At 34.8% G+C, this 72089-nt stretch overlaps 5 protein-coding genes across 5 annotated transcripts; 3 read left to right on the top strand and 2 right to left on the bottom strand.

The window, feature by feature from the left end:
- The first annotated feature begins 21435 nt into the window (after positions 1 to 21435).
- Positions 21436 to 24069, top strand: LOC145600596 (uncharacterized). The gene has a single exon (XM_081656484.1). The coding sequence runs from the start codon at positions 21436 to 21438 to the stop codon at positions 24067 to 24069; it is 2634 nt and encodes an 877-aa protein (XP_081512610.1).
- A 3167-nt stretch (positions 24070 to 27236) lies between these two features.
- Positions 27237 to 29482, top strand: LOC145601875 (uncharacterized). The gene is made up of 3 exons (XM_081657961.1): positions 27237 to 27522; positions 27702 to 27970; positions 28403 to 29482. The coding sequence occupies exons 1-3, from the start codon at positions 27237 to 27239 to the stop codon at positions 29375 to 29377; spliced, it is 1530 nt and encodes a 509-aa protein (XP_081514087.1). The 3' UTR covers positions 29378 to 29482.
- Positions 29483 to 38494: 9012 nt separating this feature from the next.
- LOC145600984 (PHD finger protein Alfin1-like) lies at positions 38495 to 46914 on the bottom strand. Its single transcript, XM_081656876.1, has 5 exons — positions 46473 to 46914; positions 46321 to 46353; positions 41125 to 41353; positions 39174 to 39300; positions 38495 to 39084 (listed from the first exon to the last, which is right to left on the bottom strand). The coding sequence occupies exons 1-5, from the start codon at positions 46567 to 46569 to the stop codon at positions 38806 to 38808; spliced, it is 765 nt and encodes a 254-aa protein (XP_081513002.1). The 5' UTR covers positions 46570 to 46914; the 3' UTR covers positions 38495 to 38805.
- A 2844-nt stretch (positions 46915 to 49758) lies between these two features.
- On the bottom strand, positions 49759 to 50572 carry LOC145600595 (uncharacterized). The gene is made up of 3 exons (XM_081656483.1): positions 50404 to 50572; positions 50241 to 50315; positions 49759 to 50135 (listed from the first exon to the last, which is right to left on the bottom strand). The coding sequence occupies exons 1-3, from the start codon at positions 50570 to 50572 to the stop codon at positions 49759 to 49761; spliced, it is 621 nt and encodes a 206-aa protein (XP_081512609.1).
- Positions 50573 to 54220: 3648 nt separating this feature from the next.
- Positions 54221 to 66354, top strand: LOC145600594 (uncharacterized). Its single transcript, XM_081656482.1, has 3 exons — positions 54221 to 55001; positions 65399 to 65500; positions 65567 to 66354. The coding sequence occupies exons 1-3, from the start codon at positions 54221 to 54223 to the stop codon at positions 66352 to 66354; spliced, it is 1671 nt and encodes a 556-aa protein (XP_081512608.1).
- The last annotated feature ends 5735 nt before the right edge of the window (positions 66355 to 72089 follow it).

Raw genomic sequence — 72089 nt, 5'->3', positions numbered from 1 at the left:
CCAGGCGATCCTCATCATAGCCTCGTTGTCGGCGGCCATCTCAGCAACCAGACGGTTTTGATCCGCCTGGAGAGTCGCTTGGAAGTTATCCTGAGCTTTGGTCGCCTCTCTGGTTTCGACCGTCTGAGGATGACGTCTGCTGGAGAGCGTGATTTCACTCGCAACGACCATCCCAGCTCAGGCGGCGATTCAAAAGGGTTCTTACCTGCAGAGCCGGCCAGACGAGAGCCGCTGGTAGGCGCGGTGAACCCCCCAGTTGCAGATAGGGGGTTGGCCAAGTCAAGGCCAACAGAGCCGCTCACTCTCTCATTCTTTCCCCCTATCCGCATCTGTCTCCCGCCTGGGGCGTTGGGAGTTGCGGTGGAGGCAGCCTTCTTGGAGGATTTGCTGGGGTTAGAGGCGGTGGTCTCCTCCCTAGCCCGTTTGAGGGTTTTCTCAAACGTCTTATGCACTTTTCCTCCCTGAGAAAATAAGCAAGTTAATGTTAGCAGTCGAAGAAAGTAAACTTTGAAAGTAAACTCACAAAAAGAGTCAGACGTTTACCTTGGCCTTGAGCTCTCGCACCTGGGTCTCTGCCAAGTCTCGGCGGATCTGTGTTGAGGACTGTTTGGGGGTCTTCTCGTCTGGCAACATGTTCAGAGCTTCTTCTGCAAAAACAAAAAGAGGAATCGATTAGTACATCATCAAAAACGATTCCAACACAAAAGTACTACAGACGGAAAAGTATTCAGGCGCATACGTCTGGTGAACATGTGCCCTAGCCCACAGGCGGCTAGGAAGCATTCATCCCTAAGCCAGGCGCTCTTAGGGATCCAGTTCATGGGGACTTTAATTGTCTCCCCGGTTGACAATGTGGCGTCTGTGAGGCCGAAGAAGTCAGCCTCAATTATTTTATTAAAGTCCTCATCCGGGATCCGGGGAAGACAGCATTTCCGACCCAGAAGGTCGGGCTTCTTATTGTATTGGCGGAGCTCGAAGTTCTCCCGCCTGGTTGGGGCCGTCAGCAGATAGAATCTGTGCTTCTAGCCGTCGAATTTTGAGACCTTATCCAAGGTCATCATGTATTGAGGGAACGTGGTTAGAGTATACCACGCTCTGTAGCCGCCTGGGTTGCGACTAAGATAATGCATCTTAGCAAAAGCTTCCCAGCCGGGGTGAATTCCTTGGAATTCACAGGCGGCAACATACCCCAGAATATTTGCCCAAGAGTTGGGGGTAAGCTGCCAGACTCCAAGGCCGTAGCCTCTCAATATTGCCTTCACCGCCTCGTGAAGGGGGAAGCGAAGTCCAGCCTTGAACGTCGCTTCATAACAGCCGAAGTAGCCGTTAGCGTTTTGTTCATCATCTTCCCAGGAAATGGTGCCGTTTGGAGGAGGCACCCTTATTTTCCACCCGTCTCCCATTGGGTGCATCTTCAAAAAGTTTTCCAGACCTTTTTCCATAAGGTCCCTATCTTTGAGGGAGACGTGGATCTTGAAGGGATCGTCCTTCTCCTTCCATTTCTTCCTCTCTTCTTCCTCACTATCCTCAAGCGAAGGAAGATCGTCACTGCTCTCTGAAGAAGAGACGGCGAGTCCGCTTCCCGTCTCCTCCCCAGATTGGGAGACAGAAGCAGAGGCGGCCTCCTCACCGCCTTGGTCGCACTCGTCCAAAAACGAGTCTAGAGGAGTTGGGGGGCCACCCGGAGGGGATCTTTCCGGAGCCGTCTGGTGTTCAGAGTCAGACGTCTCTCCCTCAGGCGTTTGGCCGCCTGAGCCTTCACTTCTATAATCAGGGTCTTGTGCCGTCTGCATTGTCCGAGCCATTGTGTCCTACACAGACGCGCAAATGGTCGGAATCCAAGCATGAGGGTGGTCCCAACACCCTGAGACGGCACTACTAGTCCTAGACTCAGCCGTCCCAGGTGAACGGCTGGATTCTACCCTAGGTTGTGCCGTGTGTGTTGGTGATGAATCCATTTATTGCAAGAAATATATACAAGCGGTAAAATGAAAAAAAGCTGAGAGGGACAGAGACGGTACATTTAGATTTGAGATCTGAACGTAGACGGGTCCGCCTGTGTTGATGAGGCTGAGTTTTCTTAAACTTGCGCTTGACTCAGACGGATGACTTCTGCTCTCTCTTTCAATATTCTCTCTAAGTTTTCTCTGGAAATTTTTGTGAAACGTACAAAAATATGAGGGTAAACGGCTATATTAAGAGGGTAAATGAAAGGGTATTCCTGTAATTTACTCAGATGGTGAACAGTAAATTTTGGCGATAAAAGTACCACCACACAGAGAGTGACGCGTGTCACAGATGCCACGTGGCGTGCCACGTCACATCTGTGAGGGGAAAATGTTTAGGGTAATTTTACCCCGCCATGTGGACCAACCAGAGGACGACACGTGTCAGCCCAAGGATGGTCCAAAGTGGACCTATCCCTGCTTGACACGTGTCATCCCAGATATTTGGGGGAAATGACGGCCTTCAGGCCCAAATCCCGAGAAAGCCGCAATGCGGCGCAGCCCACCACTGATTAGGGTTCTGTGACCTAATCAGGGGCACAATTTCCAAAGACCCTATAAATAGGGAGATTTCCCTCTTTTGGAGGGCACGTTTTTCCATTTATTACAAACTGTCCCTTTGATAGAGACAACTGAGCTAGAAATCCTAGCAGATCCCCACCTAAATTTCCGCACCTTTTTCTCACCTTTCAAGTGAATAACTTGATCGTCGGAGGCGGAGCACCTACCAACTGGTGTCTCCGTTTGTTTTGCAGGTACAGGCCACATCGGACCAGTCTTCGAGCTGTAACTCTCCCGAGGGACAAAAACACCCAAAACACCTACGAACGTTGCAAATACGGCCATCCAAAACGAAAGAGTGTTGCTCAAGTAAAGCTTCTCCGTCCGCCAAATTTGAACATGCAAAGACATATAAATAACCAGTGCGATGAACGATAATATTACCTTGTGTGAGCCATTGAGTATCGACCATCTGTTGAACGATCGCTCGACTTGGAGGAGTGGGCCCAAAGAATCGGCCAAGAACCGCTTTGTTCCAATCGATATTTGAAAAATAATTCTCCAGTGGCTGATTTAAATAAACCCCCGATTGGTAGACCGTCCAATAATTGTTATGCGCCATTATGAAGAAGACAACAAAGGCAGGTGTTAAGAAAAGAGGGGGGTAAATGCTATTGAAAAGAACAGAGGAGGAGAGTAAAAAACTAAGGAAGGTGAGAAACGAAGGAGATAAGTAAAAAATTCCTTATAAATTCCTTGTACCAACGTATGACACTAATCACTCTCTACCCTTGCACACTCACACGTGTTAGACAAGGAGAATTGATAAGTGGTAATTGCTTATGAAGTGGGGCTTAGAACAGCCGTTGGCAGCAAGCAAGATCCCATACTAGAATTTGTGCTTTATTTTCTTAGTAAAACACAAAAAAAAAAAAAAAAAAAAACCTGATTGGTTGAAAACAAAGAGGGCTCTAGCTATAAATTAATTAAAAAACGAAGCTTTGTGGATCCTTAAAGTGAAAGAAAGGAAGAATTAGTGTAAGAAAACCAAGAACACTCAAGAACAGACTTCAACCCTAGAAATCCTAGGAACCGACTTAGAAATTGAGATAAAAGAAGAGTTGTTTGCTTGACAATAGCAGTTTATTAAATTTGTCTTTTTTATAACAATACTTGGTAGTATGAATCTTACCTCCAAGAGTTTAGCAATTTCGTCCTTTATTTTTGGAATTAATTCTAGCGATAAACATCTTGGATTTTGGACTATAGGATTGTAGTTAGGTTTGATGGGAAGCTTATGCTGGATAATAGAAGGATCTATACCAGGAGTTTCGTGTTGTTCCCATGCAAAACAATCCTTATATTAATGAAGTATGTGAATCAGTAATGACTTGTCCTTATTGAGTAGTTCCTTACTTATAAGTGAACCTAGGGCAGTCATTTTTTCCAAGATTGACCTCTTCTAGAGGATCATGTACTTCATGTTTGATATCTTCACTCTTAGCCCATAGCTTCTTATTCTCTTCCCCACCGTAGTTTTCTTTATCAAAGTTTGGCGATGATCGATTATGGTCATTAGAGTTTGAGAAATCAGATAAACATTCAGTAGTTCCCATGTTTGTGTTAACTTCTATATCATGTTGAAAATAATAACTTGCATATAAATTTTAAAGAGCCAATAAAGCACCAGATATGAATTTTCTTTTTGTGTAATTGTCCATAAAATTTGCTCAAATTACAGTCATACACAGAAAAGACACTAAACATATTCATTTATAAAAAAAAAGTTGTCTTTGTCTTCATCTACATCTTTCTCTTCTATCTTGGCTATTACACTTGATACTACCTTTAGTTTAGGAACTGTTTGAGAATCAAGTTTGAGTATAATCTCATCTGTCTTTTGCGTTGACTTCACAAGAGCCCTGGGAAAATCTTGGCTAAACATATGACAAAAGATACAAATGCATTCCATAAATTAAAGGATAGAGTCAGGTCTAGAATTGTATAAGTTGAAGGAGAGGTTACCTCCGTGATCATACAATTGGAAAAGATGAACGATCTTCAATACATGCTAAGAGATAAAATATACTCTCGTTTGGCTAATAAGCAAAGGGAAACTACAAAAGCTAAGAAGAAAACTTAAAAGAAATGAAATGCTTGTTGTTGATTGATTTTTTATCTCCTCCTGTGATCCATCCTTGCACTTCTATTTATAGAGGAAATGGAGCGGTTATGGCTGACTCCTATAACTGTTGCGCGGTTATGTTTCTTGGCATCAACACTCTTCAATTATTAAGAACATCCACTTGCCTCCTAAATCGGCTTTTGTCTATTAGGCCTCTTAGTGATATCGGCCAATTTCCTTTTATATCTTGACTAGTTCAGTTCAAAAACCTTTTGCTGACTCTAAAACCCATTTTACTCGGTCAAAGGCAAAAAGGTCAAAAAAAAGTCAATAATCTGATTTTTGGGTGTACAACATGTCTGTTGTTGACGTAAGGAGATTAGCTGCTCAGTTCGTATTAGGGCTTTGTTTTGTATATTTTAATGTTTTAGTCGTCTTTAATTTACAGTTTGTACAATTTAATAAAATTCTTTAAAGTTTTACTCTTTTTTGATAAATTCCAAAGTTTTTACATGTTTGTATTAAAAATTGCGCTTGCTTTCCTCCATTAATTCTAACTGCGTTAGTTGTCAGATTGGAAACTTATTAATTATATTGTCATGCAATTAGCATATATTTGATAAGTTTATAACCAAATACCAGGATTATTTTTTAATAGAAAAGTTTGATGTATGAAATTCGATTACAAATTATGGATAGACTAGATACACTCTACATAACTTTAATCTAATTAATTCTTAATACCTACACCCCCCCTTTAGGCAAACTTGCCTACACTTCCTACTAATTTACCATTATAGCCCTTCTAGATACCAACTCTTTCCATTACTGCATTTTTCTTCATCCTCCAATTTCTCCATTTCTCTTCATCCTCCATTTTTTCTCTCATCATATATTTTGAAATTGCACAGTTTTGAAAAGAAACATCCCTCCCCCCATGTATTCAATTTTCCCTTTATTACATAAAAACTCCCCACCAACCCATGTATGTTCATGTCCACATAAGAGGTCTATAGTTAATGAGAATTATATCAATTACACCACTCAAAACAATCACACCAATTACACCATTTCGTTGTCAAACTTAATTTTGTAATTACAAAGTGATTACTTTTTAAGTTACTTATCATTAGTCACATGGGGGTTCAATTTGACTGCCAATTAGATGAATTTAAAAATTAGGGTTCTATAAATTGGTACGGAGTTAAATTTAGGGAATTGTACCTTTCTTTTCCTCTTTTGTCATGTTTAATTACAGTATCGGTTTTAGCTTTCCCCTTTTCACCTTCGTCCAGCTGGGTATTGTCCATTTTTGCAATTTTTTCTACCAATTACACTGACAATGACAAAAAAATAGGTGGAGCTAAATGAATGTCTTTGCTGTGTAGGAAAGTGAATGGAAGAAAAAAAAATATTTGTTTTAGTGGAAATTTAACAAGTGGGGCCCACATGCCGGAATTTGTTGCCGGAAAGTTAAAATGGGTAGTGCTACTCTAAGTTTTTAAATTTAGAAGTAGTTTTTTTGATAGAAAATTTTAGCATATATTTGTTCACAAATACCCCAATAAGCGTGTAGACCTTGACAATTTTTCTTATTTTAGGCTGTTATTTACGAATTTTGGCTAACGTAAATGTTTGTTTTAGATGGACAAAAGATCAATTTAGATGGAATTCATATTCACTTGATCATTTTCATATTAAAATATATTCATTTAAATTTGATACATGATTACTCTATTTGCATTATATGTTCATTCTCATACTACAACCTAATATAATACTAATTTTTATATCAAAATATATTCATTTATTTTAATACTTTTTCATTCTCATATTAAAAGATATTTGTTTCATTTTTTAATACATCTTATAAGTTATCATATTTAAAAAACTGATCAATTAAACTTTTATGTTTGTTCATTCTCGTATTAAAGACGTTCATTTTAATATATGTTCACTTTAATGTTGAAAGGTGTTCATTTAGATTTTGATAATTGTTCATTCTTATATTGAACTATGTTCATTTTCTAGCAATGTGTTCAAATTTGTTTTTGCAAATTTTTATTTCACTATCCTATTTTGTATATAGGGTATTTTGATTAATACCAACATTTTACTTTAAAATATTTTGATCTCTTATTACACATGACAATGAAATAAAAAAATATAAAAAAAATAAAAAATTAAAAAAATAAAAAAGTTGAATACGATTGTGTATATATTGAGAAAAAAGATATGTATTAAGGAAAACGCACAAACATCAAAAAGTCAAAAGGAGTCGTACATCCGTATAACAAGGACGATAATTCTATAAACTTTTTATGTATGCTAAATGTATTAAATTAAAAGCCAATATAATAATCATTTTGTAAGGCACATATATAATATGTATAATTTTGAAGTTTAAGATTTGCACTTTTTTTATTGTTTTAAAGGTTATTTTTAAAAGTAAGCATTTGAAAAGTTAAAAGTATTCCCTTTTATACTTAAAAAATAATGATTATGTATTAATTTAATATGATGTTATAATTGTTATTAAATTAATTTCATTCTATATTGAAAGATATTTTATCAAACAAACCCTATTAATTTAACTAAACAATAAGACAAATCCTATTGGGAATCGTGGGTGCCGTAGAGCTTCTCCTTTTTTTTCAAAAAAGAAAAGTAAGCATCAAAGCCCACAAGTTCCTTGCCCTGTTCTTTATTTCATTCTATATTGAAAGATATTTTATCAAACAAACCCTATTAATTTAACTAAACAATAAGACAAATCAATATAGAAAACTGTCTAAAAATAAAAATGGAATAAAAATACTAATTTAATTTGGATAACACATGACCACCTGTGAGACCAACTCCCGGTCGTGTAATAGGATTGAACATTTAACAATATAAAATTGAACATTTTCATATGTAAAATGTATGTGATTCAAAACCGAAAAATCATAAGATGGCATCATTATGATGGAAAGGGGTGTAGGTAGTGCTACCTACATAGGGGTGTAGGTAAAAATTTGCATAATCTAATGGCTGCAATTTTGTTTTAAAATGTCTTATTAGGCCTAACTATATATGATGGACCCAAGAAAATAAAAACAAAAATTTTTTTTTAAGAAAAATTGCAAATAATAATACAAATTTTGCCCCATTCTTTTTTAAAAATACAACTTTTGAATTATATATTAATATTACAATATTTGGGGGGTGTTCATGTTTAACAGGAAAAAAATCGATTGGTAACCTGTGAATACTAGTTACCATGACACGTGTTGTTGTTTCATTGGTTTTGTCAATATAATCTGATTTTTTTATAATATGTTTAATGTTTTTTATTAAATAAATTAAATAAAAAATATATATTATTATTATTATTATGGATTTTTTGAATTTTATCACCTAAAAAATCACAAAATTGTTTTTTACTGCCAAAAATTTTCAAAGTTTTATTTTACCACCAAAAAAATTAAAAATTGATTTTTACCACCTATCGTCAAAAACCTAATGGAATATTTTAAATTCTTTGATTTTCTTGTCAAACACATCTTCTTTAGGTGTTTTGGGGTCATTTTGGTCCTTTGGATCCAATTTGAGATCTAAATTGACAAAAAAGATCAAATTTGCTTCCTTTTGCGTTTTTAAAAGTACCTTGGTTTGCGTGAAACACGCAAAATAAGACATTTTCGATCATCTTTTGCCAATTCTGACTTCAAATTGGTCCCAGATATCCAAAATGCCCCCCTAAACCTATGAACATGTTTTGCGCACAAAAATCAAAGAATTTTATTTTTAACCGTTAAATTTAACGGTTTTCTTGAAGGTAGGTAGTAAAAAAAACAATTTTGTGATTTTTTTGGGTCAATTTTTGGTAGTAAAAAAAATCACCTAACCACCTCCCCCCACCGGTGGTAACAAGCAGCCCCCCTACCGCAGATCCTCCCGAAGCCCAGCCACAGCCACAGCCACGACCAACAACACATCCAGGAAAAGTACCCAGCCATGTCAACCATCTTGAGCAACATCCAAACTGTGGACCCCTTTCACGTTTCTTCCACCGCCCCTCCCTAAATGGCCGCCCAACTTCAGCCCATTTCCTAGCCCCTCCCCCCTTTTTCCGAGCCCAAACACAGACCTTTTTCCAGTTTTCTGGCCCCCATAAACCCTATTCCCTCACCCTTAACCACCAATAATCCGTTTAACCCAGAAAACCCGAAACCCTAGAAAGCGAGTTTTCTGGGTTAAACAGGTTATGGTGGTGAGGGATTTGGTTTTTGTGGTGGGGATGGGTGTAATTTTTGGGTTCGGCCGGCGCTTAGGGAGATAGATCATTGGCGGACAGCCGTTTGGGTGGCGGCAGGGGCTACTGATGGTTGGGTTTTTTCAATATTTATTTGTTAAATAGGAAAAAAAAACATAATTAGAATTTAATTAAAGGTTAAATGACTTTATAAAAAAATAATAAAAAATAATTAAGACCAATACATGATAAAACGTTTCATGGGTAACATGTTCAATAGGTTATAAGTTTTTTTTTGCCTATTGTAGGGAATATTTCAAGCACTATAACCCCAAGCTTGAACCCCACTGTGATTATACACTTAAGTATGTTGGCGTCCAAAGGGAAAGTAAAGAGAGCAAAAAAGTTGCCAACAAGTTTTAGGAACTTGTAAACCGTTCACGAGGTGAATGTTACATAACGATCCATGAGATCGTCAACTCCATAAGGTCTTGAACCAAATAGGATTCGGGGATGAGGGTACGAACCTAATCTACAAAAGAAAGGACTCGCCCTATAAAATAGGCCTCTACTTTATTCTACTCGTATTCATGTGCGCTTTTTGACTAACATGCAAACATTATATTAATCCTAAACCTATTTATCTATGTTGGTTGAATATTAACGCACAAACAAAACTATTATTGGCGATCACTTGTATTAAAATCATATTAGCCTAAACCAAATTATTAATTATCTTATTAAGCGTGATTCCAAGTACAAATTCCCTTTAAACATGCATAAAAGGCTTGATCGAGCAATAACAATAATATATAATATCAAGCAACATAATAATAAGCATCATAATAATAATAATCAGAATCATGTTAATAATAAAGCTTAAATATAATAGCAAGATCATAGGCATGATACTAACAAGATTAATAACAAATCCTAGCATGTCACTAAGCATAAAGATCAAAACTTTAAACCTAACATGATACTAACATGCTATTAGAAAAGAGTAAAAGGCACCCTAAACATGATACTATAAAGCAATAAATAACATCCTAACATGATACTAGGAATTAATCAAATCTAATCATGCTTTCTACATTGAAATTAAATAGGGAATAAGCTAATTACTTACTTTGAATCCTCGTACCTCTTTCTAATAACAAAATACACGAGTTAGTAAACTTCAATGAAAATATTAAAATCAAAGAATTAAATTAAATAAATTGAAAGAAAGAGTTAAAAAGTTTAGACTGGATTTGGGACCAAACCCTCGGAAATATCAACCTTTCATGTCTAGGGCAAAGGCAACTTCGAACTTAGCTAGGTGTTTCTAGATCTTGTGCATGCGATATTGTGTTTGCAAAAGGGTTGGTTCGGAAAGAGAGAGAGAGAATATCAAGTAAGCCTTGATGAGAGTTGATGATTGAAAAACGGAGGTCGAGGACCCTATTTATAAGAAAAATAGTCCGGAAAAGCATAGAATTTGATAAGGAATAAAACTATACGTTGTCGCCGCAAAACCACTCTGTCGTGTGGCGACAAGGTCTGTCGCGAGGCGACAGACTTGTCGTTTGGCGACAGCCTGGCTTTTACGCGCTTTCCACGCGAAATCCAATCTTTAACCAAATTTGATCTACAGAATCCATACAGAAGCTAAAATTGTATAATTAAAATAGTAATATTTTAATAAAATAACAATATTTTAACAAAATAATAATATTTTATTCCAAATAAAAATCCATCAAAATATAGTCATGAATCCTAACTCTATTAGAATTTAAAAGAACCTTTTAGAGACTTCTAGAAAATTATAATTAATCTTAATAATTTTAGGAATAATAATTAACATTGGGCCCTCCTCTAGATCATTGGGCTGCAAGTAAGGAACAAACTGGACCCAGTTTAGTATTTTGGCCATAATTTCCTCAATATTCATCGGAATTGGGCTTATAATATATCGTTGGTAAGGTTTTTGCGAGCCCCATCCAACTATACTATTATTGGACCCTTATTACAGACCAAACTAAACTGGATTGGCTATTTTTAAAAAAATAAGGTTGTTTTCAAAAACAGAAAGAAGAGAATTTTAATAAAAACTAAACCGCAACACTTGACTTTCACACTTTCACCTCATTCGATTATGGTTCGACGCGAAAGGTATTCATCACTGGGTTTGGTTTTGGGGAGTCACAAATGGGTGTCTACACCTATTAAAAATAAACACCACTTAAAGGTTGTAAATTAATGCATAATCTAAAGATTGTATTATTAAAAAAGAATAGGCCAAAAATTGTATTATTATTTGCAATTTTTCCTTTGTTTTACTATACTTAAATGTTTCACTTTCCTACCTTTTAAGAAAATTGATAGAATATTTATTAATAGGATAAGACATTCATACCCCCAAAGTTGTCTATTTGCATTTTTGCTCCCATTTAAAGTTCAGAAGCTCTTTATGTACATTTTTTTTTCTATTACATTTTTTAAAAATTGTAACCTGTTATGAAAATATCTATTGTGGATGACTATTATCCCATGTACTATCTAGAATACTCTAGAGTTGGGTATTTGGTCTTATCCGTTGATGGAACCCTAGGTAATGTACATGTATATATATCCCGTACTAGATGGAATAATATGACAATATAACGTAACAATCTTCCCTCAACTCTCTATTTTCTCTTCCATATTTAATACATTATCAGCACGATTGCTATTCAACTGAGTAGGATTACCAAACTTTTATCTAGAATCGCATATTATTATTATTATGTAAGTATGATCGCAGCCCATAACAATTATAATTTAACATTTATCTACTTTTGCATGCTTATTTATTGGAATATCAACATAAATAACGAATACAGAGCATGATATAAAATTTAAGGTTCCATTCTTAATTTTCTCCATACTAACGTTCTCATCTTCTATTTCGTCCTTATTTATGCATGATTTGTATCAGGTTTATTTATGCATGATTATAATGTATCATCGTACCTTAGGCTTTTATCATGTCTATTTATGCATGATTATAACGTTTAGTACATATTTTCGATACTATTTATATATACTTATCTTTTAATATTATTTTGTATAGTAAAAAATGTCGAACCTTGCCAAGCTCGAATTTGTAGCCTTTGATATTATCGGAAAGAATTATTTATCATGGGTATTAGATGCTGAAATACACCTAGATGTTAAAGGGCTTGTTGAAACAATCAAAGAGGCTAATAAGGCAACACCTCAAGATAATGCTAATGACATGATTTTCCTTCGCTATCACCTCCATGAAGGGCTCAAAAATGAATATTTAACTGTGAAAGACCCACAAATCCTTTGGAGTAATCTAAAGGAAAGGTATGACCACCAAAAAACAGTGATACTCCCTAGATCTTGTTATGAATGGTTGAATTTGAGATTGCAAGATTTTAAATCTGTTAGTGAATATAACTAATCTATATTTAAAATAACTTCTCAATTGAAATTATGTGGAGAAAATATTATTGATGCAGAAATGCTTGAAAAGACATACACCACTTTCCATGCTAATAATATTGTCCTGCAGACACAATAGAGAGAAAAAGGTTTTAAAAAATATTCTGAATTAATATCCTGCCTTCTTGTGGCTGAGCAAAATAACGAGTTGTTAATGAAAATCATGAATCACATCCTACTGGCTCTACTCCATTCCCTGAAGCGAATATGACAACCCATAACGGGAAAGAAACTAAAAACAGAGACCATTCCAGCATTACTGGTCGATGTAGAGGTCGCGGTCATGGCCAATGGCGCGGCAGGGGTAGTGGACGTGGATTTGGTAGAGGTCATGGAGGTCATTTCACAAACTCACATTCCCACCGGAAGTGGAACGTATGGATGATAAAGAGAAAAGTGATACCAATATATGTTACCGTTGTGGAGGAAAAGGTCATTGGTCTCGAGTTTGTAGAACTCCAAATCATCTTGTTGAACTTTACCAAGAATCATTGAAGAAAGGAAAGAAAGTTGAGGTAAACCTTGTTCTTGAAGATGGTGAAGGTGATTTTGATTTTGGCAATGCCAATCAATTTAATGTTCCTGATTTCCTTACTTCCCCAAAAGGGAATAATTTTGATTTTGGCAGTACAACACATTTAGAAGTTGTTGATTTCTTCACTGCCCCAGAAGGGAATAATTAAAATTATATTGTTTTGTGTCAGTTTTAAGTATTAGACTTATGTTTGCTTATTCTAGTGATTTACTTAAAGTTTATTTCTTTGGTTGTAATAAGGACTGTTGCTTTATAAATTTATGAACTATTTGAGTGATTTTATTGATTTATTTATTTTATCATCTTTATTTTTATGCTAATATTTTGACATGTATTTTATTTCATGAAGAACATGGATATTACTCAAGTTCAATTTTCTATGAATGGTGAAGAATTATGTCTTGCTGACAGTGCAACTAGTCATACAATACTTAAATATAAAAAATATTTTTCTCATTTGATGATGCAAAGGATTAATGTGAGTACCATATCGGGTAATACAAATATCATTGAGGGCTCCGGAAGAGCCACTATAAAATTGCCTTGGGGAACTGAAATTAAAATAATTGATGTTTTATACTCCCCATTGTCTCAAAGAAATTTATTAAGTTTTAAGGATATTCGCAACAATGGTTATCATATTGAGACAATCAATGAAGAAAATAACGAATTCCTTTAACTCACAAATATAACTCAAGGCTCAAAACATATTTTGGAGAAACTAACTACATTCTCCAGTGGTTTGTACTACACAAAAATCAATGCTATTGAAGCTCATGCTATAGTAAACCAGAAGTTTACTGATAATTTTGTTGTTTTACATGACCGATTAGGCCATCCCGGTTCAATAATGATGCAAAAAATAATTACGAATTCATGTGGACATTCTTTGAAGAGCCAGCAGATTCCTCATAATAATTTTTCATATGCTGCTTGCTCAGAAAGCAAGTTGATTATTCGCCCATCACCAGCTAAAATTAATTTTGAATCAATTAGTTTTCTGGAACGTATACAATGAGATATTTGTGGGCCCATACATCCCCCATGTGGACCATTTAGATATTTTATTGCTGGTGAATTTACATCTCAAACTTTAAATGATTATTGCATGTGCATTGGGATAAATGTTGAACATCCTATAGCTCATGTTCATACACAAAACGGTCTTGCAAAGTCATTAATTAAACGTATTCAGTTAATTGCTAGACCATTGCTTATGAAATCTAATCTCCCAATTTCTGCTTGGGGAGATGCTATATTACAAGCAGCAGCACTAATTCGTATTAGGCCAACAAGTTATCACAAGTTCTGCCCATTACAATTGGTTTATGGTCAGGAACCAAATATTTCCCATCTAAGAATTTTTGGATGTGCAAGTTATGTTCCAATAGCTCCACCACACCGCTCTAAGTTGGGTCCTCAAAGAAGGTTGGGGATATATGTTGGGTTTGAATCCCCGTCAATAATTAAATATCTTGACCCTATAACAGGGGATTTATTTACTGCTTGTTTTGCAGATTGTCATTTTAACGAGTCACTTTTCCCAAACATTAGGGGGAGAAAAAAGAGAGCTGAAAAAGGAAATTAAATGGAATGAATTATCATTATCCCATCTTGATCCTCGAACTAAACAATGTAAACTGGAAGTTCAACTGATAATTCATTTACAAAGTTTAGCAAATCAATTGCCAGACTCGTTTGCTGACCCAAAAAGAGTGACCAAGTCACATATTCCAGCTGTAAATGCTCCATTTGAAATAGATGTTCCGGAAGGACAAAATTAATTTGCTAATAAGTCTAAACCACGTCAGATTCGTGGAAGACCAATAGGTTCCAAAGATAAGAATCCTAGGAAAAGAAAAGGAGCATTGATTGATGATGGTCAATTGAAGAATTAATTTCCGAAGGATCTCCAGAGGAGACTTTAGACATGATACAAGAAGAAATTCAGGTACCTGATAATGAAGAAATTTCAATAAATTATATCATGTCTGGAATTACATGGAATCGAAATCAAATCGACGTCGATGATGTTTTTGCATGCAATGTAGCATTAGAAGTTATGGGTAATAATGAGGATCATGAACCAAAATCCATTAAAGAATGTAGACAAAGAAATGACTGGCCAAAATGGAAAGAAGCAATTGAAGCAGAATAAAAATCTCTTGGAAAAAGAGAAGTATTCGGACCTGTGTCAATACACCTGAAGGTGTAAAGCCAGTGGGATATAAATGGGTCTTTGTGCTAAAGAGAAATGAAAAGGGTGAAGTTGTAAGATATAAGGCACACTTAGTTGCACAAAGATTCTCACAAAGACCTGGTATTGATTATGAAGAGACATATTCTCCTGTGGTGGATGCAACTACTTTTAGATTTTGATTAGTCAAGCAATAAGAGAAGGATTGGGATTTGTTATAATTGCAGTGTATGTTGATGATTTGAATACCATTGGAACTCCTGAACAGATTTCAATGACTGTCAATTATTTAAAGAAAAAGTTCGAAATGAAAGATCTAGGAAAGACGAAATTCTGCTTGGGGTTACAAATAGAGCACCTAGAGAATGGAATATTTGTCCATCAATATCAACATACATAGAAAAGGTTCTTAAAAGATTTTCTATGGATACAGCACATCCATTGAGCAGCCCTATGGTTGTAAGATCACTTGAAGTAGAGAAAGAACCATTCCGACCTCGGGAAAATGATGAAGAAATTCTTGGTCCTGAAGTGTCGTATCTTAGTGCAATTGGAACACTAATGTACCTTGCAAGTCATACACGACCCAACATATCATTTTCAGTTAATTTATTAGCGAGGTTTAGTTCGTGTCCAACCCAAAGGCATTGGAATGGGATTAAACATTTACTTCGTTACCTTCAAGGTACGAAGGATATGGGTTTATTTTTCCCAAAATTGTCCAAAGAAAATTTGATTGGTTTTGCAGATGCAGGTTATTTATCTGATCCTCATAATGGTCGGTCACAAACTGGATATGTGTTCACATATGGTGGTACTGCCATTTCTTGGCGTTCCATGAAACAAACCATTGCAGCTACTTCTTCCAATCATTTTGAGATTTTTAGCAATTCACAAGGCTAGTCGTGAATGTGTATGGTTAAGGTCGGTACTTCAACATATAAAAGAAGTTTGTGGTTTATCATCTGGGAAAGAGGCACCAACAACTTTCTATGAGGATAACGTAGCTTGTATTGCTCAACTTAAGGAAGGATACATCAAAGGCGACAGAACAAAGCACATCTTACCCAAATTTTTCTTCACTCGTGATCTTCAGAAGAATGGAGATATAAATGTATTGCAGATTCCTTTCAAGTGAAAATTTAGCAGACTTATTTATTAAGGCTCTTCCGATAGCAACATTCAGAACGTTAACTTACGGCATTGGATTGCGTCGTCTTAAAGATCTCAAGTGATGTAGTCATGAGGGGGAGTTAATGCGCGTTGCACTCTTTTTTCCTTAACTATGGTTTTTTCCCACTGGGTTTTCCTGGTAAGGTTTTTAACGAGGCAGCATCTTATGCGCATTATAGTGTATTATTTTGTACGGGTTTTATAGTAAATGTTAGTTATTGTTTTATTCAATATATAGTCATCTAAGGGGGAGTGTTATGAAAATATCTATTGTGGATGACTATTATCCCATGTACTATCTAAAATACTCTAGAGTTGGGTATTTGGTCTTATCCGTTGATGGAACCCTAGGTAATGTACATGTATATATATCTCGTCTAGATGGAATTTGACAATATCCCTACCTTATAAAAAGTAGAAAACATCTCTTAGGAATAGTGTACTACCAATTATACCCTCAAAACTATGTACAAAGTTGTGTACAAAATGTGTATTTACTTTAATACCCTCATTAATATGTTTACAATCATTAATATATTTAATGTTTTTTTTTTATCATTAAACATATCATCAATTAATTTTGTTTTTGTTAACAAATAATTTGTAATGATTTTTTTTTAAAATAAAAAAATTCTAATGCTTTACACTTATACTTCCTCCGTTTTCTTTTACTTGCAACACACCTTTTAGACACGCAGTTTTAGGAGATGATTAGTGAGGGTAGACGAGCGATTTTATCAATATAATTTTTACAAGAAAATTAGAATAAGGTTAAGTATCATTTGTAAAAATTATAATTAATAATTTATCTGTTTACATTACATAAACCTGACCTTAAAACACGTGCCACAAGACTGTGTTGCAAGTAAAAAGAAATGGAGGAAATATGATGTTATTATTATTATTATTTAAAAAAAAAATTTGTATGTACAATGAAATAGTTTATTACCAAGTGACTATTTATTTTTACTTTTTCATAGTTGCTCTTCTTATTTCCACAAAGTCTCTGACTCTTGCGAACTTTGATTTGGAATATTATCAACCCCCCCCCCCCAAAAAAAAAAAAAAATCTTGTCGTTTTTTAATTGCAACTATTGTTAAGGTTTATTAGCTTTTTTTTTTTCGAAACTACCACATCTATCTAGTACCGGGACTAACTTTCTCTCTCTAGTAGAGAGTTTCTAATTCTAGAAATAGAGTTGGTTAGTTTTTTTACTTTTTACTTTTTTACTTTTCCTTTCAAGCGGTGGTAGCCTCCAATTACTTTTGCTTAATTATCAAGGTGTTTCTTGCGGTAAGCTGTCCCTACGGGTTAATTATGTTGCCTCTTGCCCTGTGCTGCCATCTGGCGTCTCTGATTGGTGCCTCTCTCAAAGGCCAATATAATTTGATTAGTGTAATCATTATTTTCTAACAGAATTTTTATTCCGTCTTCCAGTTTATACCCTCCTAAGTCTACCTTCCTTCATTCTGTTAGTCTTTTAAGTGACTTTTCGTTACTAGCCTTAACGGCTCTGTTGTTTTGGATTATGGGAATAATTAAATTACGGCTCTAATTATTGATACTCCCAATGTTAATCTGCATGCCTTGGTTGCTTCCACCAAGACACGAATTTGAATCGCCTCCTTGTCATGGTGGTTTGTATAAATAAAGCTATCCTTCGCAGCCATTTCACAGACTCTGCTCCTCCCTTCTCTTCTCCCCTGTTCTTCTTTTCTAATCTGTCTCCACCTCTTTTTCTCTCCTAATTATGAATTCTCAATCAAATAATACCAGTAATATTAATAGAGCTGCTCCCCTGGCTGAAATTGAATCTTACAGAGTGCAGGGGAGTCGAGCCTATTGGCAGCAATGTGTGTATGGTTACTTGGTTGATTACCGTAGTTTAAGTGTCCACTCGATCAGAAGCTTCATCAATTCGAGGTGGAGAAAGAGGGGGCGCATTGATGTTTTCAAAATGAATGATCTTTTTGTCTTCAAATGCTCGAATGATGAGGACAAAAGAGACATGCTTGAGATGACCAAGGCTTGCTTCGATGGAGCACTAATGGTATTCTCACCTTGGTGGCCAAACCAAGTGCCTCAATCAGTAAGATTCAGAAGAGCGAAATTCTGGGTAAGGATTTACGGACTGCCATGTGAGTACCTCAACTCACACATGGCGATCACCATTGGTGAGATGCTTGGCTTGCCCTTTGAAGTTGACATGGAACCTGACTTCGTGCCGAGGAATGATTATCTCAGAATCAGCATTCTTCTCAACCTAGGTGAACCTCTCATCCCGGGTTTCTTTCTGAAACTCGATGATGACGCTGTCATATGGATTCAATTGAGGTACGAAAATCTATTCAAGTATTGTACTAGGTGTGGTAGGATTGGTCATAAGTATACGAGATGCACGAGGCATGAAGATCTTATCAAAATTGATATCGATCACAAAATGATGGAGTACCTTTCCAGAGGTATACCAACCATGGAAATAGAGGACGGCTTCTCTATGTTCTCTCTGGATCTCCGAGCCACTCCGGCGTCGGAGCGCACCATCACAACCAGAGTTAGGCTGGTGGAGACCCCAGAGAGTCCGCCGTCGCCAAATTTCAGGGCGTCGGACATTATGGTCGATTTTGACCTTGGTATCCAAAACGGCGGAAGGACTGTTCAACCAGGGCAGCACTTCAATGTTATGGGGGCACCATTCAGGGCGCCGATGGTGGGACAACCGAGCAACCAGCGGGAGGAGGACACCCAACCACCGCAGCTGCTGCAACATGCAACTCAAAACAACGCTGCGTCTATGGAGATAGATCAGGGCAGCAGATCTCGAAATGAGAACCAGGATGGGTCGGGTTCCCGGGTTGCGGAAGGCGGGTCGGGTGGTGATCCTTACCAAATCGCAGCGGCGGGGGCTCAGGGATACTCTGAGAGTAACCAGCAAGGTGATGGCTCTGCCCAGGCGGATCTGGTGCCCCACTATGGTCCAGAAATCGAGAGAATCGGGTTTGATGTGCTCATGGGCTCGGCGATACAATCTAGGGTGGAACCGAATGATGAAATCGCTGCTAGGAGGGTGGATAATTTCGGCTATAACCAGGGTTTTTGTGTGGAATTCGATAATCAGAACAACCCAAGGGCGGTTGAAATCAGAGAGCCGGACTCGCCGGAATACGAACCTATGGATGTTCAGGGCGAGGGTGATGAAGATGCTTTCCCTCAAGGCCAAGTTCCGGAGGATCCGCTAGATCCATGGGCGGGGGAGTTTCAGATCAAAATCGAGGAAGAGGATCAATTGGAGGAGAACAGCCTAGAAGCGCCACCTACTCAACAACACCACCCTGCTGAAATTGTGGAAAAAATGGAGTTTAAGATCACTACTAGTAGGGGGTCGGATTCCCCTCCTCCAACTGAAACAATGTCTGATGGTGCTCTCCTCTTTACAAGATGGGGGGAAAAATATAGGAGAGGGAGAAAGATGAGAAGCAAGCGCTTCAAGAGGGGAAAGGAAAAGAGGCGCTTCAAGTCAGCACACTGCCCCCTCAAGAGAAAGGCAGTATCAGATCTAGACCTTGCTTCGATCCAAATTATAGATGATACTGAGGATGATGCTGACTCTTTTTTTACCAGGAAAAAGAAGAAGGGGAAGGGCCTTGATCTTGGGGGTCCTCCTGATGTCGGGCCTTCATCTTTCGTGAAAGGTTTTGGGCCTAATCCCTACTCTTTTGAATTTGATGCTTGTATCTCTATTACTTACGTAAGAGATGGGCCGCTTGCGGTGGTTGACCCAATTCAACCACCTCCCCCTCAGTGATTGGGCTCATATGGAATTGTCGGGGTATTAAAAGCCCAACAACACCGACAATTCCGAAACTTAGAAGGCTTGTTGGGTCTTTTGGTCCGGATTTTATTTTTCTTACCGAAACTAAAAGTAGCTCAAAGTTGGTATTTAATCGGTTAAGGAACTTAGGTTTTAACTTTTTTATCGGTGTCGACTCTAAAGGACTTAGTGGTGGTCTATGGTTGGGATGGAAAAATAAATCCCTTTTTGATGTTGTCTTTTGTTGTGTCAATATCCTTGTTGTAAACGTGAACGATGATTTTAATGGAACTTGGAGATTGATTTTGGTTTACGGGGAACCGTGTACTTCTCAACGGGGAGGGGTTTGGGATTGTCTTAGTCAATGGGCTAGGCCCTCTCTTTAATTACCAATTGCTATCGTGGGTGATTTCAACCAAGTTGACTCCCACTTGGACAAAACGGGACACAAATCTACTCAAATCAGGGGTGCTAACATTTTCATCGAATGGAAAGACAATAATAATTTGCACGAATTGACCTTCCAAGGGCCGAGATACACCTGGTCGAATGGAAGGGAGGGCGATGAGCTTGTTCTGGAAAGGCTAGATAAGGGATATGCTAACACGGCTTGATTGAACCTCTTCCCGCAAGCACTAATTAAGCACCAACCAATACAGATTTCGGATCACGCCCCCATTATTTTTCAGACCCATGATCCCACAATCAAAAAAAGGAGTGTTTATAAACTCGAAAGATGGAGTCTAAGCTATGGAAACTGCTTGGAGGTTGCGCGTGAATGCTGGAATAGCAGTCAGAGGGGGTCCCCTATGTTCAAGCTTGCTAGGAAATTACAGCATACTAGGCAGGGTATTAAGCGTTGGACTCTTGATAAGCGGTGCGAATGGAATGCTGAGTGGGACAAATTCGAAAAGGATATCCTCGAGGCGCAATTATTAATGGAGAATGATGGAAATGCGGAGGATTTTGCTAGGATTAGCAAGCAGCTATGTGAGTATTCGAAAAATATGGCAAGTTACTGGAGGCAACGCGCTAAAGTCAATTGGAACTATGCGGGTGACACATGCTCTAGGTACTTCTTCAATTTTGTTAAAGGTAGGAAGGCTAGGAATAACTTAGATGCAATCAAAAATGAATGTGGAGATTGGGTCACCGAAGAAGGTCAGGTAGCAGAGGTGGTGAACTCATACTTCAAATGCCTTTATGGTAAGGGAGTTGATGAATTAAACTCCACAAGGGAGAGTGAGCTTCTCCATGGGGTCAGGGGCATCACTGCTGCTCTTTCGGAAGATCAAAAGGATATGCTGTCAAGACCATACACGAGGAGGGAAATTTAAAATGCCTTATTCAATTCGCTATGCAACCATGGAAAGCCCCGGGTCCGGATGGAATTCCGGCCGATTTTTACCAAAAAAATTGGAAGTGGATACAGGAGGATGTTGTGGATGCAGTGCAATCAGCCTTATCCTCAGGTAACATTTTGAAGGAATTTAACTTCACAAATATTGCTCTCATTCCCAAAAATGACAATCCTGATACCATGGATAAATTAAGACCTATTGGTTTATATAATGTTATTTACAAGATTATCTCTAAGTGCATCACTAATAGGTTGAGGATGGTTATCAATGATCTGGTTAGCTATTTTCAAAATGCCTTCATCCCGGGTAGGGTCATTTCGGATAATATTCTTCTTGCTCATGAATTACTTGAGAACATCAGAAAATCCAAGAAGAGAGTAAAAGGCAAGGTTGCTATTAAAACTGACATGAGTAAAGCATACGATAAAATTCAATGGGATTTTTTGGAAATTGTTCTGCGCAAGTTTGAGTTACCTAGCCTAATGATTAAAACAATAATGAACTGTGTTTGCTCTGTCTCTTTCTCGGTGATTATCAATGGTTGTACTCAAAATCCTTTCAAGCCAAAATGTGGTTTAAGGCAAGGTGATCCCTTGTCTCCTTATCTCTTCATATTGTGTATGGAGGGTTTGTCTGGTTTAATTAGGAGAGAAGAAGATGCAGGGAAGATCGTGAGCCTAAGTGTAGCCCAAAGGGCCCCAAAGATAAGTCACTTGTTTTTTGCAGATGATTCAGTTTTCTTTCTTCAAGGTGTAGAGAGCAATGTGAGAGCTCTCAAGAATGTCCTTGACATCTATTGCAAGGCTTCGGGCCAGATTATTAGTCAGAGTAAGTCTGTTCTCTTGGCTAGTCCCAGCTCTAAGGAAGAGGAAGTGAACAAGTTTAGTGATATTCTGGGAATTAAAAGAAGTGAAAAATTTGGGGTTTATTTGGGTATCCCAGCAGACTTTGGGACTACAAAGCAGGAAATTTTTAGCTTCATGGTAGATAGGGTGAAAACGAGATTAAATGCTTGGAACTCTCTTTTATCACATGCCGGAAGATTGACACTCATCAAGTCGGTTCTCTCTAGTCTAGGGACCAATGTTCTTTCGGTGTTCAAATGCCCTGTGGGAATCTTGAAGAAAAGTAATAGTGTCATTGCTAAGTTTTGGTGGCTAGGTAATAAGGATTGCAAGGGGGTGTATTGGAAGAGCTGGAAACACCTAACTGATGCTAAAGAAAATGGGGGCCTTAGCATTCTTGATGTAAGGTTCTTCAATCAGGCTCTCCTAGCAAAGCAAGGATGGCGTATTATCATGGAAACTGAGTCACTCTTTAGCAAAGTTTTTCGGGCTAAATATGGAATTGGGAAGAGCACCCTATTTGGTAATGGTTGGACTAACAAAAACTCTAGTTCGTGGGGATGGAAAGGGATTGAGTGGGGGCTTCGGGTGCTTAAAAAGGGCTGCTCGTGGTCTATAGGGGATGGGTGCACTGCTAAAATTCACCACCCCTGGATCCATGGGAAGAGTCCGGGTTGGAAGGGTTGTTTTGTACCGAACAATGATAGTGTTGCCTCCTTGATTTCCAGCAATGGTAAGTGGAACTTGGAAACTTGCAAGATGATGTTTGATAATCAAACAATTGAGAGTATTGCTTCCATCACTCCAATGGCAGCGGGTTTTGAGGATCTCATAATTTGGGAAGGTGACAAGAGTGGTGTTTACACGGCAAAAAGTGGCTATAATTTTATTTTCAAAGAACATCACTGTCAGAATGTAGCACATATCCCCGGGGTTAATCCAAGCAACTCCAACTGGAAGAGGCTTTGGAAAGTTCCAGGCACTCCAAGGCAAAAAGTGTTGCTTTGGAAAATCTGTAAAGGTGCCGTCCCTGTAGGTAGTGAAAGAAGGAGGAGAGGGCTGGGAGTTGACCATCACTGTGCTTTGTGCAGGTTAGAGAGTGAGGAGGGTGAAGGTAAGGTGGAAAGCTTAGAACACCTCTTTCGGGATTGCACCTTTGCAAGTCATGTGTGGAGAGGCTGCAAGCTAGGCATCAATGTCTCGTTTAAAAGGGATTTACCAATTGCAGATTGGATTTTCAATTGGCTTAGAGTTTTTAGTGACAGGGCTAGGGGCTTGGATGACAGTTGTGCAATTTTCTTGGCTGGCCTGGAGTGCATTTGGGAAGCGAGAAATAGCAGTATCTTCAGGAACAGCACCCCAAGTGCCTGGACTGTGGTGAATCGAATGGAGTACAAGTTAAGCACTCACAAGATCAGCAGCAGCAGGGATGTCGATCTGGGGAAGGGCTTAGCTGACTGTGATGAAAATTTCCCTCCGGGGTTTGAATCAGTAATTCCTAGCAGGAAGACCAACCACAGCATGGAGAAGACTGTTCTGATTGCTGGCAGCGAGGACTGCGTCACTGCTATAATGGAGGTCAAGCTTGTTATTCACAGGGGCAAGAGAAGCTGGGTCTGGAAGATCAAGCCTGCGACTTGTGGCTCGTATCAGGGACTAAGTCAGGATCAGGGAGGATCCTCTAACTGTATGGTGGATGCCTTGTCTGCAGGAATTAGAGCTGCTTTGAGTCAGCAATTATGCCACCTGCAAGTCTTCATTGCTAACAACAATATTGCAAGCTAGTTACAGGGTAATTTAGCAGGTGGCTTTCAGCTTAGGGACAAGATCACTAGAATCAAGAATCAGATTCCTAATTTCCACTGTTTTAGTTTGTGTAATTATGTCTGTAACTCTACTAGGGCCTGATGGCTTTTAGTCTGCTGTCAAAAAAAAAAAAAATGCTTTTTTTTGGTGTTTAGAGAGCCACAAGGGCGGATGATGAGAATCGATCCAAAGATCTCTTGGACCGGGAGGGGAGCTCGAATCACTTGAGTTATCCCTCACTATGTGGAACTTGCTTTGCTCTCGCTCTGCTCATTCCCACCTGTCTTTTTATTAGCTTTTTAAGTGTACATATAAACAACATCATAGAATTTGAATGGGATTCATATAATAAATAGTTTGGTGATATTTGAGCAGGCGTATGTTATCAAGAGGTATAAAGAACTAAAAATCCTAAAATCAAGGGAAATTGGTGGTAGAAAAAAAACAGTATTAATTATGACCCTACTAAATATGAAGAAAACAATTAAGAGTTCTATTGAAATATTATACTAAATATGAAGAAAAACACGATAGAAATATTATACTAAGTACTATTGAAACATGCACAACAATTAAGAGTTCTAAACTAACAATAGCCGCTTAAAATATGAAGGGATGGAAAACAATTAAATATTATATAATAATAATAATTTTGAAATAACATTGTCAAACTTTTGAGGATTTAAAAAATAATTGTCTTAAAAGATTTTGGTGGCTTTTTTATAATTCTACAAATTCACCACATACATATGCACATAAATCAAATAGTACGTATTAAAATTACTAGGTCTACCACCCTAACCAAATGTGTAAATACACGCCAATACAACTTCTCCGCAAGAGCTAGCCCCTCCGCGCGCATCGCGCGCGTAGGATACCCTAGTAAGATAAAAATCTTCCCTCATCTCTCGATCTATTTTCTCTTCCATATTTAATATTACCTATTTACCTCAATTATAGCTAAATTGATAAACTATTCTTAAATACGTAATTGTGTTTACTACAATTATATTTAAAGCTACTCCTACATGTTTTACTTTCTCCGGTTATACATTATATTTTTGCCACTTCACTAAATCAAAACTCTACTAAATTATCGAACATTACATGGTTACACAATTTTCAACATATTTATTGTCTATGTATGTCTTTTTTTTTTTTTTTACGGAAAGTACGCTCATTTTATTATATTTGAAAATAGTTATAATAAAATACTACCTTACAAATAGGCGTAGGATATTAGGTTCCTCAAAATAAAAATAAAAAAATAAATAATAAATAAATAATAAATAAAAAAAAAGACATAGGATATTAGGGCCAATTACAAAACCTTTTTCCAAAAGACTAGCCATAGGAACACCTAATTATATGAAAAATTCCAATAATCTTAAACATTTAAAATAATTCGAAATTTTATGATCAAATGGGTTCAGTGACCCCATATAAACCAATGTAACTCCATTTTTACTATTACATGGTTTATCTTATTTGACTTACTTAAACCTATTGCTATTGTATTTACAAGCTAAAAACGCGTTTAAGAGTTGATCAAAACTTAAAAAGACAAATTTACTATCCATTCTTTTCAAAGATTTTATGGTTTCCAGCCATTTCTAATATTTTCTGTAAGAATGACAATAAAGATATTAAATACTTGTACTCCGAATATTACTGAAACAATGGCACATAAATCATGTGATAGACTCGAACATATACTACCCACCCATGAGTGTATGACCCACCTATCTGGATTTTACTCCTTTAGATTTTCAAGTCACGTAATATCACAAAGTCAAATAACTAAAACGCATGTAAAACTACACATTTCATTTAGTTTTATCATAAAATAAATAATTCAATATATTATTTATGAGTTTTTTTTTTTTTTTTTTTTTTTTGAGGGCATATTTATGTGTATCTTTGTAATTCTTTTTTTCTTCTCTTTTTATTAATAACACACATTACATTTTACCTCAAATTTATTTTGCTTCATTTAATTGTTCGACATTATTTCGTGTGAGTGTGTGTGTGTTTTTTTTTTTGGGTGAACTTTATTATTTCATGTGTGTTAGAGCATATTTTAACCAATTTTTATATTTGACATAATATTAAACAAAAAAATGTATACTCTTAAATAAAAAGCTCATATCTCCAAAAAAAAAAAAAAAAAAAAAAAAAAAAAAAAAAAAAAAAAAAAAACACCTCATATCATAAAATGTAAATTAAGTGATACCAGAATTCCTTTTGTTTCCTAATAATTGCATCAATTATCTCTCTCTAGCTATTTTACTCCATATTATTTTTCTCTTATCCTACTAACCCCATGCATACATATAAACTCGCACTAGCTACTTTCATATACCATTAAAATATTTCTTCACTTTTACTTTTATTATGTTTTCAATTTGGTCCACATGTACTATTAAATTCTTTAAATCACTTGCCTAAAACGTAATTGAGTGATGCACTTATTTAGAAATGGAGGTAGAATCATTCAATTAAGTAGATCCATATTTTAATTAATAGCTAGAAGCTCAAGGTTTATATTCTAAATCATCTGATTAAACCTTAAACCATATTTGTACAACATTAAAAAAAATAAAAAAAAAAATTAGAAAAAACCAAAGAAAAAATGAAGTAATTAAGGCAAAAAAGTGAGACCACCGAAGTTAAGGAAGGATATAATAAGAAGCTGTGGCCACCCTGTCTACCCTGTGAAATGTCATTTTCTTTATCTTAAAAACACACCCTTAACGCATTTGCCCCCCCTCCCCATCTTTGGTAGGCCCTGAAAGCTATGTAGATCTTTCTACTTACTCTAATACTCCTTTTTTTTTTTTTTTAAATAAAATTATTTTAAATAATTAAATCTTCTTCCTTCTTCCATTTATTAAAAAAAAAAAAAAAAAAAAAAAAAAAAAAAAAAAAAAAAAAAAAAAGGTACGGAAATTAAAGTTTTTTTTTACCTTAATCATTTTTCTCACTCCTAAAACAGTACAATAACTCCTAGTATAAAAGGCCACCACTTTTTCCCTTGAGTTCATGAACTACCAAAAAAAAAAAATAGAAAAGAAGATAACATTTTTTAAAGCTACTAGTTTCTGATTAACTTTTTTTTTTTTTCCCCAACATTTTGCCTTCCTTTTATGGCAATTGCTACAACCATGAATCTCACTAACGTTGATATTAATAGCAGCAACCACAGCAACAACGTTGGCAACAACAATGACAAGCAGCAACAAGATGATCAACAACAACAACAAGGTGATGACGAACACGAGCATGACATGGTCATGCCCGGCTTCCGATTTCACCCTACTGAAGAAGAACTTGTTGAGTTCTACCTTCGCCGTAAGGTTGAGGGCAAGAAATTTAATGTTGAACTCATTACTTTCCTCGATCTTTATCGCTATGACCCTTGGGAACTCCCTGGTATATACTCCTATTTATAACATTTCTTTATGTATATATGCTCTATATCAATATCATATCAATTACATAAATATATTATGTATTATGATATATTACCTTTTTTTTTTTTCTTGATCATATTATTATTTTCTCTACTTGATTTTTATGTATATAATCAATTGGTTAATTGTTAAAAACAGCGTTGGCGGCGATTGGGGAGAAGGAATGGTTCTTCTATGTTCCAAGGGATCGAAAATATCGTAATGGCGATAGGCCTAATCGAGTTACCACATCCGGTTACTGGAAGGCAACCGGAGCTGATCGAATGATACGAGGGGAGAATTCCCGGCCAATCGGCCTTAAAAAAACACTAGTGTTTTACTCCGGTAAAGCGCCTAAGGGTATCCGAACTAGTTGGATTATGAACGAATACCGCCTTCCCCAGCACGAAACGGAACGGTATCAAAAGGTTAGACCATTATTTTTCAAGTACAACATATATAATCAAATATATGATATGTTTTTTCAAAAGAGGGGGAAAAAATGGGAAACCCTAATTGGGTTATAGTGTAAAAAAAGAAGGGTGTTGGAAAAATTAGATACTAAATTAGGAGATAAGTGATAAAAAGAACACAGATTCCAAGTAGTGTAAAGAGTGTAATAAATGAGTACTATTTTTACTGGTGTTGGGTCACGCAAATATAGTGAAAGATATGAATGAAGCTTCAATTACTGATTTTTTTTCTGATATTCATCATTAATATGAACTGATCAGTACTCATATTGTTGTTGGTTACTTCTATTTTCTAATAATTAATACAAATTTGGTGAAAGACAAAAATGTACACTCATTTTATTTTGTTTTTTGTTTGGGCTAATTTTGGGCGGGATTTATTCTCAGGCGGAGATTTCGTTGTGCCGGGTGTATAAGAGGCCTGGAGTGGAGGATCATCCATCAGTGCCACGAGGGAGTAGCCTGCCCTCACGGTTGTCATCTTCGTCGAAAGCGACTTCGTCGTCTTCCGAGAGGAAGAACTACCATAACGCATTTAGAGCTCAGACGACTTGTTTACAACAACAAATTGAGCATCCGCCGCCTCAAATGGGAGACAAGGTAAGCGAGACTGATGCTAGTAGTAGCACCGAAGTGGGGACCGCCCTTGGACTTTCTCACCACAGCTCGTATACTGCGGTGAGTCCATTGGCGGCCCCACAGCAAGCGATAACTCCTCCACCACCACAACAACCAACACCATCCTCTATCGAGGTTAATAGGATGATGCAGTTGTTAAATGATCATAATCCGAATTTGAAGCATCATCATCACCAAGTAGTAGTGGGTGGAGGCGAAGGAGGTCATGGTGTAATTACATCATTACCCTCCTCGCTTAACACCTCTATAACTCATCATAATCATCCTACTCCTGGACTTATTCATCTGAATCATCATCAGCCGAGTCTGGAAGATATTCATAGATTAGTCGAATATCAACAAGCTTGCATCAACCACCATTTCCAACAACAACAACAACAACAGCCGCCGCCACAACAGCCACCACAACAACAGCATCAGTTCCAATTCGAAGCTCTTAACAACGATAACAACCCGAGCAGCAGTAACAGTACTACTAATAATTTGCCGTTTTTGTTTTCGAACTATCTCTTTTCACCAGCGGCGCAACAAGCACAAGCAGCACTTATTAACAACAATCCTTCAACGGCTGCAGTAGGTAGCGGCTCGAGTAGTAGTTTGCAGTTGCCTCCAGTCACAGTTGCTGGTGCTGGTGGTGGGCTCGCGTTTTCGGACCGTTCATTGTGGGATTGGAATCCATACTCAGAGCCGAATAGAGATCACTTCAGTAACCTCTTCAAGTAACTTTTTACTTTAACCGTAGTAGGTGCTTGCATACTACATAAATGATGAAGAGAGACATAATTTAATCAAGTACGCTTTTATAAGTTATATAAATTAATTGCTTAAGTTATGTGTTATATGATCATGTTTTAATTATGTTTTTTCTAGCCGGGATTTTATATAGGAGTATATGTCAAAGCATTATAATATGCATTTTTTTTATCTTAATTTAGTCACCCACTCTTAAAAGTTAATTTGATCATATATTATTGCATTTTATTTTTTAATTAATCATGCTTGATAACTATTTAAATTTGCTTAATATAATTTAGGGTTTACAAGCTATATTATAGGTTATGCAATGATTGCTAAACAAACATGTATGTTACAAAAAATGTTAAGGGGAATTGAAACTTAATTGGCACATGTTATTGATATAAGTCGTAGGGGCGATATGCTACTTTCGTTCTTTTTATATTTTCTATATTTTGTTTCTGTTTGGTACCCATCAAATTAAATCAGGTAAGATCAAATTACAACGACAATTATGACAAATTAGTGATTAATTTGGTATAATCACCCAATTCAAAATTTCAATATTTTCCTCAAGTTGGTGGGATACCCTTGAGGGGTTTCCTTTAGGTTCTGTGTTTAGTTGGTGGAAGAATGAAAGTTAGCTAACTAATTAACTAAACCCTATAAAATATTATTTTGTGTTACAGTTCTTAGCATTTATTGGTTAGTAATAGATTGTTAACATGGAATTACACCCACTCTCTAGGAACTTTTTTTTTCCCTCTTTTGGAAATTGTTTCTTCTTGTTCCAGAATTATCACTGCTATTTTTAGTATCACTTCATTTCTTACCAAACTTATTGGCTTTGATGATTGAGTTTAAATTACCTGAGCTTGTTTGCATATTTAATCAAATCATATGGACTTACTCCTTGATTTTTCTAAATTTTAACAGTAATTTAATTATATAAGTCACATAAACTTATGTCAACCAGTCACAACTATACGTGTTTAGGTGATTGTTATCCATACATGAAGTATAATCGAGAGATGGCATGTAAATTTTTTAACTGGTAATATCAGTATGATATTACGGTATCTTTTATATATATGCAGAGATAAGAGAGACAACTTAATTGGTACACATATAAATAATTCATGTATTGGATTAGACTAATTTAATTTTGAGATTATTAATAATAGAGAATGTTGTTCTTTCAAGAACAATCACATTTCATAAAAAATTTCGATTCTGGTTATGCTTTTGGTATATATAATCTTTGATCAATGAAATAACTCCCAAATACAAACCTTTAATTTTGAGTAAATATGAAGGGGGTTCGTTGTGTAAAATAGCTCATTTGTTATAAATGGTTAAATATGTATATATTGCATGATTTCATTAAGACCTTATATGACAATTTAATTATTGTACAACCCCCTTTATATTTGAGAATTTAGTATAACGTGACAAATTGGTTCAGCTTCACGGAGTTCATGTTTATAAAAGAAAGTATTGACATGTTTTTCGAAAAAATAATTGTTACTTAAGTTAAATTAGATTAGATCAAACCATATAAGTCCTTATTAAAACCATATTATATTACCTTATTTCAGGTGAAGAGGACAAGTCCTAGAATATGATCATTTAGAGATTTCAAATAATCTTTTACTTATTTATTCTAGAACAACTAGCTCTTTATACACGCAATGCATGCATGAAGAATGCATGTAAGCAATCACAATGATTAAATTTAATTTGTTATGCTTGATTTGTATCATGACTTGCCCTTCTTCTTTGCTTATATCATATATAATATATAATGAAAGAGTGGAGAAAGAAAGAAAAAGAACTATTGACTGTTTAGATTTATTGTAGTGCTAATGAAGCTTCATCTTGTTCTCCATTGGTCTGAATTTGATGTGTTTAAATATTTCATGCTATTAAACTTTTTTATATTTCTGAAATCTACCTTATAATTGGTTTTATTAATTTTTGACATTAAGTACACATTTTGTATGAATCCGGCCGGAAAGGAAATGGATTGGAAACAAATTAGGAGAAAGAGTAATGTTAATTGTTATCATTATGAACCATTTAATCTAATTTACACAGAACTACAGTAAGAAATACGAGTAATATGTTGTTTCAAATTGGAGATTGAGGAAATAGAGTATGTTAGAGATGAGAAAATAAAACCATTAAACCGAGCCGAGGCAATATAGCCTACTTCTTAAGTTATAGGCAACATAAAACGAGAATTGAAAATGTAGGATCAAACAAATTAATGATAAATCTTTGTCAAAGGGTTACTTAAAGGGTTACTTGAGGGGTTACTTTAGGGGTTAGTAGAGGGGTTACTGATGTTGCACCTTGCCGCACTGGGCGGCTGGCCGCATCAGAAACACACTGATAAAACAAACGAATCTAAGTCTTCCTCACTCGTTAAAAACAAATTTTTTTATTTTATTTATTTTATTTTTTTGGGGGTAGGGTTTTGCCAAATAAATAGTATTGTGAGAGATACTTGTAAAATTTGTAAATAATTATCAATCAATCAATTATCAATTACATACTACTAAAAGTGAATTTAATGGGACACTTGCAATGTATTATTAAACAATTTCCCACCAAAGTTTCTTTCTAAAATAAATCATCGTCATATTATAATAAAGTTTGCATCTAGATTATACTTGTATTTTACATAAAATCTAAAGTAAACTTCTTAAAATACTGACTTGCACATTATAACCATAACATATTTAATGTTTTTTCTGTTTTTATCGTTTTAATATATTTCACACATTTTAATACGGAGGTAATCAATTCATAAATTCATAAGTTTTTATATAATTATATTGTTTATATAATTATTCAACATCCGTGCATTGCACGAGGTTTAACCTAGTTTGATATAATAAGCGTTCATCCCAAACAAGGTTTATAGACATATATATATAGTGTACTACCATAATATTTCTCCATTTTATTTTACTTAACACGTTTCTTTAGTTACATTTGTCAATGCACAAATTCAATCATTAATATCTTTAACTAACTATAAGCAAAATATATATCGTGATGAATCTAACAAGATTCCACGTTATATTTTTCATTACAACACGGTTAAAGGAAAGTGTGTGAATAATACTAAAATCAAATCGTGTTTACTAAAAAACGGATGTAGTATAAAGTGATCAAGAAGTTGGAGATTGTAATAGTCATAGCTATGGATTTTGTAGGGTTATTTACATTGAAATTTGAGATGGTAAAATAAATGAAAGTTGTGTGTGTCTTTCCGATAGTATTGTAAGTTTTCTTTTTCACATAAGGTGCACGGGGAGCCCCCTCCTATCACATAGGGGGGATGAGGTTCGAACCCCGTCACACAAGGCATCCCTCCATCTCCTAGATACTTGACAGTATGATAAGATTTGTGCCATATCATGATTCCAAACCTTAAAAGTTATACATCCATTTCTCTAATACTTGTAATAATTTGAGTTTTACAGTTATTATTAGTTTCATTTTGACTAACATTGGTAATCAATCTTTTAGGTAATAATATAATGTTATAAAACACGGAGTAGAAAACGAGAAAGTACAAGGTTGTCTTTGTGATTAATGAAAGATGAAAGTATAGCGGCATTTTCGTAAATAATTAACAACTATTAATTGTGAGTCCAACATATGTTGTATTTTTCATTATGGAACTGTTATAATAAATAAGACTTTTTTGCTTACTGAATTACATAAATGTCAGTAGATGTCTACATAATAAGTAGATAAACGTTTTTTGTTTATCATGAAGATAAATTGGGGATTTCTCGTAGAAAATTTAGGATACTAAGGTCTATTCATTTTACCTTATTTTTGTTGAACAGAATTTATTCGTACTGAACTGAAACTAATTTTGTTGAACTTAAATTAATTTTACCGAAGTGGAATTTTTTTGGGAAATTCTCTTTGGTAGACCTCTAATAATAAACATTCTCAGTGATCAAATGCAAAAAAAGTTATTATCCTTGGTGAACTATGTTTTAACAAGTTTTATCAATGGTAACATTAAGCAAGGAAATTAGGCATTGTAAGCGTAACTATGGTTAACTAATGATGGTAATGACTAATTTGACCCTATGGTTAACCCCTTCTTGGATTTTTTTTAAAGGAAAAAAAAAACAAAAAAAAAAAAAAAAAACCCCTCACCTAGCCACCAGCACCACTGCCGGCGGCTAACCCCCAGCCTCGGCCCCGTTCCTCTCCCCTTTCCCATTTCCCCATCGATCTTCACCTCCGGCACCTGACCTCTACCAACTCCGGCCGGCAACGCCCCACCTCGGCCCCGTTCCTCCTCCCTTCCCCATTTCCCCCATCAATCACCACCCGCCCCACCTCCTCTCTTTCCCAATTCCCCACCACCGTTCGTCGGGCCCTTATCGCACCCAAAACCACCACGAAAACCAACACCCCTCCCCGACAAAACCACCACAAACCCTTGAAATCTACCCAAAACCACCAGAAAACCGAAACTCATTTCTTGGGTTTGGTTTTGAAACCCTAAACGGGTTTGGGTATTTTCTGGTGTTTTGGGTTTTTTAGGGTTTTTGGCCGGCGAACAAGGGAGGGGGGTCGTCGGGGAAGGGCGCCAGTTTTGTGGTGGTTAGAGTGATCGCGGTGGGCATTGGGTTGGGAAAACAGGAAGGGTCGAAAAGGGGGGAGAGAGAGGAGGTGGGGACGGGGGAGGCCGGCGCACCAGCGAAGGTAGAGCTGGGCGCCGGTGCCGGCGTCGGTGGGGGTGTAGGAGGGGGAGAGGGAATGGTGGCGAATGGTGGGGAAGGTGGTGGCAAGGTGGTGGTTTTTATTTTTTATTTTTTTTTAATTAATTTTAAAATGGGGGTATTTTAGGCATCACAGCTTTTTTTTACTTAAAATGGTTAACCATGGTTAAGAAATACCTAATTACCTTTCTTAATGTTACCATTGATTAAACTTTTTAAAACATGATTCACCAAGGATAATAATTTTTTTGCGTTTGACCATTGAGAATGTTTATTATTAGAGGTCTACGAAAGAGAATTTCCCAATTTTTTTTTTTAACCGATTCTATATTATAATCACTAAAATGAAATTATTTTTACTAAATATTATTTTTGTAAGGTGGGGTCTAAGCTAATTGGCACATGCATACAATGGAACATTTATTCCTCAGCAATCAACATGTGTCATGCTAGATTAGGGATCAGAAGATTCAGAACAAAGTAGCTTCTTGCATAATGACTTCGTATAGTTTTGGGTTTGTGTTTGTCAAAATTATGTACGAATGGAGTTCCACCTTACATGCATTGGCCATTGGGCTATATATAAATGGGCTAACTTTTTGAAATCCCATAGGAGATGAATTAAATATAATACATTTGGTATAAATAAAAAGTATATAAAACCATCGTGCATGTCATATACTTATATCCCTTCTACTCTTATGATGTCTGTGCATTTTGCTTTATAAATATCTTTTTCTCATTATATACATAATCATCTTCAACTTTTTTTTTTTTTAATTTCATTGTATCAAAATATTTTAAAGGAAAATGTTAGTAACAATCAAAAAACACTATAAACAAAACAGGTTAATTAAAAAAACATTTATAAAAATAAATTTGAACACATTGCCTAAAAATAAACATAGTTCAATATGAGAATTAACAAAAATAAAATATATATGAACATCTTTTGACATTAAAATGAACATATTCCAAAAGTCAAATAAACATTTTCAATACAAGAATGAACAAATATAAAAATTTAATTGAGCAATTTTTAATACAATAACAAACAAGTATAAAAAAAATTGAAAAAAAAATATCTTTTAATATGAGAATGAACAAGTATAAAACTAAATGAATATGTTTAGATATAAAAATAATTATTGTATAGATTGCAAATGAACATATTTCAATATGACAATAATGGTCATGTAATACAAAGAGATTGAACATGTATCAAATTTAAATGAACATATATTAATATAAAAACGATCATAAATGAACATGAATTATATTTTAAATGATTTTTCTTTTCCATCTAAAACAAACATGTACGATAGATTAAAATTAGCCGAAATTTGTCAAAAATTCGTCAAACAACAGTTTTAGTGACAAAATAAGTAATATTAAATGATAATTGATGGTTCAATTTCATAAATCAAATTGATTATTTGTCTATAATTTTAGTTACTATAATTTGAATTTATTATTTACAATTATAATTTGAATATTAGTCCTTCTACAAATGAACATAAAGACAATCTAAAATGAACATTTACTATAGATAAAATGTACTAGTGAAAATTCAACGAATAACAGTTTTAATTAGATTATGTTATAATTATGGAAAATTCTTATAACATAATTCAATTATTATTAAAAATTCACTTCCATTTAAAACTATGAGATATTACAAAGTCTAATTGAAATTTCTTATTAGATTTGTCAAGAATTCTAATAATCATCTATTAACATATGAATGAACCATATATTAATATATAAATGAACATTATCAACATTTATAAAAACAAACATTCAAAAAAAAAAATCACTACGAACTAAATTTACATTCTGTAATCCTACGAAAAAGGCCAAATTATCCATTATATTAGGTAATTAAACTCTATATTTAATTATTTTTGTCCAGTAATTTCAATTTATAAGCTAATAACACACACCACAATTTAAATCATCTTAATAGAGTTTACAAAATATCATTCTACTATAATCATAAGAAATCATTATTATGATAAAAATAAAATAAAAAATAAAAAATATTAGAAATCATGAATTGCTACTACTAAAATTTTATGTTATTGAAGAATAAGGCCAATAAAAAGTTAGGTTTTGAACTTCTTTTTGAATAATAAACAAAATCATCAACTTACAATTTGATTATTGGTCATTGTCTTTTGTAGAAATTTCCTTCGATTTTTTGATTTTGTAGTATAATGTTTTAGTAGAGATCTAAGAGCATTTTGTTTTATTTTTTAAGAAAATTTTGAAATAATTTTAGTAGTTTAGGAGAGAAAAAATGAAAAGAGAAAGTGATACAATTATGAGGAAAGAGAAATTTTAAATGTTGGTATAATTATAAAGGAATCTATTTAGGAGAGAGAAAATATAGAAAACTAATTTTCATTATTAAAAACTTTAACCTATATAGACAATATAGTACATGTGGGTAGGGGGTGTAAGTATTAATACCTACAGTAGCGTGCGGGTATTAACTATTAAGAACTCAACTATGATGATATAGAAGAAAAAAAATGTAGCCTTGTTAAAGTTAAACCTTATACTAATTATTTAGTTTTATCCCATGCTATATCTTATATTTGGAATCCATATAATGCAAGGAGAGGCCTACCTTGTGGCTTACCATCTCTTAAAACAGGGGATACAAAATGAAGAGGCCTACCTTTAGCACGCAGTAAGTTGAGCACCAGAAACAATAGAGGACCAAGCAATACTCCAACCATGTATCGTATTTGTATGATATCTTCTTTTTTACTCCCTCCGTTTTTATATACTTGCTCCATTTTTTTTATTTTTGGCAAATTTTAAATACTTTCTCCATTTCCTTATTTGGAAAGCTTTTATAATATTTAATTCATTTCTCTAAATTAGTAGACCTGACACAAATCATATTTTATTAATTTCATATTCTCTCTCCTCCAATTCTCTCAACTACTTTTGCTTTTTTAAATTTTTTATTTTTTTACCTACCGTCCTACCCCACTATCTCTTCATATTTTATTACTTTCTCTACTTTCTTCTAAAACTCCGTGTATGGAGAAATAAAACAAGTACTACCACCAATTCATAATATATGCAACTTTGAAATTTTTTATATCTCACAAATATTACACCAAAGTAGCATATAATATGAACCGGAGGCAGTATTTAAAAACGGAGGGAGTTTGTCAAAAACATCACTGATACAAGTAATTTTAGTACTTTGGTTTTACTGTCATTTTTGTTTTTGCCACATTTTGGCATTTTGCTATATTTATTTGACAGCCACAATACAAGGGCGGGTGAGGAGAATTGATCTCAGGATCCCCTTAAATCAAGAGGAAAGCTCTAACCACTTGAGCTAACTCTCAACTGATCTGAACTGAAAACAAGTCCAAAAGAACAAGACCATAGAGTTCCAGCAGTGCAATTTAATTGCTGCCAAGCCAAATGGTTAAAACTTACCCCGCACCTTAAAACATTCCAAAGCCAAACAATCAATTACTATTGATCTCATTTATAAATTTCACTTACATAATGCTTAACATGTGCTTTACTTCTTTTCTATCTAGAATCAATCTATCTTTAACTTATTGTGATCTGGTTACCCTTTTGAGTACAGGAGTAAGGTAGGAGCTTTGTAATATACATTAGACTATACCTTGACCTGATCTTATGATGTTGTACATTTAGTTTCTCGATTTATGCATGCTCATTGGAAAATCTTTTAGTAAACCACAATCATGGAATGCTTTTTACGTTAGCACAATTTTCTATGGTTTCTCACAGGGGTGTGCCAAAACCAATTAATGGTGTGCTAAAATCAATTCCCATGCTCATCTAACTACTTATGGTTAAATGTATTTACAGGTAATTATTGCTAACACAAGAGCATAATAAAGAGCAATGGTCAACACTGTTGCAGAAACTTAGCATATTCGAGCTCTTTTTAGGTGAGCTTGGCCTTGTTACTAATCAATCTTCCTTGTGATAATGTATACTTGAGAACAATTCTCTTTAACAGTCAGATATATGACTGGATCAAAATCACAGAATTGAGATCAATATTAAATTCAATTAGCAATATCAAAACCAAGCAGCTAAAAATGTCATATATACTAAAATTGACCAATCCTTGGATCATAAAAACTGTACTAGCATACGAGAAAGACGAACATAGTTAAGAAAATAGATGAGAGGAAGACAAAGACAAAGAAGACAACTAAAAAATCCTGAGCATTAAACTTTACCGGCATATGAAAAGACTAACATTGTTAAGATATAGATGGTTTGTTAAGAAGTAGATGATGAGATGAAGACTAAGACAAAGACAGCAGACAACTAAAAAAAACTGAGCATTAAACATAACACATGAACTTCTGCTGCGAGTCAACTTGCCAGCAATCCATAAATGGAAAACAATTCCTAACAATTCAAGAAATTTAAAATTAAAAAAGTCAAACAAATTCTTAATTCATCCAGAAACATAACCTAATTTCACTCAATCAAATGGGTTGCTGCTGACCTGCCTGTTCTTAACAGCGAATGGAAAATATAAGTCTACAAGATTGTGACTTTTGATTCGATCAATGAAGCTGTACCAAACCTTGAATTGACCAATTTGCTCGGCTAGTTGCTTCTTCCTAATAGAAGTTCTCAAACTCGAGCTCTCTTGCTACTGCAGCCAGGGCACTTGTACTGTTTGATATGCTCAGCTTTAGCAGGTGTGATTCTTACACATTTACCATGGAACCACTTTTCACAAACGTCACAGCAAATCCAAAATTCATCAGAAGCATAGTTGTCGCCACATGCTCCACACAGGGTTGCTCCCTGTTCATCATCTTCCTCTTCTTCTTCACCGCCACTCTCAACTTCCTTCGGTGGTGTAGGCATTTTCACAGGCTTAATGTGGTTCTCGGGCTGTCGTGCCGGCTAGAATTGAAAGCAAGAGAAGTAGGTTATTTAGAATACAACATAGCCTGCAAGTTTTTCAATTAAATTGACAAGAAATAAATTGCAACCTTTCCACCAGATTTAATCTTGCTGCTGCTGTTATGAGGACCAGAATGATCCTTTGGTTGCTTCACATTCCCGTTCAAAATTTCAAAGACAGTTGGCAATTCATTTATCATTTGAAATAGCTTCTTCCTGTTACCAAATCCCACAACACATTAACTCTACAAACAAACCCCAAATATATATACTTCCTCCGTTTCTTAATACATTCGACCAGTTAACTTTAAATGAATTTATGTTAACGTCAACTTGTTGCATGTATTAAAAACCAGAGATATATATATATATTGTCTCATCAATAATCAAGATACTCATGCTGCCTGATAAATAACATGGATTTTTTCTTTTCACCATACAAAGACAAACTTAATACACGTTCAAAAATAAATTCAGTGAAGTTTCAGTTAGTTTATATTAGAGCTACCGTAGGTCAATTAACAACAATATTAAATTCAGATTGATTCCAATTTAATTCCAATTTAGTTGACATAAGTACTGATTAGTGAGTTTTAAATGAAGAACAAATCCTAGGCCAAATCATATCAAACCCAACGTAATTGTCTGTCCGTAAAATAGCAAGAAACATGTCAGACAACAAAAGTACGGACTCCCTCCATCTTTTTTTGCTTGATACAGTATGACTTGCACGCTTATTAGTTCACAAGTTTGACCCTAAATAAATGTAATCATGTATCACAAAAAAAAAAAAGTTATCCAACAACATACTTTGAATTAAACAATAACACTTGTTTATATATCACCCTAGAGTAGTAATCTAATGTGGTCAAATGCATGAATAGTTACTGCAAGTATTCAAAAACAGAGGGGATAACAATTAAGGCATATTGAAAGTACAAAGAAGATCCTATATGCATCAGTCCAAAGAAGTAACGCTGAAAAACCTGAACTGAAGGCAGAGACTGAAATCAGGAAATCCTTTCTCCTAACTAGACAGCCCAAAGCTGACCATCAATTTCCACTTCCAGCTGACCATATAAACTCAGCTAAATAAATAAACAGTCCGTGCTAACATCTGAGCTTCGGAAAAGTCTTCACATCAAAGCTGGACTGTTATAGCAGTATGCACAAGACCATGAATTGGACTAACCCTTCCACTCCCACTCCCTTGCCCGACCCTACCCTCCCCACCAAATAAATAAAAAATAAATAAAAGATATTAATAAAAAGACCAATATTTCCAGTTTGATGCTATATTTTTTCTTCTTCTAAATCTTACACATTAGCCATTAAGGCCTTAAAACATAAGGCGCAAGAAGCAGCCTAGAAACAAGCGCATAGACATGCAACTTTTGTCAGTCAGCGACTCACAATGCTAAGGTGCCAACTATTGCAACTCAATGTGCCCATGGCAGGTACAATTTTTATCCCCATCACCCACCATATATTCACCCTTACCCACCTAAATGTAGGGGATGCAGCGGGGATCTCTACTTAACCTGCCCCACTAACATCCCTATCCGTAAATAGACTAAGGTGACAGCCAGAATTGGAAGTGACATAGAGAATAAACTGGAAGTGTTGCCGAGACAAGATTACGGCTCCTTCCATTCTGTTGCAAAGGCACTCACACTTGTAGCTTGCTTGACTTAGTGGAAACTAATAATATCTCTCATCATGACCCATTAAATAAGAATGTAAGATACTGAAATCAGCTAATGGAACCCAATAAGAAAATTAGTAACATTCTATGGAGTTCAAAAATAAAGAGACATTAAAAATAAATAAATAAATAAAAAAAAAAAAAAAAAAAAACAAACAAACACAGATAAGCAAAAAAACACAAAATAAACAAACTAAAAAAAACAAACAAACAAACACAGATAAGCAAAGAAAAAAATTAAAAATTAAGAAAAATAAAAAAATTGAAGCATGATTTTATCAAGTCAACTCTATCACACCAACCATAAAATTCCTAGTAAATTAAATAAGAACTACCTTTCATTCTTAGTGAAACCAAAGCGAGCACCAAAATAAAAGGCTACAGCAAGTAGCCATGAATCACTGTGAACAGCAACCAATGATAACCAATCCTTTTCCTGCATGCCATCCCTAGCAAAATTAATACCTAGTGCTGGCTCAGGAAGCTCGGGAGGTACCTCTTCCACAGGTAGATTGACTTCCCATGTTTCATTTGGAAGTCCATACAAACACAAGTTCTCCTTCTCTGCAAGTCAAAAACAACAATTCCTTTCAGGTAAACTTAACAGGTGAATAAATGATATCATTAGTAAAACGTATCCCAAGTACATCAGTCACCCTAAAATAAACGATAAAAGGTGGTAGCTTAATGAGCTTCTTTGATATTAAATATTAATAAATATCCAACAGAAAAGCATATGAGGGATATTGAAAGTGTAGCAGTCAAAATTACCATGAAAACTTCTTGCAACCATTTTAGCGTTAAAACTTGTAGGATCAAATCCAGTGGCCTAACCAGAAGAAATACAAGCTATAATGGATAGGGTATAAGAATAGAGACACAATCAGCTGAGAACATACCCGCCACCCCCCCCCCCCCCCCCCCCCCTCTCCAAAAAAAAAAAAAAAAAAAAAGAAAAAAGAAATTTACATAGTAGATCGCACATAGTGACATGACTAGGCTGTATCAAATAAACAGTATAGAGAGAGCCTGTAGACAAGGATTCAACCCCAAGTCTTGGGTGCCATACATAAATTAGTTAAAAAAAATAAATAAATAACTTAATGACACCTCAGATACATAAATTTTTTTACTTAATAGCTACTTTAGAAAGTGACCTATCCTCTATGGAGCCCATATGTGGAAAAGTGGCCTAATATCTAGGGAAAAAATGGGTTATTTTTTACTGGGTTAATTATTGACCATTTAGCACAGACCACTTGTCTAATTCCAAGTAAACCCCAATCAACAGCTCACTTTTGTAAATTTATATTAAAGCAGTTTATCAGTGATATCTTCATTAAACTAGCATTAAATCCATCAATTCAAGAACTCTGCAATAATAACAATTTTTATGACATGAGGTCTTTATTCCATGAGTCACTACAGCATTAGAAAAAGAATACAGCATTGAATGTCATTAGCAAATCATACCCAAAATGACCCACACATTTCACTGTTTCAGCACTACAACCAAATCATGACTTCATTATTTTAAAAACAAAAAAATTCGAGCAGACTCTTACATGGAACACTACTATATAACTAACCAACAAATTTCCTTCCCCTCCCCCCCCCCCCTCCCCCCGCCCCCCACAACCTCCTACAATACATACACACAATAATTCACTAACTTCTTCAAATTAAGGGCATAGTAAATCTTTCATTCTCAAAAACAACAATATGCCATAAGTATTCCAACACAATCATAATAAAATTTCACAATATTTTATAAGATAATGTAATCTATACTTTGTTCACACCTTAATCATCCATCTCTAACAAACTAACACAACACATATCTCCCACTCCACCCACCAAAAAAAAGGCACTTCAACTGCCCCATTCAATACCACAAAATGTAAAAAAGACCAGCATTCTATGCTCACAAGCTATTGTAGAAGAAAATATTTGCAAGTAAAAATGTCATCCATACAAAATTCACAGACACAAGAACCTCTAACAAGAAATTTGTGAAGAGACGGCCAAAATAATCATGGTTAAACAAGGTATGGTCTACAGATCGATATGCTATAATTTCCTGTCCTATTGAGAAACTTGCAAAAGCAACAAGGTGATCCGCATAGACCTGTAAATATTAACTTAACCCAAACCCTAAACCTGATAATATAGGATTATGAGGTGTAGGGATAGCGAACCTATGATGCAAGAAATAAAAAGGCAAGATGTAGAATTGTCCATGAAAACTGTGAAACACAAATTTTCAACATATAAGAACGATGTTAACCTTTTACCCAAAATGAAATAAAATATTTCTAAGGATAAATTAATTTGTGTGGATATAATTAATTTCTGAATATAAAATGTAAATAACTTAATGATACCTCACATACATAAAAAATAAATAAAATTAAACAAAATTAAAAATAAATAATTTGTATAAACATAATGTTTTTACCTTGACATATAATGAGTGTTATATACGCATTAGCATTATCAGTCACAGGTATTACAAAGAAGGAAATAGTATGATTTTCTCACATGGAAAAGAATAGTACAAACAAATGATGAAAACCGAACAATTGAATCTTATTCTTTAGAAAATAAAAAGGAATGAAAAGAACAAAAATTGAAAAGGTAACTCCATAATGAATCATGGAAAAAAAAAAAGGAATACAAATTCCAACACAAGACTAGTGCCAGCTATTAGCTACAATAAACTTTATACATTAAAAACATTTGGTTTTCTTAGTAAAATTCAAATTTCATAATCTTTCTTAGGTGGGGGTGGGAGGTGGGATTGGGGATTGCACATGCTATCCCTGAATCCACTTGACCCAAAACAAACCCAAAAACATTGCATTAAATATATTGACTCTAACACGCATGTATCCAACCCAAAAAAACCTATTTTTACCTAACTAACCCGAAAACCATTACATTAAGTGCATCTTGAGTTCTTCAATTATTGCAACAATTGAGTTATTGAACATTCACCAGTATCATTTGATAATCTATTGTGATTATGTGGGATCGTGTTTGAAACATCTCAATTTATAGTTTCATAATATTAAAATTCTTATAATATTTACTTGTGGATATTTATAGATATTTATGATTAAATTTGTGCATTGCGATGTGTTTGAATCCTTGTTGTTGCAATATTTAAACACCAAAAGAGGAAGTAAATAATATTAAAATAGTCTGTTTTAATAGTGGTGAATGTAGATAGTATACTTCCTCCGCTTTTTTAGTTAACATATATTCCTTTTTGGGTAGTTTTTTTTTAGTTGAGACGATTCTATTTTGGTTAACAAAGGTAATGTTAAATGTTACTTTTACCCCCATCTCTTTAATTTCCTTCTCATAGGCCCACACTCTCTCTCCTCTCTTTTCCTTCCCTCTTTCTTCTGTCACAACAACTAGCCATCACCCATCACCACTATGGACACACCAATTTTCTCTCTCCTCCCCACAACCACCACCACCATTCCATTTTCTCACCTCCTCACGGCCGTCGGAGTTCTCACACCTCTAATCCCGTCACCAACCTCTCTCTCCTCCTTCTTCTCTGATTTTTGTCATTGGTGACCTTATAGGTTGATGGGTCATTCTAATTTTGAAGGCGGCAGCATTAGTGGCTCTTGCGGCGGCACATTCGAGTTAATCGTCGGTGGAACCGAGGAAATACGGCCAGTAATAGCAAACATTGGTGGTTTATGCATTCGAATTTGGAATTTAATTGGAGGTTAGGTTGTCCGCCATTATTACATTCCTCTAGAGTAGAGAGAAAGAATAGAGAGGACTCAAAGGAGTGTGATGAAGTGAAAATGGTTTGAATAAGTTATGGGATTATTTTTCAATTACAGAATTGAAGTTTGTTTGTGGGGAGAAAGTGAGGTGGTAAAGGTGGCTAGTGAGAGGTGATGATGGTGGCTGGTAAAAGGTGGGTGGTGGTGGGCTATGGAGATGATTGATTAATCCATTAAGTCCAAGGAGAATTGGTAGTGTGCACTATAATCTACGTGGGTAGGAGTAGGTGGGTGGCAGTAGGCAAGGTTATATTTGTCTTTTATTTCTCTCTTTCATCCCTCCTTAATATGTGTGCCAAAATGAAACGTGTCATCTAATAAGAAACGGAAGAAGTATTTAATTTGGTCATAACTGTCAACATAATCGTTGAAACTTGGTATATGTGGCTTACAGTATGACCAAATATATGATTATTAAATTTGCAAATTCAAATCCCTTAACCCATTGAGTCAAACCAATATCGCACTCTTTTTATTGCCTTGATAAGTGTTCAAGCCAAACCCAAATACTTTATTCTAGCCTAACTTGACCAACCCATTTGACAGGATTAGTTCAAAGCATACCTTAACCAACGATGTGGTAAAATGGATAGACATTGATATTTTTTTTTTTTTTATGTAGACTAAATTTATGAATATGGATATTAGCTAGACCAGTGCTGAAAAAAACATTAGCAGCTACTATTCAGCATGAGAAACTCCTTGACTCTCCATAAATTGACCAATTGAAGTTGCATGTAATGTTCAATAACACTTGCCAATCAACTAAGCTATTGGAGGCTGCCAAAATAAAGCCTGGCAAGCAGCAACAAATTCATATCACATGGGATCATCCTACTACTATGAGAATTGATTTCTCTCTGCCACTCTCCTTCACCAAAAAACACTCGCTACACCTTTTCTATTTCAATGCAAAAATCACATCCAATGCTAGATTTTTCAGTAACTATCCAGAAATAAAGACATCCGTCGCTGCAGATTAAAATCAAGCAAGAATGAAAGTGGACAAAAAAAACAATGGTCTCAAGGAACCTAGATACTAAAGAACCAATGATTAGTGGATAACGTTAATTATTATACAAAATACATAGATACATGACAAGACTCGAGACACCTATTTCAGAAGTAAACCACTTGAGACTCTGTGTATGCCAAGTTGCCAAAAAAAAGGAACAGAAACACAAAGTTCACAAGCTGTGGAAGGTCAGGATATCGCCTTAAGTCTATATTAGTCTTTAATGAAGTCGGTTACTTAATCCTAATTGGCCTCAAGACCGTAGACATGGTATGATCCACTAACACATAAATATCACTATAAGATAACTACTCCATAACAATGTACTCCCTCCTTGGTTAAATAAATTTGTTTTAAACACGGCAGGAGTATATTTTTAGAGCGAAAATTTTAACACGGAGGCAGTATATTTTTAGAGCGGAAATTTTAAACACGGAGGGATTATATTTAGAGCGAAAATTTTAAACACGGAGGGAGTATATTTAAAAAATAAATTTTGAGCAAAAATCAATAAAAACTTAACAAAAATGCCTTCCTGACATTAAGCAACAACAATTCAGAACCGAAACACGAAATCAAGTAACGTAGAGAGTTTAACTGCCTAGATATACAATCAAAAATCAAAATTTTAATCTTATAACAAATTAAATATAAATAAAAAACAATTATAAAGCGCAAACGTAAGAGTGAGTAAAGCGGCTTACCAGGATCGCATTGCTGATAAAATTTGTCAACGTCTGAAAATTTAAAAATTCGAAAAATAATACAATTATAATTAATTATCAAAACAAAGAAATTATAGTATAAAAGTATGTCAAATATAGAGAAATTAAATGTAGACGAGAGAGAATTAGACCAGAAGTAAGCGCCTTGATCAAACCAGCGCGTCTTCCTTTGAAATCGTTGAAAACTTCCTCCACCGTTCTCGGTGTGTTCTGCGGCAATCCTTCCATTAAATCTATTTTTAAGCTTTTTCTGGAACCTAAATTTGAAGTATTTAGTGAATTAGCGACTGTAATATCAAATTATTTATGGAGTCGAAGCAAATTGTAACGTCAATTTGATGGAATTAAAGTTGAGGGTGAAGAAATTAAGATGAAGAACAGTGAAATTAGGGTTTATGAGAAGAAAATGCACAAATCAATTGAAAACGAGAGGTTGAGAATGATGGAGAGAGAATTGAATTAGGGTTTTTTAGGGCTTCTCTCCCCTCTTCTTCCCCCTTCTCACTCTGCTTGTTTTTGTGGGTTTAAATTGAAATTATTTTGAGCAGTTTTTGTTTGTCAAGGACTATAAGAAGAGCAGACTTTTTATTTGAAGGGGGAATAATGTACCATTCAATTCCATAATTAAAATTAAACCTATTTCTTTCTCCATTATTTTAGGTTCATAAGGTAATAAAAATAATGTCATTTTATTAACAATAATAATAATGTCATTTTATTAACAATAATAATAATGTCGTTTTCGTAAGGTAATAAAAATCATGTTGTTTTTATTTTCGTTTATTTTAGTTTCCTAAGATAATAACAATAATGTTAGTTTTAAGCACGTTTATATTAGCTTCAAAAGGTAATAATAATAATGTTTTCCCTCAAAAAAAAAAAAAGGTAATAATAATAATATAATTTTTGATCTCGTTCATTTTAACTTCATAAAAATATCACACAAACTTTTACAAAAATCGAGTGTACAATAATTAGTGTACATCCGTTATAAAGCTGCCCTAAAGTAAGGGTCTGTCCTCTTACGTTAAAATTCAGTTTAGTTTAGTTCAGTTCAGTTCAGTTCAGCTGAATTCAGTTCAGTTCAGTTCAGTTCAGCTCCTAATTTCCTTCTCTTATAAAATATTCATTTCAGTTCAGTTCAGTTCAGCTGAGTTCAGTCAATGAGAACAGGCCCTAATTAAAAGTTACCCCTTAAATATACATAAAAGTTACCCCGTGTAAAAATGTAACCCAGTACACATATAAGATATCTATGCTTTATTTGTAAAAATCATATTTTAAGTGACTAAAAATTAGATATTAGTGATTGAAAGTAATTATAGTACCCTAATAAAAATTTTCTTGTTATCTATTTACATAAAAATGTATCGGGTTTAAGGTTACCCAACAGAGGCAAAAAGTTAACCCAAATTGACCAAAAGTTACCCTTATACTGTTGGATGTACACTAATATTAGTGTAAACCGGGTGTACACAAAAGTTTTTTTAAGATAATAACAATAATGGTCGTTTAAATCTAGATTATTTTAGGTTCATAATGTAATAACAGTAATGTCATTTTTAATCTTGTTTATTTTAACTTCGTAAGCTAATAAAAATAATGTCGTTTTAAATCCCGTTTAGAGGTTTACGTGAGGAAAGAAAGAAGAGCGACAAGGTTCAGTGACATAGAGTTCAATCTTAAGTAGTCGGCATGAGTTGATTCTGGTTTGATTTGGTAATACTTTGAGATGGTGTTGATTCTTGATGAAACTACGTATAACCTGAATTTAAACCAGAACTCGATTTGAAGAGGAAATTATCTATTTAAATAAGATGTAAACCAACTCCTTTTATAATGTATGCAATTTTATTTTAATTCTTTAGATGATAATTTTTTTCTTTTACAATATTAATCTGTTGTTTAGTTTATTACTACTATTAAAATCTAATGAGAATCAGAAAATTGAATTGATAACTTGTAAAATGATCAACCAAAGTAGGTTCTTATCCATTACCAATTGTAATTCTAACCGGTTTATGTTAACTAATGAACAATCTATTTAACCTCAAAGTTCTCATAATTTGTAGATGACATGATTGATATTAGATAGGATGATTACAAATATGAACCAAATATGCATTGTTAGTGTCATGCAACCAACTACGGACAGTGGCGGATCCAGGATTTAATTAATACGTTGTCCCATCGTCCATCAACCGTGTATAATATATCAAAATATAGTCAAAGCTTAAATAATTAACAAAAAAAATACATAAAAAAGTTCAGTTCATAAAGTAATGCAAATCCATATTACAACAACTAAAAAAATATATTACAACCAAAAAAGTACTCCCTCCGTCCCAAAAAGAACGACCCATTTGGGTAGATTACGCGGGTATTAAGGAAGTTAAGTAAAAAGAAGTAAAAGTATATTGGAAAGATAAATTTACATGGGGTTTGTAAAATATAGAGAGAGCAAGTAATAAAATAACATGGAAAATCAAATTTTTATATGGGAAGCTAATTTTGCTCAAATATTGTAGCAAATTGGTGGGTGTTTTAATGAAAATGGGTCATTCTTTTTGGGACAAAGTTTTGGCCAAATGGGTCGTTCTTTTTGGGACGGAGGGAGTACTAATTTTATTACAATTGCTCCCGACGAGTTTTCATGTTTTGATAACGACTTACGATATCGTCCATGCTAACATTATAAAACAAATCTCTTTCTAGCTAAGTAATCAAACAATCATTCAACATTTGATTACCCATACTATTACGCAATTTATCTTTCACTTACGTCATTCCGGAAAATACTCATTCTACACTTGTCGTTGCAACGGAAAGAATCAACACTAACTTCAAAAGTAAGTAGACTCGATCATGAGTTTCAAACTTTCCCGTCTCAACAAGTTTCGTACGTAGAAAGTTCACTTAGACTTTTCAAATTCACTTAACAATGAAATTGTCAAGTGAATGGTCAAAAAATAATAAATCAGAGCTTGAAAATTCATCCGGATAAATTGAACTAACTTTCTTTTGTCTAAAGAATGAAACCGAATTGCAAGATTAAACCAAGAAATACACACAAGTAATTCCTTACTTACCTCGGGAAATCAATTTTCAAGTTCTTGGAATTGAAGATCAATGACACTAAGAAAAACTTCAACTCTAAAATGATGAAGATAAGTCACTTGTGGACCTTTACCTTTATACATTCTTCTCCCAGGAACAACATATCGTTCCTCCATGTTTGGAACCTCAATGTCATATTTAGCCATAAAAGAAGTGACCTTTTCCATTTGTGAATCCCATCCTTCATCTCTTAACTTTTGTAAACTAGTCTTGGTTACATCAACCATGACCATTGCATTTACAATATCTTGATCATGTTTTTGCAATGCCACATTCAACGCATTTGTAATTCCAAATATATCAACCATCAAGTGTGCCAAAATCAAATGGCATCAACAAGTGTTTAATAGATTGTGCTTTATTCGAATCAAGTGTGTCAGATACTTCTGCAATGGAATCAAGTGATAAAAGTGTTGAAGGATATGAATCAAGCACATTTAAAATGGTTTTAATATGAGATCCCCAACGAGTATCACAAGATCTACATAAGACACGTTCTTGATTTAAACCAGTTCCCGATTCAATTTTACCCAAGGATAATGCTTCCACAACCCCTTGACGTTGTCTTTCTCGAAGAAATTCTTTCCTCTTAGGTGAACCTCCCTCTAAGTACAAGAGAGGTGCAAGTACATCAACAAAAAGCCAACCACAATATGAATTTTTCTTAGCAAGAGCAACTTGTGTCAATTGAAGTTAATGAGCAAAGCAATGAACAAAGTATGCTTGAGAACATGCATTCAAAATTATAGTTTTAAGGCCACTGATTGAACCTTGCATATTACTTGCCCCACCATAACCTTGACCTCGAACTTGAGAGAAAGTTAAAGAGTGTTCCATGTGTAATGACTCAATAGCAGCTTTGAAAGTTAAAAACTAGTATCAGGAACATGCACAATACCAAGAAAACGCTCACACACTTCCCCCTTTTATTAACAAATCTCAAACAAAGTGCCATTTGTTCCTTATCGGAAACATCGGCAGATTCATCAGCAAGAATAGCAAAAAATCTACCATCAAGTTCTTCCAATATTGCTTTAGTTGTTTCTTTTGCATAAGCATTGATTATATCTTTTTGGAAACTTGGATAAGTAAGTTGACAATTACCAGGGGCCATTTTAAAAACAACTTTGGAATGCTCCGGATCATGGTTTGAAAGAAGAGTTAATAACGAAAGATTGTTACCTCTAGACAATGAACTTTCCTTCTTATCATGACCACGAAAAGGCAACCCTTGCAACAATAGTCATCTGATGGTTTCAATTGAAGCTTCCTATCTCTTACGATAAACACTCACGTTTTCCGCTGTTTGTTTTGATAAAGCGACGGAATACTACTCATTTGATTCATGAAAAAAATCATAGCAATCACAACATTATTGTGAGCACTTTTGTGTCCACCAACATGCTTTACAATTGTGTCTCTTCTATTCCAATATTTGAAACCTCCCTTAACAAAAGCATTGGCTTCTGTTGTGTTACCATCCTTAAATAGATAGCAAATGAAACAAAAGGCAGCATCTTTCTCAACACTACACTCAAGCCAAGTTGCCCAAGTATCAAACCATTTAACACAAAATCAACGTTTTTAGGCCCAAAAATTGTTTGAGGAAACACATGATCTTTAGGTTGACATGGCTTTCCTTGAATGTATGTTCTCCGCACTAAATCCCTATCATCGGGATGAAAATCACACTTCCTTCTTCTTTTCTAGGGTCTTATGGAAGATTAAAAATATCAAGTGCACTTAATCTTCCTTCACCCATTTGAGCACTAGGATCCGAACCACCTTGAGAAATAGATTGCTCATCTTCATTTTTTTAAGGGAAATTGTGAGATGGGGAAGAATGTTTTTCACTTGCATGATGTAAAGGAGTATTTGGTTCACTTTCTTGGGAATTTTAATTTGTAAATTTTCTTTTAGTACGTGAAGGATTATTTGGTTCACTTTCTTGAGAAGGTAGATCATTTAGTGGAGGAGTATCATTTTGTGGAGGAGGAGGATTTAGAGTAGACGTTTTTTTAGTAAAAAAAACTTGAAATATCTCAAGTTGTTTTTCTTTTCATTTTGAAATTGAAGTTAAAGGTTGAATTAGATAAATCAATCTAAATTATTCTTGCTATTTTGATACTAAAGAGATATAAGTATTAAAGTAGAGAACATGTAAATAAAATAAATTAACTAAAATTCACAAATCTCAATTGACAAATCTTGTAAATTGTAATTCATGGTTTAACATAACGAAATTTTTTAGTTGTTCTTAAGAGCCCTCATTAAATTAGTTGATTGTGACTTTACCATATATTACTATCCCACATAATTTAATTACTTGAGTTTTTTCTATACTTTATATAATAGAGGAATCCAGAGTGTTACCAAATATCTTGTGCAGGTAGTGTTAAATTAATTCTCAATGTTGTATGAATTTGTTTCTACTTTTTGGTTAACTCAAGCTAAGTTTCTTTTTATGAGCCCCTTGATATAGTCATACAAGATTAGGATAACATGATTTATAGATATTTTCTTATTGTCAAGTTATGTTTCCTACGTTTTCTCTGTTTTTGTGAAGCATAGAAGAGCATAATCATCAAGTATTCGCGTAATAGAACAAAGTTTCAGAACATGGTATGAGACACTTTCATTCAATTGCTTGACCATGTGTAACTTGTCTTAATGAAACATATACTCGTTATTACACCACTTGAATGTCTCCTTTCTTACTTTTACCTTATGAACCAAGTTACTCATTGTATACTACTCACTAAGGTTTGTGTATACATTATAAATTACATAAGAATAAAGAAATAATAATTTTTTTTCTTATTATATATGTAGGGTTGTGAATTGAAGAATGGAAGAATTTGCATTTTAATATTATATTTGAAGTCATTACATGTAGAGCTTTTGGTGAACTATCAAGCAATGTACTCTGTATATTTTTTGAACTCTAAAATACATTAGAATTTGGACTCTTTGGAGGTTTTCTTTATTAGTGGAATATTAGGAAATGCATACATTCAAAAATCTATATAGAGAATTTGATTTTATTATCTTGTAAGAAGTTTGCAAGATTTAATTAATATTTAAATTTATGCTTAATTAAAAATATAATTAATCTTTCGATAATTTTTTTTTATTATGAATAATTTTTTCGCAACAACCTTAGTCGTTGCAAAAGAAGAATGTATTGCAACAACTCTTTTCATTGCTAAAAATAAATTTAACATATTGCAACAACAAGGTAGTTGAAATATAACATTTTTCAAGCAGATTACTCATGTTTTCCAACAACTTTTGTGACTTTTGTACAGTGTCGACAAAAGTCGTTGCAAAATAGGCTACTTTTCGCAACAACAGATGTCGTTGCAAAACCTTTCGCTATGCATGTACCCGCAACGACAAGTCGTTGCAAAACCTTTTTTATTGCAACGACATTTAACTTTTCACAATGACTTGAGTCATTGTAATAAATGGTTTTCTTGTAGTGTTAAGTGGTTTTCCATCAATGACTTGAGCATGGGTATTTATAGATGAAATCCCTTGAGGCTTTTAATCTCCCATCAATGTGGGACAATTGATAAAGTGGCTTTTTCCAATTTAATTTTTAATTCGAAAATCAAATAAAAGGCAAAGCACTCAAGAATCAACAAGGTGGGGGAACCATTTCCATTGCTCCCCAAAGCTCCCTCAGAAACTGCCTCCCCAAAGGTATCTCCCACGAGCTGCCAACTGGCGCTCAGCCTTGAGGACCAAGGCATGCCTTGTTGGCAGCTTGGTGCTCGGATGGGCCTAGTTGCCAGCCCGGGTGCACGCACAGCCCAGCAAGCAATGCTTGCATTGCGGGCTGCTAGTGATGTGGGTGCACAGAACTTGGTGGAAAAAGTGGAAGACGTGCCACGTGTCGTGACACAAAGTCAGGCCAAGCTCCTTGGAGGTCACCTTTCGGGGTTAACCATCATCATACTTGAAGACAAGAAGAATTGAAGAGGTGCGACCGAACCAAGGAAGTCCGACCGAACCACCCAGGCAGTTTCAAACCCGATTTTGTCTGTTTTGCAACAGTGGTTGAACTCCAAAAGTTCGACCGAACCAGGAGCAGGACAGTTCGACCAAACCCTCCCTAGGTTCGGCCGAACCTACCCAGTAGTTCGACCGAACTTACCCTAAGTTCGGCGGAACCTTTTCCCGTTTTTCAGTCAGCTTTTCCGAACTATTTAAGTTGTTTTAAGACGTTTTTGCAATCAATTAATGTTGAACTTTGGTTGATTTTGTAATCAAAGAGACTTTCTCTCTCTACCATAATCTTTGTGATTATCTTGCTTTCTTTGTGATTGCTACCTTATAATATTTGTGGTTACTCCTTAATCCTAGCTTTACTTGGTGTTAGCTTTGATTAAGACCCCTATTTCATTTATCTTGGTGATTTTCAGATAGGTTTGCCTTATTTTGTTGCATTGGAAATTGTGCTTGTTTGAAGTTTTCCTCTTTTACCTTTTTGAATTTCTCTTTCCTCCTCTCAAAAGATCTCGTCTTTTCCCACAAAAATTTGATATTTTTCTCTCAAAGATACAAGCTTTCTATCTAGCAACATGGGTGATAGATACTATTATGAAGATGATGAAGGTTATAATGAGTACTCTAGATTGGATGCTCTAGAAAGGAAGTTTGATAGACTTCTTGAGGTCTTGGAGAAATAGAAGAAGTCCTAGAAAGAGCAGAAGCCCTAGTGAAGAAAATCACTTCTTGGGAACAATTGAAGAAACATATGAATAAGGCTTTTGTGCCTAAAGATTATTTGCAAGATGCTTATCTTAAATTGAACTCTCTTAAGCAAGGAACTATGTTGGTAGAGAAGTATAATAGGGAGTTTGAAAAACTTTCTATCATGAGTGGAATTGGAGAAGCACTGGAGCGTAAGATTGCTAGGTATATTGGTGGTCTTGAAAGAAAGCTTAGGCAAAAGGTTGATGTGCGTGCCCATGAAAGTTTTGGTCAAGTGGTGCAAAAGGCTTTGAAGTTTGAGAAGTATGACAAGGTGAGTAGTGCTAGTGGGTATCCTAAGCCTACCTTCAAGAATTCTTTTGCTCCAAAGGGTGAGACAAGCAAGCCCATTGCCAAGGATAACAAAGGCAAGGCTCCCATGCACTCTTCTAGCAAAGATGATCACAACAAGATGAGCAATCGGAAGACTTGCTACAAGTGTAGAGGTTATGGACATTTTGCCAATGAGTGCCCAAATAGTAGAGCTATGATGATTCGTGAAATGGATGATGATGAGTACGAAGATGAGAAGAGGGATTTTGGAGACCCTATATATGATGAAGAGGATGAGATTCTAGTTGAAGCCGATGAGGGTCAAATCCTTGTTGTGAGGAGGGCACTTCACTCCATTTCCACCCCTTTGGCGGAAGAGCAAAGGGGAAACATCTTCCAAACTCGTTGCACCATCAAGGATCGAGTTTGCAACCTTATCATTGATAGTGGCTCTTGCACTAATGTGGCTTCAAAAATATTAGTGAGCAAGCTCAATCTTGCAACTACCGATTGTAGACACCTACTTTTGGCCTCTTGTCCCGAAAAGGAAGTGCGATGATGTTACAAAAACTCGTTCTTCATGCTAGATCAAAGTTGAAGTGTTTATGGACTATGAAAAGCATTATGAAGTAACTTAAAACCCATATTTGAGACCAAGTTGTCTTAGATCCTTGTTCGATTACTAATTAGGCCTAAAACGTGTTCATACATGTTTAAACTTGATTAATAACGGACCCAAATGCGTCAAATGAAATGATTGGATCCAATGGAACCTACATTGTTGAAAAACCGAGCCAAACAAATAAACCAACCATCAAAACCTCATGCAAGGCCTATACAAATGGATAGCTCTTTCAAAGAGCTTTCCAACTGTATATTATAAGCCCAATTTCGAGCCAAAACGAAGAAGTTATGATCAAATTATTAAACCGGGCCCAAAACCGACACCCTTGCACTCCAACGGCCATAACTTTTGATCCATAACAGATTTTAACCTAATTCTAACGGCATTAGAAATTTGACATCCAGATCTTTCCAATGATATCTCACACGCCTAAATCCAACTTCGCAATCAAAAGTTTTATTCTCAAGTATTATTTAAAAGGTTATGATATTAAAAGCATGTGGAATTAATTAAAAAGAAGTTTGAATTATATTGGAATTATTGGATTGGAAAGGATTTTTTGAATCATTGAATTATTATTATTAATGCTTTATAAGCATGTTGGTAATCCCACTATGCGGATTTGGTTTATTGATAAGGCCTTGGACTTTGTATGACCGGGTCTTTCCTCAAGAATAGTCTTGTAATATAAGGAGATTAGCTTGGGGGGTGTGCACACTTGGGAGAGGAATTGGATTAAAAGAAATTGGTTCTTAATAAAAGAATTGGTTTTATCAACTATTATTTTGACTATTTAATATTATTATTGAAATTGGTTTTGAATCAGGAGTTTGGAATTATTGGACTAAATATTGGAATTGGTTTTACAAGCATGTTTACTAATAAATTGAGTTTACATTATCTTGCACTTATCGTACTTAGCATAATTTGCTAATCCGTATTTCTTATTTGTTTTGGTTCGCCCTGTTTACCGTAATGGTAAGCAGTATTGACTATTTTCAGGTGAAGTCATGAATGAGCATATGAGAATCCCGGGATTTGCTTCACCTAGTTTAGGAATGTTAGTCTTGTCTTTATTTTGAGTACTCATAACAATGTTACTATTTATATAAGTGTTAATAAAAGAAAGTTAAGTTTCCGTTGCAAGTTTTGCTTTTGAGTTAAGTATTTTGAGTAGCCTTGCGTAATTACGCGGCGGTAATACTGTAACACCCTAGAAATTCCTTTTCCTTTAAATACCTATCTTACACTTAAAAATACGATTTAGAAAATTCTAAGACATTACCGCCACTGTGAAAACGGCTAAGGCGATTATCAAAGATACACAGCGGAAGACAAAAATCAAAAATCGTTCAAAACAAGTCAACTCAAAAGTCAACCAAACGAAAGTAAAGTTAAAACCAAAAGCAAATGAAGTCAAATAAAAATCCTACAACTTGGAACCATTAAAGGCCCTTATTAAAACTAAACTGAAAACCAAAACTTGATGTTAGTTCCACATATATATAATCTCATGAATAATTAAAGTGTAAAACACATCGTAACTAATGAAAACTAGCATGATTCGCTCTTCACTCATGCCCCGTCATGAATATGCTTCAATACCTAAAAAGCTTATCTCTACTTGTTTCCACTAACCTCCATTAAAAATGGGTCATCATAGGGCCAAGATAAAGACATGGCCAAAACACACAAACACCCACAATCAGCAAAGCTGAGTACATAAGCGTAATTAAACACACTAACATGCTTTCACCTATCAACACACACTTACCTCAATGCACCTGTTAACAAATACACACAACATTCAACATGACTCTTCAACTAGACACTAACTAATTTATTTAGCGTTGATTACGCATCGAACGGGTTTCCAACTCTAACTCCCCTAAATTAAATTGAGGTTATTAACACGGGAGCTAACCGTGCCAGCATCAAAACCACACATAGGTGGCGAAATTCCTGCGCATAATAATAAATAAAAGGAATGTACAGCGTCCTGTACTCCAGTAGAAGTTATGATCAAATATAAAGTCACATTACTCCCCCATAAGTTCATACTCGAGGTATATACGTTCCAAGAGTTTTGGTGCGTAATCTCTTTCACTTTACATTATTTATATATTATTAAACTTGGTGATGACTCTCAAAGCACAATAATTCCATCAACAATAATTATTCAATCAATCAAACAACCAATTAAATTCTTGAGTAATTAGTGACCACATAATATTTAATGTTGAACCCTTTTTAATCTACCTCAGTGTCAAAGACACCTTAAACTCATAGAGCGCCACAAATCCTATCCCTCGGTGTTAAAAACACCTTAAGTGCACGAAGGCACCAACACACAATTTATTCCTCGTGTACATAGACACTTATATATCTCCTTTCTCATGCTTATAGCATCAATAAAAATTATATGAACCATAATAAAATTCCTTTACAATATTCCAAGCCAAAGTACAGTTTAATTAAACATGCATTCTAACATGCCATAAATAAAAGTGTAGTCCATATAATCATGCCAAAATATAATTTTCCAATCCATAAACCATCACAGATAAATCATGCTTCACAATTCAATCACCAACATCAATAATCCACAATTCCAAACATAAACCTTAGCATGTTACTACTTGTAATTGATTTAAATCAAGCCTAGCATGATACTACAACACCAAAATATGCTAAGTACGCGAACGTACCTTGAATACGATCTTAAAATCGCCACGACTAATAGAAATTGCTCACTTCGAAGTCTCCTACAATTTAAAATCATAGAAGAGTATTAAAATCCACTCTACACAAATTTCCAGCAACATATACTATTATTAAACCCCTCATAAATTAATTAAAATAAGCTGAAATTATATTTAAAACATCATACTTAAGTCCCAAATTAATGGGTAATTGAAATTTCTTAAAGAAACTTAATTTTAAATGCTCTACTAAAAATTCCAGCACTTTATTTTAATTAAAACTTGTTGTAATTAAGCCTTAAAACATTTTAATAAAAGATCTAACTCATTATACATCATAATCCTTCAATAATTCATAAATCAAGAACCTAGGGTTTCAAAACTTGGGCTTTTTAATTAAAAACAAAATCTGAAAATTACTTAACATAATACTTATAATCAAACATCAAAATCCAATCCCAAAACTCATAATTAACAATAAGATTTAAGCATTGATTAGTTTTTAATAATAAAGATTAATTTTTTTAATCGAAAAAGGGGAAGAAGAGGGCACGACAGCCACCTGCTGCCGGCTGCTGGTAGCAGCGGCCACCTGCTGCCGATGGTCGGCAGTGGTGGGGGGGGAAAAGGGCAGCCGAAAAAAGGAAAGGGGAAGGGGAAAAAGAGAAAGAAAAGAAAGAAAAATAAGGAGAAGGGAGAGAGAAGTTTACCTTGGGTTTTCTCCACTCTAGGCAAAGTTGATTTGCCTCATAAGTGGGATATTTGTACCCCTTCTCTACCAACCTTTTTTTCCTAAACTTTCCTTTTTTAATTTTCCTAATCCCTTCCCTAATAAAACTTATTAAAATTATACTTTCCTAAAATAAGCCCCAACTTTTATAAAATAATTAATAAAATAAACTTTATTTTTATAAAATATTTCCAAACTTACATAGAATAAATAATTAAAATACCATAATTAAAGCGTTAAAATTATTTAAATACTTTTACAAAATACATATTTTAAATAAAATACGTATAAAAATACAGGGTATTACAAATACGCCCAAGTCTATCTCTACGGTATAATTATATGTATTATACTGGTATTTCCGTAAAGGGAGATTTGGGGGTGTTACAAAGTGGTACCAGTTGTAACGGTCCTAAAAAGATTAAATTGGGAATACTAAAAATTGTGGGTAGACTTAAGAAGGGCATATAGGATAGATAGAGTTTCGCATTTGTGTGAGAGTCAAAAGCTTTATTTCTACTTAAAAACTATTTTCCTATTTGTGGAACAATGAAGGAGAAAAGGATGCTCGAGTTCTCTACAGAGGCCTATAATGGGTACAACTCTTTGTCTAGGAAAGGCTCTCCTCAACGTCGTAGGTAACTTTCCTGGAAGACGCGAGCTTGACCGTCCTTTAATCTTGATTTAAGTACATATTTATTATTTTCGAAAATTAAAAGAATTGAAATTATTTGAAACTTGAGTGTGCGATTATGTGTGCATTAAAGTTGGCGTTAAAACACCTTAAAGTATGGTCTAGAGGTCCGAAATTTTGAGTTATTGCCCATGGTTGGGTGATCTTGAGTGTGCTTGGTTTATCATTGAGTTATGAATTGCTTAATGCAAATGGAATTAAAGAGTTAAGTTGCTTATGTGAAATACCATAAAATTGATGATTTATGTGTAAACAAGATAAAAATGATTGATGATATGAAGAATAAATTAATTGAAAGGTGATGGGAAGTTCGAAAATTATGTTATTTTAATGCTCATAGTTGAGTCATCTTAAGTTATACTTGTTGATTTATACAAGGAATTCATTGAGTTTTGAATTGAATAGCTTATGTGGAATAACATTAATGCGTCTATTGAATTAATTTACTATATGTTTAAATAGATGTTCGATGAAGTAAAGAAGTAGATTCTTTAATAATTATTACTGGAAAGGTGAAGGGATTAATACCCGTTAATTAACCACCCTTGTTCTACCTCTTATTGAGAAGTTTGACCTTGAAGTGTTTACTCAACCACCATGGCTAGTTCTATTATCTCTAACCCGTTTACCAAGAGCTAAAAAGTATAAACCTTTCTATGAGGATGAGAAGCACCATCATGAGGGAAAGTGGCTAGCAACCTTGACTCAATTCAAAAGTGATTTGTACTACTTTAAACATGACCATATATGAACCTAAGAGGAGAGTTGTGGAACCACAAAAGTTGGGGAGAACCAAACCTTGAAAGAATTTGACCAACTTCATTACTTGAACTTCCAACTACTCTTTTTTTTATCCAAGACTTTACAAAGATCTTGTTTCCTCTATTGATGAATCCATACCACCTTTTGAAAAGCATAAGAATTATCCTTCTCCTTCTCTTAATCCAAGTTATGAGACTCCTACCTCCTGTAGGCGTCCAAGCCTAAAAGCCAATTTTCACATTGTAAAAGGCCTAAAGTTCATATTCATATATAAATATTACCAAGTCTAAAATATCACCCACCTTCTCCAAAGGTCCAATGTTATTGATTCTAAGCCAATTTGTAGATGTTCTAGCCCACACTATAGCCCAATTTATAACCCAATTCAAAGCTCAAGCCATACTCCAAATTACAGTGATTATAACCCAATTTACCCAACTACGAATCCTGCTAAACTTGGCCCAATTATTAAAGATTATTGAGTGTATGGTAAGGTAAACTATGATGATCTAGATTATGATCTTTCTAATAAAGACTTTGATTATGAGAATTCATATTAAGTGGTTGAATTAGTTTATATGCTTTCAATAAATATCTTAAGTGAAGTGATTCTTGTTTCAATTTTTCTATGTTTTGGAATGAATTAAGTGTTTTCATAGTGTATTCTATTTAATTTTTAGGAATGGTGTGAATAACCAGGAATTATGTTTTCAAGAATGGGAAATAGGTTTCCAATTATATGTGATAGGTGACAAGTTTTTTGGATCATACGAGTTTTACATATGGTCAATATGGCTGAGTTGTTATTTTGGGATTAAAGGATTTGGTGTGATTAACATGGGATAAACGAGGAGTTATTTTGGATTGTTATCATGAATATTTGGAGGATTTGTGCTATCAAGTCTTTACTAATTTTTTGGAATATGATTTATGTTGAGCAAAGAAATATTATTCGTGGTAATGATGAGTTGAATTAGTTCTATATAAGTATTGGAGTAAGGTGTTTATTTTTGGGAGATACAAATTGGATATTAGCATTAATTTATGATCGTTTGTGTCTAAAGGTGGAAAATATCCATATTGTGTGAGGAAGAGTATTGTGGTGATTATTAAAGCAAAATTATTGATGGTTGAATCTTTGAAGAAACTTAATACAAAAGTTAGAGGATTCTGAGTCAATTCAAGTGAAAGGGTGTATTTGAGATAAAGGAATTTGTTCAAAGTTTATAGTACCTTGTGAAGGGATTTATTGAAGTTAGTAAAAGGAATGATTGGTTGGATGGTTACTTAAAGGATTTTACTCTAAGAGATTGATGACAAAGTTAATTGATATAGAGAAATTATTAACGATGGAATAATCAATGATTGCAATGAGTTATGAATGAATTACCTTAAAGATGAGTTATGGATTATAACAACCAGGTTAAGGAATTTGAAGTTATGATAAAAGATGATTGAGTTTTTGATGAATGTTTGAAATTTTCTGGTTTCCCTTACTTGACTTGATGATTGGTGATAAATTGTGAATATAGTTGATTTATTTAATGAGTTAAGGTGTTGGTCGAGTTACGGGGGCGTAACTCCTTTTAAGGGGGTAGAGAGCGATAGAGTTTCGCGCGTTTGCTTTTCGAGTCATTTTTGAGTAATTTTGAGTCTTTCAGTCAAGAGTCTCGAGTCAAGTTAGGATGTGCATGAACCAATAAATTAAAAATGATTTTCGTTTCTTTTGGCTAAGTTTCGAGTCGAAATTTATTTTAAGGGGGGTAGACTGTAATACCCCGTATTTTCATATGTAATTTCCTAATTAATTAATTAGGAATTATTTTATAAAAAGGGTATTTTAGTAAATTTATTATTTGGAGCCAAAATGATATTTGAATTTGGTGCCAAAACCATTTTGAAATTTAATTATTATTTTGGATAAGATTTATTATCCATTTATCCTATTTAAAAACCGGATTATTTATATATTTCGGACATCTTATCTAAGGCAAAAATTATATTTTATTAATTAATTAATATGTCCGAAAATTCCCATTAATTAGCTAGGAAATTTGGATTTCCTATGTGTAGGAAATCTGATTTTTCTTAGTTATTTTGTTGGTGAATAATTGGTATTTAATTAATTAATTATTCTATGTTATTTACATAATTATTTTATTCCTTAAAACCGAGCAAAAATCTTCCTAAATACTACTAAGGGAATCCGAAAATCTGAGCTATGGAAATCTCAAGATTTTCGGCCCTCTTATGTTATTTTGGAGGAAATTATTTTGGTAAAATTGTATTTTTAATTATCTCCCAAAATCTCTTATTTTTCTTAATTCTATTTCTCCATCTTCTTAATATTTGATCATCGTATTCTCTTGCCTTTTATTCCTCTTAATTATTCCCCAATTAATTCCAATTGCCATATTATTTTTTCATGACAAACATACCTTTCATATTTAATTATACACAATCACCTTTATATCAAAACCTTCCATATATCTTTTATTAACTTCTCCAAGTAATCCCATAAACCCTACTTGCCAATTCTTCCCACATTCTCTTACCATAATTCTTGCATGAGCTATCCCATAAATACCCCTTCATACCTCTCACATTCTTCACACCAATTCTCTTCTTTTCTTCTCCTCTTTTTACACAAATCATCTCGTTTATCTTTGAAGCAAATTTTCGGGCACTTCTGGTTAATTTTTGGGGTATTGATGTTTCACAAAATATTGTTCCTCTCAAAAATCCGTGAGGTTAGACTCAAGAATCACCCAATTCGGAGTTATATTGAAGGAGTTACATCCTCTGCAAGTTCTGCCTATTCTTTCCAACGCAAATCTAATTCTTCTCTTTTCCTTGGTTTCTTATCTTTTCTTCTTCTATTCTCTTATTCAATTAATTACTATTATTATGGGGGATTTATAAAATATTATTATGAATAGTTTTAATTATATAAAATCAGATTTTAATGATGTTTATGAGAAAAGAATTTAAAAGGTTCATGTACATATAGTTGGGGGTTTTTAATTATTTGTTAACCTTATATTGATTAAGGTTATATATATTTGTAGGGTGTGTTCGATCAAGATTCTTGAGATCCCTTTTGTGTGATTTTGCTAAGCAAGGATCAAGGTACGTTAGGTGGCTAGATACCTTGAAAGTGTTTGGTTTGAATAAGCATGTTTTGAATGGTTTGAATTACTTATCATGTTTAAGGGATTTGATTTTAAAAGGTTTGTTGAATTAAATAAAAAAGTTTTTCAAGGAAGAGTAATTTATTTTGAAAAGTTATTAATATAAGATTTTATTCTCAAGTATTATTTAAAAGGTTTTGATTTTAAAAGCATGTGGAATTATTTAAAAAGTAGTTTGAATTATATTAGAATTATTAGATTGGAAAAGATTTTTTGAATCATTGAATTATTATTATTAATGCTTTATAAGCATGTTGGTAATCCCACTATGCGGATTTGGTTTATTGATAAGGCCTTGGACTTTGTATGACCGAGTCTTTCCTCAATAATAGCCTTGTAATATAAGGAGACTAGCTTGGGGGGTGTGCACATTTGGGTGAGGAATTGGATTAAAAGAAATTGGTTCTTAATAAAGGAATAGGTTCTATCAACTATTATTTTGACTATTGAATATTATTATTGAAATTGGTTTTGAATCATGAGTTTGGAATTATTGGATTAATTATTAGAATTGGTTTTAAAGCATGTTTGCAAAATAAATTGAGTTTACATTATCTTGCACTTATCGTACTTAGCACAATTTGCTAATCCGTATTTCTTATTTGTTTTGGTTTGGTTTGCCCTGTTTACCGTAATGGTAAGCAGTGTTGACTATTTTCAGGTGGAGTCATGAATGAGAATATGAGAGTCCCGGGATTTGCTTCACCTAGTTTAGGAATGTTAGCCTTGTCTTTATTTTGAGTACTCATAACAATGTTACTATTTTTATAAGTGTTAATAAAAGAAAGTTGAGTTTCCGCTGCAAGTTTTGCTATTGAGTTAAGTATTTTAAGTAGCCTTGCGTAATCACGCGGCGGTAAAACGTCCAAGTCTATCTTTACGGTATAATTATATGTATTATACTAGTATTTCCGTAGAGGGAGATTTGGGGGTGTTACACTAATAGACCGGCTTATAGTTGTACCCCCGATGAAGCAAGAGAGCTTCAAAGACAAGTTGGTGAGTTGATTGAAAGAGGATTTGTGAGGGAATCCCTTAGCCCTTGTTCGGTTCTAGCTCTTTTGGTTTCGATAAAGGATGGTACATGGAGGATGTGTGTGGATAGTAGGGCCATCAATAACATCACCATCTAGTATCGCTTCCCTATTCCCCGACTAGATGATATGCTTGATGAGTTACATGGTTCCAAAGTGTTTTCGAAGATTGACTTGAGGATTGGGTACCATCAAATTCGCATGCGTGAAGAAGATGAGTGGAAGACCGCTTTCAAGACAAAGCAAGGCTTGTATGAGTGGCTAGTTATGCCATTTGGGCTCTCTAATGCTCCTAGTACTTTCATGAGGCTCATGAACAAGGTACTTTGCCCCTTCATTGGTAAATTTGTTGTTGTTTATTTTGATGACATGCTTGTTTATAGCAAATGTGAACTTGATCATGTTAAACATTTGAGGCAAGTATTTGAAACATTGAGAAGTAGGCGGCTTTTTGCCAAGTTGAAAAGGTGTACTTTTATGGTGGATAGTTTTGTTTTTCTTGGTTATGTGATTTCAAATGTAGGGATCTTAATGGACCGTAGTAAAGTGGAGGCCATTCAATCCTGGCCTACTCCTACCACTTTTACTTAAGTTAGGAGTTTCCATGGTCTAACTTCCTTCTATCGAAAGTTTGTGAAGAATTTTAGCACTATTTTGGCCCCGGAAACCGAGTGCGTGAAAAAGGGAACTTTTGAATGGACACCATCAGCTCAAAGGGCTTTTGAGACCCTCAAGAAGAAGTTTTGTGAGGCTCCAATCTTAGCTCTTCCGAATTTTGATCAACCCTTTGAGGTTGAATGTGATGCTAGTGGGGTTGGAGTTGGGGCGGTTCTTGTGCAAGGAGGGAGACCGGTTGCTTATTTTAGTGAGAATCTTAGTGGAGCAAGAATGAGACATAGCACCTATGACAAGGATTTCTATGATATTGTGAGGGCTCTTGATCATTGGTCATATTACTTGAGGCCTAAACCGTTTGTGCTACACTCCGATCATGAATCTCTTTAGTACATCAATGGTTCTCATAAATTCAATGCAAGGCATGCCAAATGGGTTGAATTCCTCCAATCATTCACTTTCTCTTCTAAGTAAAAGGAAGGGAGGAGCAATGTTGTCGCCGATGCTCTTTCTAGGAGGCATTGTATGATCACTATTCTTGATGCGAAGTTTTTAGGGTTTGAGTTGCTTAAAGAGTTGTATAGCGATGATGAGGATTTTGGTGGGTTGATGAAGAAGTGTGAGGAAGGGGTCGATGGCTCTTTCATGGTGAAACAGGGTTTCCTTTTCAAGGGAAACAAACTTTGTGTTCCAAAATGCTCTCATCGACGGTTGCTTGTTAAAGAAGCTCATCAAGGAGGACTAACCGGACACTTTGGGGTTGCGAAAACATATGACATTCTTCGAGAACATTTTTATTGGCCCAAGATGTTTGGTGATGTGCAAGATGTGATAGCTCGTTGTGAAGCTTGTCACAAGGCTAAGAGTCAATTCCGTGAAGGACTCTACTCTCCTCTTTCAGTCATTAGTCACCCTTGGGAAGATCTTAGTATGGATTTTGTGGTTGCTCTCCCTCGCACTCAAAGGAAAAATGATTCCGTGTTTTTTGTGGTTGATCGTTTTAGCAAGATGGCTCACTTTATTCCTTGCCACAAGACTGATGACACTTCTCATGTGGCTACCTTGTTCTTTAGAGGAGTGGTGAAGCTTTATGGCATTCCAAAAAGTATTGTGTCAGATCAAGATCCTAAGTTCTTGAGCTACTTTTGGAAGACCTTGTGGAAGTTAGTGGGGACCAAGCTCTTGTTTAGTACCTCTAGTCACCCTCAAACCGACGGCCAAACCGAGGTAACTAATCGTACCATGTCCACCGTTCTCCGAGCTATCATTAGCAAACACATGAAAGATTGGGATCTTAAGCTACCTAAAGTTAAATTTTCTTACAACCGCTCTCATTGCATAGCTACCGGGAAAACACCATTTGAAGTAGTGTATGGTTTCAATGCCCGCCTACCACTTGACTTGTTTCCTAGTATCCCTCAAGAGGAGTTGAGCTTTGAGGCAAAAGATAGAGTTGAAACGATGAAAAAGCTTCATGAAGATGTCAAAAAGAGAATTGAGAAGGCAAATTAGAGTTACAAGGCAAGGGCAAACAAATTCAAGAAGACAAGGGAATTCAATGTAGGTGATCTTGTGTGGCTCCATCTTCGGAAGGAAAAATTCCTAGCTAAAAGAAACAACAAGCTCATGCCAAGATCCGAAGGCCCCTTTGAAGTTGTGGAGAGAGTTGGACTTAATGCTTACAAGCTCAAACTACTGGGCTACTTTGGAGTTCATGCTACCCTTAATGTTGGTGATCTTGCTCCTTTTCCTTTTGAAGATGATATTGGTGATGATAATCCGGAATTGAGGGCAATTCCTTTTGAAGAGGAGGGGTTTGACGCGAGTGCATGGAACTTGGTGAAAGAAGTGGAAGATGTGCCACGTGTCGTGACACGAAGTCGGGCCAAGCTCCTTAGAGGTCACCTTTCGGGGTTAACCATCATCACACTTGAAGACAAGAAGAATTGAAGAGGTTGGTGCGGCCAAACCAAGGAAGTCCAACCGAACCACCTAAGAAGTTTCAAACCCGATTTTGTCAGTTTTGCAGCAGTGGTCAAACTCCAAAAGTTCGACCGAACCAAGAGCAGAACAGTTCGACCGAACCCTCCCAAGATTCGGCCGAACCTACCCAGCAGTTCGACCAAACTTACCCTGAGTTCGGCCGAACCTTTTCCCGTTTTTCAGTCAGTTTTTCCGAACTATTTAAGTTGTTTTAAGACGTTTTTGCAATCAATTAATGATGAACTTTGCTTGATTTTGTAATCAAAGAGACTTTCTAATCTTTGTGATTATCTTGCTTTCTTTGTGATTGCTACCTTGTAATCTTTGTGGTTACTCCTTAATCCTAGCTTTACTTAGTGTTAGCTTTGTTTAAGACCCCTATTTCATTTATCTTTGTGATTTAGAGATAGGTTAGCCTTATTTTGTTGCATTGGAAATTGTGCTTGTTTGAAGTTTTCCTCTTTTACTTGTCTTTCCTTGGTTATTTCACATCAGTTACGCTTGTAGCGCTATCAAGGCCCAATGAGCTGCTAGCTGCTGGCCTTGCTGGCGTTGCTAGCATGGCTAACTGGTCATGCCGCACCATCCAGCGCTGCTAGCAAATGATGCTAGCACGTGTGCTACGAGCAGCCTCGGCTTGGTGCGGCTGCCTTGTATAGATGCGATGCCCCTAGCACTCGGTTTGCTCAAGGCATTCCGATCCTAGGGGTATTTGTGACTTTGTTGATTGCTTGATTTTACCATCGTGTCGTTTCCTAAATTCGACTCCACTTGAGACGCTCGGTTTCGACGTTCCTAGCTCGATATCCGACGTCATTGATCATAATACTCTAACGACTCATTAATTAACCGTATCAAATCGGTTACTTGATTGGGTGTGACCCGAAGGGTTCAGTCAAGATTAAGCTGTAATATTAATTATACATTAATATTACTAATCGAAAGTGACCTCCAGCTAGGCATTTTGATCACTTGACCTCACTGAATAATTAGCTTTCGAATAATTACGAACCCTCTATCAAAATAATGCACTTGTTTGAAGGACACCATAAGCGAGAACACTTTCGTTACTCTAAGTACAATCTTGGTCTAGCCCTGACTAAGCTTCGGGGTAAGGCCCCATTCGGGTCGATCCCAAAGGTGAGAGTTGTAGGTTACGCGTGTGTTGAGCTTTGGCATTCAAGTAAGAGCTCGTGAGAGCGAAGAACGTGTCAAAGGTATAATTGTTTTCTCTCTGAGTTAATTAGTTATGTGATTAGCACGTAATTAATATGCATGTTAGTTATAATAACTTGTGTGCAGATTTTGGGAGGGTTTTGTTCTATGTGATGTTGGACATTATGAAACCCAATAATTTGTAGCCCAAGGACGAAGATTTCGGTGGTTAAGGGCTCAATTCATGAAAATGGTCTAAGTTTTTTGACTAAGGAAGGAAGAGAATATTGGGCTAATTGGATATTCAAGCCTAAAAGTTGGGAACTTGCCATGGACGAGCGCGCGCCTGATTGAGCCATAGATTGCCCGATCGAACGGATGCCTAGCGAAAGAGCAAAAAAAAAAGGCAGGCCCGATCAGGCACATGCTATTCTGAAGTCTTATGATATTAGTTATTTTCTTTGCTTTTGAGGATTAATATAAAAAAACCCTTGTTCAACCTTTATTAGATACATTTTTTTTAGATTGAGTTTTGATTTTAAGATTTTTAGAGAGCTTTTGGTTTTGGATCATTGTAAAACTCAAGAGATCATTAATTCCAATTTTAGTATTTTCCTTCATTCGGTATTATTTCTATTCTTTTTTATCGCTTTATTTAATTGTTTATTAACTTTAATTTTGTTGAATTTAGTTGTTTTGATTAGTTTAGATTTGATAATGTGCGAGTTTTTTAATTCTAGGGTTCTTGGGGATCCATAATTAATAATTTAATATGAAGGGATCGAATGAATCAATTTGGTTGATTATTGATGCTGCATATTAATTTCTTGCTTAATTGTTTTAGTTCTTTACAATTGATTATGAATCGAAAAGATGTGATTTGACTGTAAAAGTATAGCAATCATGATTTGATGAAACGAGCAGTTGTTATACCGATATTAAAAGCTATTTTTAATTGAACTTAGATCTAGTAAATTGCGAAAGGCTGTTAGCTAGATCTATTGTTGATTAGTAAATTGCGAGAGTATGTTAATCATGTTAGTTGCAATATCAATTGTTGATTGTTACGTTTTTATTCCCGAAGTATTATATATTGTTGAACCTATTACCATAGTCTTTTTATTATTGATTATTTCCCTGATTTAATACATACAAACCCTACTCGTTTCTTGATAATTTAGATATATTAATTAATAAGGAATAGAAGAACATTATTTCCATGTCTATTTGACCCTACCTTCCCTATCTATTTTAGTTATTGGCTTTAGGATATAATTTTGATTAGGTAATACGACTTTTAGCCTATCAATTCTCAAACACTTAAAATCAAATATCAAAAGTATTTTAACAAAGAGTGATAATATGAGAGAAAAGTGACGAAATAAAGTGACAAATCAAGCATTCACACCATTATTTTAGCTAACACTCAAGCATGCAAAATACAATAATTCTTTGAATAAAAAAGGATAAACTAAGCTAGAGCAAGGCAGAAATAATAAACTAGGAATCTACCATAAGAGTGACATAAATTTCACTCATCAGATACTAACCTACTAAATATGTTACCAACATTTCACGTTCTATTTTAAGCAGATATACTCCAAAAGTGGTATGATTTTTGGATGATAAAAGATTGTTTAAATTTTTAGGACTGACCAAAGGTCTATTACTCTTGACAATACTCTCTACTAAAATTTAGGTTAACAATAATTAATTTGCTACAATCACGACTATTTACATATAAGCTAACTTTTTTTTCAACTAGTTAATGGTTTGCTTAATAAAGATAATTTTCACAAAAAAAAAAAATCCCACGCTAAATGTAGGAATATTTCAAGCATCTCAAACTTGAACCCTACTGTGATCATGCCCTTAAGCATGGTGGCGTCCAAAGGGAAAGAAGCTAGAGCAAAAGAGTCGCCAACAAGTTTTAGGAACTTGTAAACTGTTCACAGGCTGAAGGATCCATGAGATCGCTAACTCCATAGTGGTATGGAACCATGACTTGATATTCAGGGATGAAGGTACGAATCCAATCTAAAAGAGATTAAACCTCCCCAAAAATAGACCTCTACTTTATTCTTCTCATATTCAGTGCGCTTTTCTGACTAACATACAATCATTAGGTTACCTCTAAACTTGTTTAATCTATGTTGGTTGAATATTAATGCACAAATAAATCTATTATTGGCGATCACTTGATCATATTAGCCTAAATAAAATTATTAATTATCTTATTAGGCGTGATTTCTAGTACAAATTCCCTTTAAACCTGCATAAAAGGCGTGATCAAGCAATAACAATAATATATATCAAGCAACATAATATTAATATTATAGACACAACAAACATCATCATCATAATATCATACTCTCAATAAAGCATAATAATAATATTAGCAAGATCCTAGGCATGACAAATCCTAGCATGATAGAAGGAATATAAAGCAACCTAAACATTATACTAGAAAGCGATAAAAGACATCCTATCATGATACTAGGAATAAATAAAATCTAAACATGCTTTCTAACGAAATAGAGCAATAGAATTACTCACTTTGATGCCTCGTATCTTGTTCTATTAAAAGCTAGAATACACACGTTAATAAACTTCAATAAAATATTAAATCAAACAATTAAATTAAATAATTGAAACAGGGATTTGGGACCAAACCCTCAGAAATTAGCAACCTTTCACGTCGAGGGCGAAGGCAACATCAAGCTTGGATAGGTCTGTCTAAGACTCGTGAATGCGGTATGGTGTTTAGAAAAAGGCTAGGCTAGATAGTATGAGAGAGAAAGAATAAGCTTCGCTTAAGAGAGAGAAGACAGATGAGAGTTGTTGGTGAATTGACAACGGGGAATAACGCCCAAAATGTCCGGAAACGATATGAAATAGTCTAAAATCGACTCGGAGTAAAAATGCTACCATCGAGATGCAACAGAGTTATCGCAACGTGATGGGCTTGTCGTAGCGCGATGGCGCTGATATGATAAAAATGTTGTACGGAGTCCTTTTTCCAATATAATTGGGTGACTAGAGTTCGTAATTATCATTAATTAAAATCAGTTTTATTATTAAAACACTTGTTTTATTCCAAATAAATTCATTATCTTTTCTAAATAAAAATTAAAGTATAATTATTAATCCTAATTCCACTAGAATTTAAAAGATCCTTCTAGATTATTCTAAAAGATCAAAGTCAATCCTAATGACTCTAGGAATAATAATTAATGGGCCCTTCACATGATTATTGGGTCGTATATAAAATTCATTTTTGGCCCAGTTTAGCATTTCCTCATTATTCATCGGAATTGGGCTTATAATATATCGTTGGAAAGCTCTTTTCGAGCCTCATCCAACTACACCATTATTGGACCCTTATCATGGACCAAACCAAACTGGTCTGGATATTTTTCATAAATAGAGTACGAAAAGAGACATTTTGGAATACAGAAAGAAGTGTTTTTATTAAAAACAGGTGCATCATGAGACTCATTCACATTTCACCTCGTTCGATAATTAATGACGTGAAAGATATTCATCACTGAGTTTGGTTTTTGGGGAGACACAATCAGATGTCTTCACTAAATGACACACATTTCACTGCTTACGTGCCTTTTAATACATAACCGATTGCTTAATTATGTTAGGTTTTTTTTATTAATCCAATCTATGTGCGAAAAAAATCCTATGCACAAATCCTTGTATAATTCAATGGATTAATCATTGTTCACAAAGATTATATCTTTTATGTGCTCTTGTTTATAAAAACAGAGCCTCGAACCATAGTTATAATCCTTCTATCGCTGTTTATTAATACAAAGACATTTGCCTTGAGTGTGCTAGTATAATCGAGATCGCCTTTTAGGTTTTTTTTAATATAATTGACAAGGTTAGTATTTATATTAAAATATTCCTCCAACATAGTATACAAGTAATTGAATGCCATCTACATGTGACAATTAAATCTCACACACGTATGGAAATGGTTTGCTAACACATGAACCCAACCTAGGTTCATTGCACTTATATAATAAATTAAAATTAGTCACTATTCAAAAGTTACTCTTTTAAATATATGTGACCACACCATGTAGCTAGCCACA

The sequence above is a fragment of the Chenopodium album genome, chromosome 21, assembly GCF_948465745.1.
Source record: "Chenopodium album chromosome 21, dcCheAlbu1.1, whole genome shotgun sequence".
NCBI lineage: Eukaryota > Viridiplantae > Streptophyta > Magnoliopsida > Caryophyllales > Amaranthaceae > Chenopodium > Chenopodium album.
This window is presented reverse-complemented; position numbering and strand designations above follow the sequence as displayed.

Excerpts from the sequence above, each read along its gene's own strand:
- LOC145600595 (XM_081656483.1), bottom strand. The coding sequence starts at position 50,572 with ATGGCCCCTGGTAATTGTCAACTTACTTATCCAAGTTTCCAAAAAGAT. Across the intron at positions 50,316-50,403 it reads TAAGGAACAAATGGCACTTT|CTGCTATTGAGTCATTACAC; the intron begins GTTTGAGATTTG and ends TAACTTTCAAAG. Across the intron at positions 50,136-50,240 it reads TCAAGGTTATGGTGGGGCAA|TTGCTCTTGCTAAGAAAAAT; the intron begins GTAATATGCAAG and ends AATTGACACAAG.
- LOC145600594 (XM_081656482.1), top strand. The coding sequence starts at position 54,221 with ATGAATAAGGCTTTTGTGCCTAAAGATTATTTGCAAGATGCTTATCTT. Across the intron at positions 55,002-65,398 it reads CAATCTTGCAACTACCGATT|GGTTTGAGTTGCTTAAAGAG; the intron begins GTAGACACCTAC and ends CGAAGTTTTTAG. Across the intron at positions 65,501-65,566 it reads CTCTTTCATGGTGAAACAGG|AAGCTCATCAAGGAGGACTA; the intron begins GTTTCCTTTTCA and ends TGCTTGTTAAAG.
- LOC145600596 (XM_081656484.1), top strand. The coding sequence starts at position 21,436 with ATGCAACCATGGAAAGCCCCGGGTCCGGATGGAATTCCGGCCGATTTT.
- LOC145601875 (XM_081657961.1), top strand. The coding sequence starts at position 27,237 with ATGGCAATTGCTACAACCATGAATCTCACTAACGTTGATATTAATAGC. Across the intron at positions 27,523-27,701 it reads TGACCCTTGGGAACTCCCTG|CGTTGGCGGCGATTGGGGAG; the intron begins GTATATACTCCT and ends TGTTAAAAACAG. Across the intron at positions 27,971-28,402 it reads AAACGGAACGGTATCAAAAG|GCGGAGATTTCGTTGTGCCG; the intron begins GTTAGACCATTA and ends ATTTATTCTCAG.
- LOC145600984 (XM_081656876.1), bottom strand. The coding sequence starts at position 46,569 with ATGGAAGGATTGCCGCAGAACACACCGAGAACGGTGGAGGAAGTTTTC. Across the intron at positions 39,301-41,124 it reads GGTTTCACTAAGAATGAAAG|GAAGAAGCTATTTCAAATGA; the intron begins GTAGTTCTTATT and ends ATTTGGTAACAG. Across the intron at positions 39,085-39,173 it reads AGATTAAATCTGGTGGAAAG|CCGGCACGACAGCCCGAGAA; the intron begins GTTGCAATTTAT and ends TTTCAATTCTAG.